The following is a 72,089-nucleotide window of genomic DNA, read 5'->3' on the forward strand; positions in this document are numbered from 1 at the left end:
GCCAGGATCATACGAGCAAAAACTTTCTGGAAGCAGTCAATTAGGCTAATCGGGCGATAGTTCCCTGGGTTTGATCTATCTCCCTTTTTATGTATGGGGAGGATCTCCGCCCCCTTCCATGTCTTAGGGATGCGGGTACCTCTCGCTATGGTGTTAGCTATGCTTGTTAAATAAGGTACCCAAAGGCCTATATTAGCTTTGAATAGGTCTGCTGGGATTTGATCCAACCCAGGAGCTTTCCCCCTCTTTGTTAACCCTAATGCAAGCTCCGTTTCCGCTTCAGTAAAAGACATGGTCGCATTGCCAGAGGGTATTTCCGGCAACAGGGTCGATCTGGACATGGGGTCTACAACTACTGGGCAGAATTGGGTGGAATAATGTTTTATCCAGTCTTCCGGGGAAACATGGTTGGACGGGGTACGATACTCACCATCCTTTCCACATTTAACAATATCCCATAATTTAATCTGGTTATTAGATTTACTGGCGTCCAGAAGATCTGCCCAAAAATCATCTTCCCATTCCTTCTTTGCCTCCCATTGAACTCTTTTATACCTTTGCCTGGCAACTTTTACTGCGCTCAAGTCTCTAGATTTAACTTTCTCTATAAGATAACTATGGGCCTCTCTGCACTCTCTGTTGTACCATTTAGCTCTTGGTGCATTCAGGTGCCCAGTGTTAGACTTACATGGTTTTGATAGGATAATTTTAAGCTCGGAGAAACATTTGTCATGTATGCCCATCATTTTATCTAATTCGCCCTGGCCCCTCTCAACAACAACAGACCTCAAATTATTTAGAGCATTCATCACCACGTTTTCAATGTTGGCCTGTATTGTTACATCATTTGATATAATTGACCATTTCAGTCTCCTCCGGTCATTTGATATGGTTACAACCCCATGCCCCCTCGGATCTGGTTCCCCTAATCTTATCAGGTCATACATTTTGAATTTCAGGGACAGGGGGTTATGGTCACTTTCTGGGCGCATTACAATTTCCATATCATCAATTACGCTCCAATATTCTATTTTTATAAAGATGTAATCAATACGACTCTTCCTCACACCATTGTCAAAAGTGGGGTTGGCTCCAATGTCTGATTTGGTGCGACCGTTCACGGCCCTTAATCCCCAAGTGAGGCAAAAAGCTGTCCAATTCAGAGCAGCCTCCGTTGCTTTGACTGGAATTTTATTGGAAAGTTCAGGGATTTTCCACGTGGCATCTTCTTCAGCCCCCCAATTATCCTCCGGCAGATACAATGGCTCAATTGTGCAGTTGATGTCACCTGCTAACATAATGAATGTGCCTTTATTCCAGCCCGTTAATAGAGTGTCTAGGGCACCTATCAACTTGGGGCATCGTCCGCCAGGGAGGCCTCTAGAATATATGTTGATAATGAGCATATCCTGCCCCCCTGCTTTGCTCAACCTTATAGCCAGTATATCAGGGTTATCCACATACAATTCAGAAACTGAGAAACACCAGGCCTGTTTTACCCATATGGTTAGTCCCCCTGACGCACGCCCTTTTATACCTTTGATTGCTGGTTTAAAAAAGTTTATAAATCCAGCCATGTAAAACGGAGCTGTAGCCCAAGTTTCCTGCAAAAGCACAACCTCGTATTTGCCTATGAACTCCAACCAGTCCTCAGATACCAGACGGGTCTTGGCTCCAGCAACATTCCAAGACACCGTGTGTAAAGTTAATAAATCTATCTCTGCATGGTTGTTGCTGACAGAGAGAGGGGATTGGACACTCGGTAGGCAGGCATCTGTTAATCTGGTTACGTCTTTGTTAGAAGTGGCAGCATTTACCCCCCCACGCCCCCTCTGCGTTCTGATTTTATTATGGGGCAAGGACAGCAGTTCCTTCGCTGGTTCTGGGGTAGGGGTGAATGAGATGTGCACACCTTCGCCTTCCACTATAGCTAAGTTTGGTGACTGGGTCGGTGCACATAGTCAGTCAACCCATTCTAGGTCTGACAGTGCCTCAAAATGATTATAGAGGGGAGGGTAAAATGGAGGGTGGTGAGTTGTGGGCTCTCGGGGCCTCCCCCCTTTGACTTTCCATTGATTGGGGCCCATATGATCATTTGAGTATAAGTGGGGGTAGAAGTAACCAAGGTGTAAGGTCTGGACATCACCCAAGCGAGCAAATCTGGCTTTCCTTTGGATTCTATCCACTACCCAGGGGTCTCTGAATGAAATTAAAATACAGTCCCCTTCCAGATCTTTTTCGCCCTTCCCTACCCATTCCACTCTCCTTACATAGAGGATTTCGGTAGGGGATGACGGGGGGAGTGGGCGATGTTTGTTCAACCAGAATAAGACCTTATTCCGCAAGTCCCCTTGAGATTCTTTAGTACCCTCTCTTAGGGGGGCCACTCCTGTTAGTACGATGGTGTATTGTGACGCTTCTGCAGGTAGGTTAACCCTAGGAGGATGTCGTGTATTTCTATTATCTGTCCTCTTGTTTCTGTCTGGATAAGGGGTTTTACTGCCCCTACCCATTGTAGGTGTATGTGCTGGGGTGTTATTTGGTTGGTTTGATGCACCATTCGCTAGATGTTTTTTCCCCTGAGCGTTGTTGGTTGCCACTAGATGTTTAGCCTTGGGTGTATCTTTAGTATGGACTCTGCTGACAGTAGTCGATGTGGCAGATGTTGTATTTGCCCCTGTTAATGGTTTCTTATTTATATTAGTAGTTGATGTACCTGCGGGGATGGTTGTGGTCGTCCCCCCTTTTTGGTTAGCTACCCCTGTAGGATTAGGGCCCCTTGACTTGATGCCGGTGGCTGTTAAGTTTTGCAAGAGGTCCATATTAATATTGACCGCTGCTTCCAGGACATCTATTTTAGCGGACATTATCCTGGTACTTTCTAAGACCGGAAGCAATAAGGTTTTAAACATTGCTTCCATCTTTGCCAACAAGACGTCGTCACTACTAAGACATGTTGGGCAAGGGTTAGAAGACCCGGAGTAGGCCAATGATGGACAATACACTATTGGGGGTGCTTGGGTGGTCTGGGGGTGAAAGGAACTGTTGACATGATCTATTTTGAGTTGTTTTTGTACCTTGTCTTCCTGTGGGCTTGAAACATGTTTTCTTTTTCGTGAAACCTGGTTAGTAATTGCTGATAGCAGAACGGGAGTACTGGGTACGGTGGGAACGTTTGATTGTGAGGTTCCAGGCGAACTACGCTTGTAGTCCTCAATAAATTGGCTATCCGCTTCTATACTGGTCAGGTTATTATCGGACTTCAGTTCCATGATTTCATTAGTCGTGGGTGTTATGGCTTCAACCCCATCCACATGGACTATTACATCGGAGTCTGATGTAGAAATACAGTTAAATGCTGCATTGGTTAAGGGGCTTTTAACACGGGCCAAGGCACCTATTGAGGAGCGTTTCCCGGTGACTAAGTCCAGGGACAATCTGTGCTCAACCAGTTCAATTTCTTTTTCTAATATTCCTGAGGCTCTAGTGATAAAGGCATCTAGGGGGCCTGAAACTACACCCTTTGAGGTTTTGATATGCACTAGACGCTGTTTACCAGATCTTAAGGCCATAATTAGGGGCTGGTGTTAGAGCCTCAAGATGTTAATATATGTGGTATTATGTATGGCAAAATATCAGGATATGAAATGAACCAGGACTCTAGGCCCAACCCAACCTCGTCCGACCCCGGACGGCCACAGACGGTCCCGCCCTTGTCCCGGGCTTCTCCCGCGCAGCGGGGATAGTGCTTCCCTTTTATTGCAGTGTGATTGGTCGAAAGGGGCGTAGCCGGTAGGGAGAGCAGCCCAGGTGGACACGGGCGCGCGGGGACTCCTGGAGCTTGGAGTCCACCGCTTCACGCTCGCAGCCCTGCCGGTCTCAGAAGAGCAAACAAACCCCTCCCAAAGTCCAGATAACCGCTCCTAGCCGCGAAGCGGGTCCCGCGAAGCGGGTCCGGCGAGGCGTTGCGGCTGAAGCAGGCAGGCAACAACAGGCTCCCTCAGCTCCCTCCTCGGTTCTTTAATCCGTTAGTCCGTCGATATCAGGCAAGTGTTTTAACAAGGAATCCACTGTTTACAGGGCAGGACGCCGCTTTATCCTTCCAGGTGGGGGCGGAGCCGGCAGGGAGAGCAGCCCAGGTGGACACGGGCGCGCGGGGACTCCTGGAGCTTGGAGTCCACCGCTTCACGCTCGCAGCCCTGCCGGTCTCAGAAGAGCAAACAAACCCCTCCCAAAGTCCAGATAACCGCTCCTAGCCGCGAAGCGGGTCCGGCGAGGCGTTGCGGCTGAAGCAGGCAGGCAACAACAGGCTCCCTCAGCTCCCTCCTCGGTTCTTTAATCCGTTAGTCCGTCGATATCAGGCAAGTGTTTTAACAAGGAATCCCTTGTGTTATAAAAAGCCACTTTCTGTTGACCTTTCTTAATATTTTTTAACAAATTGCCAATTATCCTGTTGCGGAACATTGGTCTACGAATGTCCCTAAACTGATTTTTCCTTCTACTACCATGCACAGAGTTATCTCCTGCTCTAGCAGTAACATTTTTGATTGGCCTTTCCTTTCCGTTTAAATTGGCTCTCTTTTTCTGGACTAAAACATGTTCTGTAGTAATATTTTTTTTTCTGAAAATATTTCTTAGGAATGATTTCGTTCTCTTACCCGGAGCTTTCTTGGTGACGAGTTTTTATTGTAGAGGACTGCTGCAAACATGTACTAAGCTGCTGTCTTTGACGTTTTGTAGCCTTTCTTGTTCTCTCTTTAGATGGCATTTTGTAGTTTTGAAATGATCTGCAGTTGAATCTGTGGTAAAATATAATAAAAAATGTTATTAACCACTATTACCAAACAGTAAATCAATAACAGTCGTCAAAAAATTAACACTCTACTTGTCAATTCTACATACAATAATTTTTAGTGCATTGGCAAATTTAGAACTCACAAATTGTAGCAAAGAAATAGAATGCTTCTACATTTGACCTGTGCTCTTTTATATGTGAATCTGAACTAATTTTATTAGCATATTTCACTATTTTATTAAAGACACTTCACACAAGCTGTTTTTGAAGTTGTTTTTAATTTTATATGAAACAATTTACATGCTTACTTTTCATTTCGAGTATCTTAAATTTATTTCTAAAAGTCTTTATAGGTTAATAGACTCGAGCAGGTCAGCTGCCCACCCTATGTCATACAATTCTGACAAATCGGCATCCTCATCATATTCTTCATCATCCACAGGATTTAAATCATCCAAGGGATCTACTTCCACTGACGTTTCAATGACAAGTTCAATGATAAGATCGAGATCAACAGATTGCTCATTATCACTCATGGTTGATGTTGTTATCTTTAAAGAAAGAGAACAACAATGAGATGTTGCAGAGTAAGAGACAAATCTCAGAGACTATAATAGTAAAATTGTTTAACAAGAGTAACATTTTGCAGATATTATTTAGCCATGTCCAGCGATGCTGAGGAGGTGAGGCCTATGTCCAAATTTTCAGTGAACAGGACTCATCTCTTCTTAACCTTGGATAAGCCTCACCGACTCTGTGTCCCCTGCTCATACTTAAATGTAAAGGAGCAGATTTATGTTAACTGGCGCATCCCCAGGGATGCACCAGTTAACGTACGCCACTGCTCTGCCACCCATGATGTGCCGCATTTACAATGCAGAGCACCATTGTGGAAAAACAGCACAGATGTGTCACACATCTGTTCCACAAAAACAGCGCATTGCAGGAATCACGTCATAAGCGCGAAATATCTACTGCAATGCACAGGGGCAAGCCACACATTGCATGGTGCATCACTCCTTATGCCTGTTTCAAACAGGCGTAAGGATTTGATTCAGCAATGCCATAAAGCTGACTCAGTAAAATCTTCTTAATTTTACTGTGTTAGTTTTACACGGCTTTCATGCAAATGACTGCCCACCCTGCAACAAAACGCCCACATGAAACCTGACACAGGTTTCATGTGGCACAGGACTTTACAGCATGACATATCTGCCTACATGCATCAAGTTGTAAATATGTCGCAACATAGCGCATCTTTTGCTCATCTTCTCCATGCCCCTTACACAGTCCTAAATGTATACAGTTTAAACTGACGGTATCTTCTTGCAGATGTAGTGAGGCCTATCTTGCAACATGGTGCATCTTTTGCACTGCTGCTGCGTCACAAAAGTGATGCAACGGCAGCGCAAAAGAGGCGCACGGCCATCATAAATCTGCCCCTAACATTTTAAATGATTGATTCAGGATGACGATAAGGTGTGGCCTATCCAGAGGTTTGTTTGAGGTGAGGCCTACTCAGGGTTGCAGATGAAATTTAGGCTTATTGAAGAGTACAGAGGAGATAATACATGTGCAGGCCTACCAATGAAGTGAGTCATGTCCATTGCACTCTTGAACAAAGGCCAGACCTCCTCTATCTTCCTGGACAGGCCTAAACCTCATCTGCACAATGTGATTCGTAATGTTAGGAAACACAGGTGAGTAAATTGAAAAACATGCAAATATTTTTGCTCAATTCACAATCACATCACCTGTGTTTCCTCAGCTTAGTTATCTCATTGTGCAGATGTAGTCTAGCATATCCAAGAGTACGCAGAAGATGAGGACTGTATACAACAGAGCAAAGTACATTACTCACCTCCCTTGACACTTACAGAAGCCTCAGTTTATTATTTCTCAGTTCAATATTTATTTAAAGAAGCAGACACCATTGCAGGAATCACGTCATAAGCGTGACATATCTACTGCAATGCACAGGGGAAAGCCACACATTGCATGGTGCATCACTCCTTATGCCTGTTTCAAACAGGCGTAAGGATTTGATTCAGCAATGCCATAAAGCTGACTCAGTAAAATCTTCCTAATTTTACTGTGTTAGTTTTACACAGCTTTCATGCAAATGACTGCCCACCCTGCAACAAAACGCCCACATGAAACCTGACGCAGGTTTCATGTGGCACAGGACTTTACAGCATGACACATCTGCCTACATGCATCAAGTTGTAAATATGTCGCAACATAGCGCATATTTTGCTCATCTTCTCCATGCCCCCTACACAGTCCTAAATGTATACAGTTTAAACTGTCGGTATCTTGTTGCAGATGAAGTGAGGCCTATCTTGCAACATGGTGCATCTTTTGCACTGCTGCTGCGTCACAAAAGTGACGCAATGGCGGCGCAAAAGAGTCGCACGGCCATCATAAATCTGCCCCTAACATTTTAAATGATTGATTCAGGATGACGATAAGGTGTGGCCTATCCAGAGGTTTGTTTGAGGTGAGGCCTACTCAGGGTTGCAGATGAAATTTAGGCTTATTGAAGAGTACAGAGGAGATAATACATGTGCAGGCCTACCAATGAAGTGAGTCATGTCCATTGCACTCTTGAACAAAGGCCAGACCTCCTCTATCTTCCTGGACAGGCCTAAACCTCATCTGCACAATGTGATTCGTAATGTTAGGAAACACAGCTGATGTAATTGAAAAATGTGCAAATATTTTTGCTCAATTCACAATCACATCACCTGTGTTTCCTCAGCTTAGTTATCTCATTGTGCAGATGTAGTCTAGCATATCCAAGAGTACGCAGAAGATGAGGACTGTATACAACAGAGCAATGTACATTACTCACCTCCCTTGACACTTACAGAAGCCTCAGTTTAATATTTCTCAGTTCAATATTTATTTAAAGAAGCAGACACCAATATGACCTTCTCATAAATGTGAAAAGTGTTTTAAAAAAAAAAAAACGTTTTTCTGGTCATAATTTGAAAACACAACACAGGTCCTATGTAGAAGCACACCCTATCAGTACTTAAATTAGCCAAGCACACATGGGGGCGTATTTACAAGGACCTTGCACCACAGGGAAATGACTTAAATTAAAATGTGGAAAATAACATCAAAGGGACTCAAAGGCCTTGTAAATATGCCCCAAGCAGCCTATGAAACTCTAGCCGTACATATCAAGAAACTTAAATGACTTCAATAAATGTTTTTAAACACATCAAATAAACCAGTTATTCAACTACATTCATGGGGAAGTGACTTAAAATGCCCTAACACACATGAAAGCGTATTTTGAAGGCCCTTGCACCATTTTTGCATCACTTTTAACATGGCTATGTAACTCAAAGAAACAAAATCTAAATTTGCCAAGCACACATGGGGGCGTATTTACAAGGACCTTGCACCACGGGGAAATGTCTTAAATTAAAATGGGAAAAATAACATCAAAGGGACTCAAAGGCCTTGTAAATATGCCCCGAACAACCTATGAAACTCCAGCAGTACATATCAAGAAACCTAATTGATTTCAAAAAACGTTTTTAAACACATCATGTAAAGCAATTATATACCTACATTCATTGGGAAGTGACTTAAAATGCCCTAAGACACATGAAAGCGTTTTTTTAAGGCCCTTGCACCATTTGTGCGTCACTTTTAATATGGCTATGTAACTCAAAGAATCAAAATCTAAATTTGCCAAGCACACATGGGGGCGTATTTATAAGGACCTTGCACCACGGGGAAAAGTCTTAAATTAAAATGGGAAAAATAACATCAGAGGGACTCAAAGGCCTTGTAAATATGCCCCAAGCAACCTATGAAACTCCAGCAGTACATATCAAGAAACCTACTTGATTTCCAAAAACGTTTTTAAACACATCATGTATAGCAATTATATACCTACATTCATGGGGAAGTGACTTAAAATGCCCTAAGACACATGAAAGCGTTTTTTAAGGCCCTTGCACCATTTTTGCGTCACTTTTAACATGGCTATGTAACTCAAAGAAACAAAATCTATTTGTAAAACACTTGACACAACTTTCTTCTTAATTTTCTCCCTAAAGCATACTATTCTCTATTTAAATTAAATGAATCTTTTCTCACCTTAGCAAATACTTTATGACTTTCAAAACAGTCTCAGACACACACCAATTTGTCTTTAGCAGAGCAAAAGGTATGCACTCCAGAGGCTGCAACCAACAAAGGCACAGAAATGCTGTAATTCATCACACATATCTCTCATGTCACCCAATCAAAACTCTTCCCAATTGAACTCTGAACTCTCAGTACACCTACTATATATACCTACTGGCGACCGCCAGTAGGTATATATAGTTAGGATTTTTTCTCTATGGGATTTTTGAAAATTCTATGTCTAATAACTGCCAGTAGGTATATATAGTTAGGATTTTTTCTCTATGGGATTTTTGAAAATTCTATGTCTAATAACTTTGGCGTTTGTGAACGGAATTGGCTGAAATTTTCAGGAAAATTGAACATTTTGTTTCTGAGCAGCCACTGAAAATTTGGGGGGGGTTCGTCAAGGGGGGGCCGAGAAAAAAGGGGGGTCCCAAAACGTGTTTTTCCAATGTTAATTTCCATAGGGCGGTTGGCCTCACTTTTAGCCCGAATGGCTGAATGGATTTGCACGAAACTTGGCAAAATTGTAGGGACTGTTAGCCCGATGTGCCTTTGCTAGGTCTCAATATATGTGCTCCAGTGGATTTTGAGAAATTAACGTTTAAAAAAAGATATATATCTGTAAGCGCGCTCTGGGCAGCGCTCCGGTTCGCCTACTTTACGCGTAACGGAACTTCGCGACGCGAAGCTGATTGGCTCTCCGGTGTCTGTCAACATTCTAAACAGTCCGGAGCGGCCGCCATCTTGTCTCTCGGTAGGATCGAGAGACAAGAGGAGGCCAAAAGAAAGGGGGAAATGACCATAAGGGGGCATAGTAGATCCTCCCTGACCCCCTAGGTTTGATGTGGAGGCTTTAAAAGGGCCCCGCAGGGCAAAAAAAAAAAAATCTTTTTTTTTTTTTGCGTGGGAGCGCCCGGTTCGCGAACCGGGAAGCGTACTGGGGAGCGTACTATAAGGAAAAAAGAATGATAGACTTTTCGAATACTGTATGTTAATTGATTGTTGGTTTTGTTGATTATTTTTTAATTTCTTTATTTTTTAAGCAATTATTTATTATTGTGATTGTGTTTCAAAATTTAATAACATTTCTAACATTTCACTGTCTGAAATGTCGTCATTTTCCATGAACATAGTTTGTAATCTCTGAGGGTGTAAAATGTCCTCATTTTGAAGGAGGTCATCTTCTGCTTGCACACATTGCAGTAGTTCTTGGTCCCAAGTTTCATCCATAAATTCTATATCATTTGGATCAATTAATTCTTCGCTGCTCTCTTGCAGGACAATTTGAAATGAAACTTTCTGTTCGCCTTCCATGTTGCCTGAAATTTGGATAAAAAAATATATATATTAGTAGAGATAGGGCACTGTTGGGATTAATTTTAGATAGGCAGTTTTTATCAGTGAATTTATCTTTGGGCAGTGTATAGTATCAGAGTGGAAGTAGGAATATAAAAAAGTGTGTGTGATTTAACGTAAGTAATTTCATAATTATACAAGAGAAACCTAACTCCGTCCATAACTATAACAGAGAAGTCTATCTAAATCTATAACTACTAAAGAGGGATAGTATATAACTATCAGAAAAAGTTTACCATATTAACTTTTGGTGCACAATTTACTTCAGTTTTAAAAATAACAACTTACCTTTACAAAGAAGTTGAAGTGATTAGTGAAAATCCAATTGAAATGTACAACAAGAAGTAGTAGTCAAAATGGCTGTGTTTCCTTCTCTTCCTTTATATATATTCAGGTATATAACCAATCAAATATCAGGTAATAAAAGTTGATAATGAAAGTAACATTTTCATTGGATGTCAATTCCAACACTTCAGATGTGTTTTGAGAAGTAATTTACCTCACGGTATTTAGAGAGGTCTACAGGCTAAATGGCTAAATGGAATTTCAATCAAATTTGTGAAAATGATAGGGATTGGTATGTAGTATGAACTAATCTATATTTTGTGAGAGTGTCTCCGGTCGTTTTTCTGTAAATTACTTTCCCACCTTTTTTGATGGAGCGCTTCCCGGGGAGCGCCCCGGTACGCGAACTGGTGAGCGCCCCAGTATGCGAACCTTAAGCGTTACGGGAGTCCACCATTTTGTGTTTCGGTCGACTTAAGATACAAGATGGAGGGCAAATAATGTTCAGAATGGGTAGAAGGGGGCACGGTAGACTTATCTTGACCCCCTAGGTTTTCTGAGGGTGGCTGAGGAGGCTTATATGTGCGAAAAAAAAACATTTTTTTAAAACATTTCGCGAGGTTAGCTTCCGGTTCGCGTACCGGGTAGCGCCCCGGGGAGCGTACTTTGTTGAAAATTTGTGAAAAAAGTTAGAGAAAAATAATAATTGTAAGTGATCAGATGTAGGGTAGCTCTGAGAAGAGCTTTTGGGTTTATGGTACATTTAGGTACTTATAAGTAGGTACCAATGCACAGTCTTAAATTCAGAATGAAAATTCTGTTGCCCTCATCTGAGAAGTGAACTCCATCTCCTCTGTAGATATCTTGCATGTAGTATCGCAAGTTATTGTTGTACACGGAGCCCATTCCATGGTCTCTCATGTAAGCTGAAACAGATTTGTTTACATGCTTCCTCGACTTCTCAATTTGTGGACAAAATTGGTTTGACCACCTCCATTTCTGTCTTTGGCATATATTTGAATATACCAAGGCAGTCTGAGGAAAAAGTGCCATTAATTGCTCAAAGGTGTCCTTTAAAAGCATTTCCAGACCTACCCCAGTCAAAGTGCCCAAATCATTACCTCCACAGTGCACAATTAACAGGTCAGGTTTTGGCAAATGCATAAAGGTTTTCACCAATGGTATCAATTGGTGACATTTTAATCCTCTGTGGCCAAACCACTTAATTTCCACATTTTGTAAATTGAGGTTAGGTAAATTTCTGTTCTCAGCATACCTCTGAGCCCAATAGATGTAACTATGTCCAACAATCCAGACAGAAAACATGGTGAGAGAAGGTTCTCCTGCAGTCAGATGAAGTGTGGCAATGAAATGGCAGTTGAAAAAATAAGAGTTTAAAATGAAAAAAACGGTGGAGTTTCTGTGTTAATGAAGCAGTAACAGTGATTGGTGGATTTTGATTGCTGAAAACAGAAAGTTAGGGTGCATGGATGAGTTCTTTGAAAGATGTATTTTGAGTGGTCAAGAAAAAATCATTAAATGAAAGAATGCACTGGATATGCAGGTGCACTGAGAGTTCAGAGTTCAATTGCAACATTGTTGTGTGAACTTGCAAACACCAGAGGTCTTCCAAGAGGTGGTTGCTATGCAAAAAAAGCAGAGAGGGCAGAGGGGGGAAGGGTTTTGATTTGAAAAAAAGTGAGGGAAGAGTTTTGATTGGGTGACATGAGAGATATGTGTGAAGAATTACAGCATTTCTGTGCTTTTGATAGCTGCAGACTCTGGAGTGCATACTTTTTGCTCTGCTGAAGACAAATTGGTGTGTTTCTGAGACTGTTTTGAAACTCAAAGTATTTGCTAAAGTGAGAAAAGATTTCTTTAATTTAGATAGAGAATAGTGTGCTTTAAGGAGAAAATTATAGAGAAAGTTGTGTTTTTCAAATGTTGCTTTGTCTCAAGTGTTTTACAAATAGATTTTGTTTCTTTGAGAAATTGTAATTGGAGAAAATGTGAAGTATTAGTACTGACAGGGTTTTCATGTGCATAGGAGCTGTGGAGTGTTTTCAAATTATGACTTGAAAATCGTTTTTGAGGAAAAGGAATGGTTTTAAAATTTATGACAAGGACATAATGGTGTATGCTTCTTTATAAGGCAATTGAGTGTCTCTGATGTTATTTTTCCCATTTTAATGTAAGACCTTTCCCTGTGGAGCAAATTGCTTGTAAATATGCTCCCACCTGTGCATGGCAAATTTAGATTTTCAATGTTTGCGTTATATAGCCATGTTAAAAGTGACCCAAACATGCTGCAAAGGCAATCAAAAAACGCTTTCATGTGTCTTAAGGACATTTTAAGTCATTTCCCCATGTGGAGTGTTTTCAAATTATGATTTGAAAATCGTTTTTGGGGAAAAGGAATGGTTTTAAAATTTATGACAAGGACATAATGGTGTATGCTTCTTTATAAGGCAATTGAGTGTCTCTGATGTTATTATTAACAATTTAATGTAAGACCTTTCCCTGTGGAGCAAATTGCTTGTAAATATGCTCCCACCTGTGCATGGCAAATTTAGATTTTGAATGTTTGCGTTACATAGCCATGTTAAAAGTGACCCAAACATGCTGCAAAGGCAATCAAAAAACGCTTTCATGTGTCTTAAGGACATTTTAAGTCATTTCCCCCTGTGGAGTGTTTTGAAATTATGATTTGAAAATCGTTTTTGGGGAAAAGGAATGGTTTTAAAATTCATGACAAGGACTTAATGGTGTATGCTTCTTTATAAGGCAATTGAGTGTCTCTGATGTTATTTTACCCATTTTAATGTAAGACCTTTTCCTGTGGAGCAAATTGCTTGTAAATATGCTCCCACCTGTGCATGGCAAATTTAGATTTTGAATGTTTGCGTTACATAGCCATGTTAAAAGTGACCCAAACATGCTGCAAAGGCAATCAAAAAACGCTTTCATGTGTCTTAAGGACATTTTAAGTCATTTCCCCATGTGGAGTGTTTTCAAATTATGATTTGAAAATCAAATCGTTTTTGGGGAAAAGGAATGGTTTTAAAATGTATGACAAGGACATAATGGTGTATGCTTCTTTATAAGGCATTTCAGTGTCTCTGATGTTATTTTTCCCATATTAAATTAAAAGACCTTTCCCCGTGGAGCAAATTCCTTGTAAATATGCTCCCACCTGTGCATGGTAAATTTAGATTTTGACTGTTTGAGTTACATAGCCATGTTAAAAGTGACCCAAAAAAGTTGCAAAGGCTTTAAAAAAACACTTTCATGTGTCTTAAGGACATTTTAAGTCATTTCCCTGTGGGCAGTGTTTTCAAATTATGACTTGAAAATCGTTTTTGAGGTAAAGGAATGTTTTTAAAATTTATGTGCGCCATATGCCCCCAAATTTCTTTTTCAGGGGTGCAGCAGGGTGTTCTTGAGACACCCCTGCACCTTTGGAAAAATTCTTAATTTGCGATGAGCTAATTGCTAATCGCAAATTGCACCTTCATTCCTATGGGCCTCCTGGCCCATGGAAATGAATGGGTAATTTGCAATTCCTTAAAATTCGCTATTTAGGAAATGCAAAATAGTTTGATGATACATATGGTGGTTCATCTCTAACAAGATAAGAAGCTTAGGGATACATTTATGATGACTGGCGCAATGAAGTGGACATCACTTACTTCATTGGTAGGCCTTTACATGTATTATCTCCTCTGTATTCTTCATCAAGCGTAACTTTGATCTGCAATCCTGAGTAGGCCTCACCTTAAACAAACCTCTGGATAGGCCACACCTTATTGTCATCCTGAATTAATCATTGAAAATGCTAGGGACAGATTTATGATAGGTGTATGCCTCTTTTGCGCCACTGTGCGTCACTTTTGTGATGCAGCGGCGGTGCAAAAGATTTGCTATGAGGCGACAAAATTACAAATTGATGCATTTAGGCAGATGTGTCATGGTGTAAAAAACACCGTGCCACATGAAACCGATGCAGCAGTGATGCAAAAGATGCACCATGTTGCAAGACAGGCCTCACTTGGGGCCATATGTATCAAGCTAATTAGCATTCACAAAGGCCGAAATTTTGTGAATTTCGGCCTTTGCGAATGCTAATTAGACAAATGGTATGTATCAAACAAGTTTGATGCGAAATAAGGAATAGCAAAATTTGATATTCCTTATTTTGCGATTGCACTGAAGGATTTGCAAATTTTGCGATTTCTTAAATGCAATGTATCAAACAAAAAATATGCAAAAAATGCCATTAAGGATTTGCAAATTACCACCAACTTCTAGTTGGTGGTAATTTGCGAATTCTTTTCAAAAAGCTTTTTTTCCAAAAAACAAAAGGTGCCATATGACGCCGATACATGCCCTTAGGGCATGTATGTGCGCCATATGCCCCCAAATTTCTTTTTCAGGGGTGCAGCAGGATGTTCTTGAGACACCCCTGCACCCTTGGAAAAATTCCTAATTTGCGATGAGCTAATTGCTAATCGCAAATTGCACCTTCATTCCTATGGGCCTCCTGGCCCATGGAAATGAATGGGTAATTTGCAATTAGCAATTTGATCATCGCAAATTAGGAATGGTAAAGAATCGCTATTTATTCCTTAAAATTCGCTATTTAGGAAATGCAAAATAGTTTGATGATACATATGGCGGTTCATCTCTAACAAGATAAGAAGCTTAGGGATACATTTATGATGACTGGCGCAATGAAGTGGACATCACTTACTTCATTGGTAGGCCTTTACATGTATTATCTCCTCTGTATTCTTCATCAAGCGTAACTTTGATCTGCAATCCTGAGTAGGCCTCACCTTAAACAAACCTCTGGATAGGCCACACCTTATCGTCATCCTGAATTAATCATTTAAAATGCTAGGGACAGATTTATGATAGGTGTATGCCTCTTTTGCGCCACTGTGCGTCACTTTTGTGATGCAGCGGCGGTGCAAAAGATTTGCTATGAGGCGACAAAATTACAAATTGATGCATTTAGGCAGATGTGTCATGGTGTAAAAAACACCGTGCCACATGAAACCGATGCAGCAGTGATGCAAAAGATGCACCATGTTGCAAGACAGGCCTCACTTGGGGCCATATGTATCAAGCTAATTAGCATTCACAAAGGCCGAAATTCTGCGAATTTCGGCCTTTGCGAATGCTAATTAGACAAATGGTATGTATCAAACAAGTTTGATGCAAAATAAGGAATAGCAAAATTTGATATTCCTTATTTTGCGATTGCACTGAAGGATTTGCAAATTTTGCGATTTCTTAAATGCAATGTATCAAACAAAAAATATGCAAAAAATGCCATTAAGGATTTGCAAATTACCACCAACTTCTAGTTGGTGGTAATTTGCGAATTCTTTTCAAAAAGCTTTTTTTCCAAAAAACAAAAGGTGCCATATGACGCCGGCATGTAGGTGCGCCATATGCCCCCAAATTTCTTTTTCAGGGGTGCAGCAGGGTGTTCTTGAGACACCCCTGCACCCTTGGAAAAATTCCTAATTTGCGATGAGCTAATTGATAATCGCAAATTGCACCTTCATTCCTATGGGCCTCCTGGCCCATGGAAATGAATGGGTAATTTGCAATTAGCAATTTGCTCATCGCAAATTAGGAATGGTAAAGAATCGCTATTTATTCCTTAAAATTCGCTATTTAGGAAATGCAAAATAGTTTGATGATACATATGGTGGTTCATCTCTAACAAGATAAGAAGCTTAGGGATACATTTATGATGACTGGCGCAATGAAGTGGACATCACTTACTTCATTGGTAGGCCTTTACATGTATTATCTCCTCTGTATTCTTCATCAAGCGTAACTTTGATCTGCAATCCTGAGTAGGCCTCACCTTAAACAAACCTCTGGATAGGCCACACCTTATTGTCATCCTGAATTAATCATTTAAAATGCTAGGGACAGATTTATGATAGGTGTATGCCTCTTTTGCGCCACTGTGCGTCACTTTTGTGATGCAGCGGCGGTGCAAAAGATTTGCTATGAGGCGACAAAATTACAAATTGATGCATTTAGGCAGATGTGTCATGGTGTAAAAAAACTGTGCCACATGAAACCGATGCAGCAGTGATGCAAAAGATGCACCATGTTGCAAGACAGGCCTCACTTGGGGCCATATGTATCAAGCTAATTAGCATTCGCAAAGGCCGAAATTCTGCGAATTTCGGCCTTTGCGAATGCTAATTAGACAAATGGTATGTATCAAACAAGTTTGATGCAAAATAAGGAATAGCAAAATTTGCTATTCCTTATTTTGCGATTGCACTGAAGGATTTGCAAATTTTGCGATTTCTTAAATGCAATGTATCAAACAAAAAATATGCAAAAAATGCCATTAAGGATTTGCAAATTACCACCAACTTCTAGTTGGTGGTAATTTGCGAATTCTTTTCAAAAAGCTTTTTTTCCAAAAAACAAAAGGTGCCATATGACGCCCATACATGCCCTTAGGGCATGTATGTGCGCCATATGCCCCCAAATTTCTTTTTCAGGGGGTGCAGCAGGGTGTTCTTGAGACACCCCTGCACCCTTGGAAAAATTCCTAATTTGCGATTAGCTAATTGCTAATCGCAAATTGCACCTTCATTCCTATGGGCCTCCTGGCCCATGGAAATGAATGGGTAATTTGCAATTAGCAATTTGCTCATCGCAAATTAGGAATGGTAAAGAATCGCTATTTAATACCGATTTTGTACATACATACCGTTTTGCATTTCCTAAATAGCGATTCCTTAAAATTCGCTATTTAGGAAATGCAAAATAGTTTGATGATACATATGGCGGTTCATCTCCAACAAGATAAGAAGCTTAGGGATAGATTTATGATGACTGGCGCATCACCAGGGATGTGCCAGTCATCCTGCGCCGCTGTTCCGCCACCCATGGTGTGCTGCATTTACAATGCGGCGCACCATGGGGCAAAAACGGCACAGATGCGTGACGCATCTCTGCCGTAAAGGTGGCGCATTGCTGGAGTTGTATCGCAAGTGCGATGCAGCTCCAGCAAGGCTCAGGGGTGCCCCATCTCCACAATGCTGCATCAAGACCTATGCCTGCTTCAAGCAGGCGCAGGGTTTTGACGCAGCTTTGTCCTATCTGATTGTAAATGCGGCACACCATGGGTGGCAGAGCAGCGGTGCACGTTAACTAGTGCATCCCTGGGGATGTGCCAGTTAACATAAATCTGCCCCTTTACATTTAAGTATGTGCAGGGGACACAGAGTCGGTGAGGCTTATCCAAGGTTAAGAAGAGATGAGTCCTGTTCACTGAAAAATTGGACATAGGCTTCACCTCCTCAGCATCGCTGGACATGGCTAAATAATAGCTGCAAAATGTTACTCTTGTTAAACAATTTTACTATTATAATCTCTGAGATTTGTCTCTTACTCTGCAACATCTCATTGTTGTTATCTTTCTTTAAAGATAAAGACAACATCAACATGAGCGACAATCAGCAATCAGTTGATTTCGACCTCATCATTGAACTCGTAATTGAAACATCAGTGGATGTTGATCCCTTGGATGATTTAAATCCTGAGGATGAAGAAGAACATGATGAGGATGCAGATTTGTCAGAATTGTATGACATAGGTTGGGAAGCTGACGTGCTTGAGCCTATGGAACTATAAACATTTATTTTTAAAATTTATAATCAATGAAAAGTAAAAATGTAAACCGTTTGATTTATAATTAAAAACACCTTTAAAAACAGGTTATGTCTAGTGTCTTCAATAAAATATTAAAATATGCTCATAAAATTAGATCAGAATCACATATAAAATAGTAGAGGTACAATGAATATAAATTCCATTTCTTTTCTGCTATTTGTGTATTATATATTTGCCAAGCACTAAAAAATCTTCTATGTAAAAATGTCAAGTAGTGTGTTAAGTTTTTGATGACTGTTATTGATTTACTGTTTGGTAATAGTGGTTAATAACATTTTTTATTATATTTTACCACAGATTCAACTGCAGATCATTTCAAGATTTCAGCATGCCAACCAAAGAAAGACTGAGAAAGGCTGCAAAACGTCAAAGACAGCAGGTCAATGAAAAAAAGCAGCAGTCCTCTAACAAAAAGATTTGTCAAGTCACCAAGAAAGCACCGGGTAAGAGTACAAAAACATTCATAAGAAATATCTGTAGTAAAAAAAATATTACTACAGAAATTGTTTCAGTCCCGAAAAAGAGAAGCAATTCAAACGGAAAGGAAAGGCCAATGAAAAATGTTACTGCTAGAGCAAGAGATAACTCTGTGCATGATAGTAGAAGGAAACAACAGTTTAGGGACATTCGTAAACGAATGTTCCGCAACAGGATAATTGGCAATTTGTTAAAAAATATTAAGAAAGGTCAACAGAAAGTGGTTTTTTATAAGAGAAAAAAAATAGTTGAGAAAGTTATTGATCAGGCATTTGAAATTAAACATAAGTTATTTATTTTGATAATCAATAGAATTAGGAAGCTAAACAAGGCAATTTATGATTTCAAAAGAAATAGTAGATGGAAGAGAATAGTTAATCGTAGTAATTTTTGTGAAGTTTTTTCTGGAGAATGGATGCATAGTTCAAGCTGTGAGGCATTTTTTAATGAGGAGAGTTATTTCCAGGATAATGATTTGGTGCATGCAGTTGACACCAGTGGTCGAGCTTATGAAGTGAAAGATGGTTGTCCAGTTGAAAAAGAAAAACTTGTGACAACAGAGGCAGAAGAGGTGTTAGGTAATGAGGTTTTAGGAAGACGTCCTAAGGGTCCTGTGTATACCTGGAAGTGTAGTAGTATTTGCAGTGTGCGACAGGATTCCATCAATTTGCTTTGTGATTTTGTACGGTCATTTAATAAGAAAAGTTTGAAGCAGAAAATGTAGTTGTTGCAAGAATTAGATCCTTGCAGAGTGAGAGAAGTGACAGGTTTGCATGGTCATTCACTGGCTTGTCTTTCCAGGAGAGTATGCCAGAGTGTTTTTCATCATTTCAGGATGCTAGCAGTGCATCATAATAAAGTGAGGAAATTAGTTAGAATGTTGTATTATGCTAAGAGTCCAGCAATTATGCTTAAACAATTATGCGCTGCTCTTTTGCATGGTTCTGAAATAGATGTGAAGAATATATGTGAAGAAATTGAGTTTTGTTACTTTGGAAGTAAAGAGGAGAATGTTGAAATTGACCAAGAAGAAGCGGGTAATGTGGAAGATAGTGTACAGGTTTCCAGTACAGATAATTTCCAGAGGGAAATTGCGACGTTTGAGGTGAAATCAAGTGAGAGGCCAAATTTCACTTGTGTGTGTTGTCGACGCACTTATTATAAGAATCAGACTAAGTTAGTGGATTTATATGCAAAAAGTGAAAGGGAAAATAATAGTGAATGGAAGGATTTCACAACATACTTGATGGTAGAAAATTGTTTTGATTTGGGATTGGATCAACGTGTGTGTACTTATTGTTGTAACACATTAAATCAAAACCAGATGCCTGCTAGAGCAGTTCATAATAATCTGGAATTGGTTGAGATTCCTTCTGAATTGAAGGATTTAAATACTTATGAATCTATTTTGATTCAAAGTATCCATCCCTTTCAGGCTATTGTAAGAATGGAGCCAAAGACAGGGAAATTGCCTCCATCAGATTTACAGAGAGGATTAAAGGGAAGAGTTGTTTATTTGCCTCTAGATTTGAAGAAAAACATTAACACAATTGGAGTAGAAAAAGTGGAAGAGGAACCTCTGGTTATCTTAGTTAATGGGGTTCCGACAAAGAATAAGAAAATATGGCAAGATTTAGTGGATGTTAGACAAGTTAAAAAGGCAACATTGTATTTGAAAAAAAATAATAAATACTATAAGAATGTATATGTTGCAGAAGAGGAAGTAAGTGAGGAAGAGGATAGCGATTTGTGTGCTGGTCAAATTGAGAAAGTAGAACCCTCTACTAGTGAAGAAATATATGAACATTATAGTGTTCATCCTTTGCATTCCAAGGAAGTCATGGGGAATGCTATTGAGTTGTTTCAAATGAAACAAGCCAAAGGGAGTCCCATTAGTGTTTGGGAGGAAAGTTTGGAAGCTCGGTGTTTCCCACAGCTTTTTCCAACAGGTCAGGGAGGAAGATATGATGAGCGACCTCATCAAATTCCTGCTTCTGAATACCGGACTTTGCGATTGTATGCAGGAGATGCTAGGTTTCGACAATGCATTCCCTATTTGTTTTATCTCCTGTTTGAAAGCGATCTGTCTGGACTGTCATATGCAGTGATCCACATCTTGAAAAGTGGTATACACATGCAAAACATCTCGGCAAGTGACTTTATGGATAAAGTCAATGTCCAAGACAGTATTTTGGATTCTCACCTGATTAATCTCATGGCGTGTCAGCGTGGTACTAATGAGTACTGGTACCGTCGTCATGGTGATTTAAAATGTATGCTGAGGAACTTAGGAACTCCCACATGGTTCCTCACTCTGAGCTGTGCCGAGTATGGCTGGGAAGACTTACTTGAATTTCTACGAGAGGCAAATGGAAACATCGAAAACATCGAATTCAAGACACCCGGAGAACTGTGCTCTTTGGATCCAGTCAATGTATGTAGGTACTTCAATCATAGATTTGAAGCTATGATGTCTTTCATCATGAATAAGAAGAATCCACCTCTTGGAGAGGTGTTGGATTTCTTCTGGAGAAAGGAGTACCAAGCAAGAGGTGCTCCTCATATACATATGTTGCTGTGGATCAAGGATGCACCTAAATTTGGAACGGATCCAGAAGACTCAGTGATGAGTTTCATACAACAGTATTCTACGTGTGCTGTTCCAAACGCAAAGGAGAAGAAAAGCCTAAGAGAAAAAGTTCTACGTTTCCAAAGCCATCGATGTTGAAAGTACTGTCGTCGTAAATTCCGAAACAAGGACAAGTTCTACACCAAATGTCGTTTCGGCTTTCCACGACCGGTGATTTCTAAAGGAAGAGTAAACAGTTTGATGTCTTCGCTGCGACATAATGTGTTGAAGAAATCACCTAAAAACACATACAATTTGAAGAGGAACGAAGAGTCTAAGTACATCAACGACTACAACCCGGTGATTTTGTCCATGTGGAATGCTAACATGGATATACAGTTTGTGGCTGATAACTGTATGGCTGTGGCTCGGTATGTGACATCTTACATCACCAAAAAAGAGAAGACAGAATTGAAGGATATGTGGGAGGACATTTCCCATGAAAAGAGCCTCAGCAAGAAGTTGTACAGTTTCAGTCTGAAGATGTTGTCGCATCGAGAAATCGGAGCTTACGAATGTTCTGACCGGTTGTCTTCAGCAAGTCTCTATGCCAAGTCCAGGAGTATCGTTTGGGCGAGTCTTGGTCTTGCTGCAACGCGTAATCGAGTTCTCAAACCTGTGCGGGAAATTGAGTATTTGGCGGAAAAGGAGCCAAACAGTACCGACATTTTGAAGACCAACATGTTGGATACATATTATCCAAATCGAAGCAGTCACCTCGATAATGTTTGTCTGTATGAGGTTCTTCAAAATTACATATTCAAGAGGAACATCAAAGAAGATACTGAGAAAGCAGTGTATGCTGTAATAGGAAGTGAGGGATGTCTGGTCAAGCAAAGAAAATGCCACTTGGTAAACCATCGAAAATTGAGTGGCGAATCTCCTGAAAAAAAGGAGTTTTTCTATTTAGCACTTTTGCAACTTTCCAAGCCTTGGCGTGCAGAAGAGGAACTGCTTGGAGATTTCCTCTGTTACGAAGACTCTTTCAATGCTGCCAAGGAGACCATAGAATGTCCTGCTTTTCCCAAATATGTAGAAATGTTGAATGTGGAAATTGAGCAGGAAGCAACGATTGCAGCCGAGATTGCCAGAGACAGTTCTCAGGACAGTCAGAGTTCTGCTTCATTGAGTCAGGATCCACTAGGAGGACCTGTTGTCGAAAATGAAGCTGCCACTGCTATGAATGAAGTGGAAAGAGCCATGGCACATGCTCAGGAGGATGCGGTTAACTTAGAAGAGTTGGAAAGACAACTCAACGTTGAGCAGAGGAAAATATATGACGAAGTTACCATGCAAATTGATCATGGATTAAGTCATGACAAGAAAGAGTGCTCATGTACGTCGTTGAAGCCTGTCCGACTGTACGTGAGTGGAGTAGCGGGAACTGGAAAAAGTTTCCTTATTAAAGCAATTTCATGTTATTTGCAGGAAAGGACAGAGTCATCGCTGTCTTGTGTTGTCACTGCTCCAACTGGACTGGCAGCACATAACATTAAAGGGATTACTTTACATCGTTTACTGATGCTGCCAGTGGAGCATGACAACAAATTACAATATCACAAGCTATCTGGAGATGCTTGTTGTGAAGTTTCAAGAATCTTGAGGAAAATGAAACTTCTTATCATTGACGAAGTAAGCATGGTTTCCAATGTCATGCTTGCCTTTGTGCATTTGAGAATGCAAGAAGTTCTCAAAACAGAGTATGATGTGTTATTTGGTGGCAAACACATCATTGTTTTCGGAGATCTTCTGCAGCTTACACCAGTGAAAGGGCAACCTGTGTTCAAAATGCTCACGCATGAAGATACCAGGAAGTGCCTAGGGAGCATTGGCAACGTCAATATATGGTTAAACTTCAATTATGCTGAACTGCATGAAAATATGCGTCAGGCGAAGGATGAAGTTTACAAGTCTATTCTACAAGATGTTAGAATTGGAAAAGTGACCGAGCATGGGAAAGAAGCTTTACATGCACGATTACTGTCAAATTTATATCCAGAACAAGATGTTGTGCCTGAGAATATTTTTCAGAAAATTACTGAGAAGAAATCTGGAATATGTTTGATGCCAACTCTTGCAGAATGTGCCAAATTCAACAACAAAATGTTGCATTTAGAAAAGCAACAGATTGTGAAACTGGAAGCTATTGACAGAGTAGAGCATATGGGATCAACAATTATTTTGTCTGAGAATTTGAAAACAAAATTGGATTCATTAGAGAAGACTATATCTAAAACTGCAGGTTTTGAAAAGACTCTGAATGTGTGCTTGAACTGCCGTATAATTTTAAGAAGGAATTTACATGTTGAAAGAGGTCTGGTAAATGGATCAATGGGTAATGTTGTTGATTTTGTAAAATACAGAAATAGAGATGGAATTGAATTTTTAAAAATTAAATTTGATGGCATTGAGGAAGTACAGCTAATTGGTCGTTGTTCTGCTAGATTTTTGCTTGTAAAAGACTTATATGTTCGCCGTAAGCAGTTTCCTGTTTGCTTGGCATATGCGGTGACAATCCATAAATCGCAAGGTTTAAGTGTAGACAGTGCATTGGTGAATATTGGCAGTTCTGTGTTCAAGGAGGGTATGGCATATGTGGCATTGTCACGAGTTAGAACTTTATCGGGATTGTACTTGATTGAGTGTGATGTCACAAACATTTGTGCGGATCTAGATTGTGTTAAGGAATACAATAGGTTAAGAAGAGAGTATGCGCCACATTTGCCTCAATATCCTTTGTTTGAGAAACGTGTGGTAGGCCGGAAACGAAGAAATGTGACCAATACTGGGGAGGTTGTAGCAAAAAGACGAAAAGTCGATGAACCTGAAATTATAAGCAGAAACAAAAAGGATTCTGTTGAAGATGTTGTTGGTTTTCAATTTGAAAACAGTTCTGGTGTCAACTGCTATGCTAATGTAGTGGTTAATGTTTTGTTTTCTCTAGAAAATGTAAAAGAAGAGATTGTGGTTAATTCTGATCAAAGATTTTGCAGTTTGTTAAATTCTGTGTTAGAGAAATGTAGCACTGATAGAACAAAAATAGAAAGTGTGTCTGAAATTCGAAATCTGTTAGACAGATGTTCAGGCCAAACACAATTCTCTCAAACTATTCAGCAAGATTGTCAGGAGTTTTTAATGTATATGCTTGATGTATTGCATGCTGAAGGTGTAGATGTAGATCACCTGTTTGGGCTTTCTTATCAATGGCAGCATGACTGCGAGAACTGTAGGGTATCAAGTACTACTAGTGTAGACTCAGAAAGATTTATATATTTAACTTTGCCAGACAGTAAATCAGTCTCTTTTAATAAACTAGTAAAAGCAGCTGATCACAACATGGAGTGTAGCCAATGTAAATCTGAAATGATGTCCACATTATTTATACGAACATATGGCCAGTATGTCATTTTAATGTTCCAACGATGTAGGCCTGATGGAACAAAATTGACAACTTTAATTAAAAATGTTGTGGCTTCACAGTTGTCAATATCAGGAAGGACTTTTGTAACTGCAGCAATTATATATCATGACGGTCCTTCAATAACATCAGGACATTACACAGCTTATTTAAAGTCTAGAAATGGCTGGTCATTCTGCAACGATTCTGTTTTAATTTTCAAAAAAAAATTGCCGTATGACCTTAAAAACTCTTACCTGGTGTTTTTAAAACCAAAATTTTAGGGAAAGAATCTCGGGATGTGCTCTGAGGAATTTCAAGAAGTTCTAATGGCTCCTACACGATTTGGCCTTGAGGATAAGTGTAGTACAGAGACATAACTTCTTACCATAACACTGGACGTCATGGAGAAATAAGTGCACTTTGAATGAGTTCAGAAAAACTGTTTCTTTTTATAAGCTAATTGAAGCAGCCAATCAAAACATGGAGTAGAGGGAATGTAAGTCTGCAATGCTGTCCACTGTTTTACATTGCTTGTGATTAAAAGTGATGTAGAGAATTAAATAATTGTAGTAGTCATAGAGGTAGTGTAAGTCTGCTTCATAGTAAGCAGTATCAGTGTCATAGGAAATGTAGAACATGACTGAGCAAGAAGGGGAAGATATTACTAGTCCAGGATTGTGAAAATGATCTTCAATATTTTAATTGTGAAAGTTGCGGAAATACAACATGACGGGATTGGCTTACAAGAATTCTAAGAGTTATAAATGGCTCAGACATGATTTGGCCTTGTGGAAACGTGTGGTAGAGAGCAAGAAGTCATTTATTGTATGTAACATGTTTTTCAAAACGATGGAGGTTTTCTTTCAGAAAGTGGCGGTCTGAAAGTAATAATAGCACAACAGAGTGTAAGCTGTTCATAGGACATCCTTCGACGTCATGGAAAGTAAGTTAACTTTAAGGAGTTCTGAATTCTGATTTGTTATGTTGTATGGGTTTTTTAAACACAATCATTTTGATTGTGTTTTTTTTCCCCCGCTGTTATATGATGAATACCTTCAAGTCACTGTTTTTAGTGAAATTTGATACATTCTGAGAACAGCAAAAATAAACCATTTAACATGTATAATTAATTCTGTACTGTTTGCATTTATGATGTACATTTAGAACTGTGTAGGAGGCATGGAGAAGGAGAGGCTTCTGTAAGTGTCAAAGTTGTTGCATACAGTGCTCATATTCTACGTAGTCTTTCATATGATAGACTACATTTCCACAATGAGATACCTAAGCAAAGGAAACACAGGTGATATGATTGTGGAATGAGCAAAAAAAATTGCACGTTTTTCAATTATATTACCTGTGTTTCCTAACATTACACATCACATTGTGTAGATGAGGTTTAGGCCTGTTCCTGGAGACAGAGGAGGTCTGACATTTGTTCAACAGTGCAGTGGACATGACTCACTTCGTTGGTAGGCCTCCACATGTATTATCTCCTCTGTATTCTTCAACAAACCTAAATTCCATCTGCAACCCTGAGTAGGACTTACCTAAAACAAATCTGTGGATAGGTTACACCTTATTGGCATCCTAAAACAATCATTTAAAATGTTAGGGTCAGATTTATGGTGGCCGTGCGCCTCTTTTGCTCCATTGTGGGTCATTTTTGTGTAAAAGATGCACCATGTTGCAAGATAGGTTTCAGTTCATCTCCAGCAAGATACCATCAGTTTAAAATGTATATAATTAGCACTGTGTAGGGGGCATGCAGAAGCTGAAGCTTTTGTAAGTGTCAAAGTTGTTCCATGCAGTGCTGCACTTCTGGGTACTGTTTAATATGCTGCACTACATGTGCACTATGAGATACCTAAGCAAAGGCCACACAGGTGATGTGATTGTGAAATGAGGAAAAGAAACTCCACATTTTTCAATTACATCACCTGTGTTTCCTAAGTTTACGAATGACATTGTGCAGATGAAGTTTAGGTCTGTCCATGGACACAGAAGAGGTCTGGCCTTTGTTCAAGAGTGAAGTGGACATGACTTACTTCATTGGTAGGTCTTCACATGTATTATCTCCTCTGTACTCTTCAACAAGCGTAAATTTCATCTAAAACCCTGAGTAGGCCTCACCTTAAACAAACCTCTGGATAGGCCACACCTTATCGTCATCCTAAATCAATCATTTCAAATGTTAGGGACAGATTTATGATAGGTGTATGCCTCTTTTGCGCCACAGTGCGTCACTTTTGTGATGCAGCGGCGGTGCAAAAGATTTGCTATGAGGCGACAAAATTACAAATTGATGCATCTAGGCAGATGTGTCATGCTGTAAAAAACCCGTGCCACATGAAACCGATGCAGCAGTGATGCAAAAGATGCACCATGTTGCAAGACAGGCCTGACTTCATCTCCAACAAGATAAGAAGCTAACAGCCTGATTCATGTAGCCAAAAGTGCTCGCAAAAGGGCCAGATTCTGAGAATCTGGCCCTTTGCGAGTGCGATTTTTGCATTTGGTATTCACAATCCCAAATGCAAAAATCGCTATGTAAGAATTCGCATATTTGCGAGGAATGGCATTTAAGGAATCTCTAATAGAGATTCCTCAAATGCTATTCATGACACAAAAAAAATTGCGATTTTGCACTTTTGGGCCGCTATTTACCGAGAGGTCAGACCTCTCGGTAAATAGCAAAAACTCAGAAAAATGCTTTTAAAAGCATTTTTCTAAGTTGCATGTTGCACACACACATGTCCTTTGGACATGTGTGTGCGCAACACCTGTTCAAATGTGCATTTTAGGGGTGCTACAGGGTGTCCTTTGGACACCCCTGGCACCCTTAAAATCGCTATCTGATTTGCGAGTAGCAAATTGCAACTCGCAAATGAGGGATACTCCCCATTCATTCCTATGGGCCTTTTGGCCCATAGGAATGAATGGGGAGTTATTCCTTTTTTTGCGAGTAGCAATTTTCTACTCGCAAATAGAGATCATGTAGGAATCGCTATTTATTTAGCAATTCCTACATGAATGCCGTTTTGCTTGTCCTCAATAGCGAGTCGCTATGATTCGCTATTAGGGCCACGCAAAACGGCCCGTACATGAATCAGGCTGTATGTCTTCTGTAAATGTCAAAATTGTTGTATATTTTGCTCAACTTCTATGTACTCTTTGATATGCTAGACTCCATCTGCACTATGAGATACCTAACCAAAGGCAACACAGGTGATGTGATTGTGAAATGAGGAAAAGAAACTCTGTTTCTCCTTCAATCTTTTCCCTTGTCTTTTCTAATTTTTAAATACATGTTTTAATATTTTTCAAATGTTTGTTCTCTCTTTCACAGATTGAAAGTATAAAAACAAAAAGTGAGTAAGTTAACGACAATTATAAGGTAAATGTTTTGTACTCTTTTCGTTACATTTCTATCACATTCACCTACTAGTAGTTCGACAGCTTCATTTCTTTAACCCTCAGTTTCCTGCCTTTGCTACTTCCCTCATTCCTTTCTCTATTACCTACTTACTCTACTCCTTCCACTCCTTTTCTCAGTCCCTCTCTTCTCATAGTTCCTCACTCTTGTTCACTCACTCCGTCTCTATTACTCTTAGTGTCTTTGACTGATCACTCTTTCACTACTTGTTCATTATGCTTTCTCTCTGTAGTTCAAGCACACTAAGGGGCATATTATCAACACAGCCAATAAAATTATTGCTGTTTTTATTGGAAGAAAACTGTTGCAAAAGTGGTTTTAGCGGCAGTTTTCCCCCGCAAAAGCGGCTTTAGCGACACATTTCTGCCGATAAAAGCTGCAAAACTTGTATTGCCTATGTTGATGATATGGTTCTATGTTATTTACATTTCTTTGCTGTTTCAATTAATCTTTTCTGTTATTTTTTCTTTTCTGTTTTCTGTTTTTTGTCTCTGTTATTCCACATGTTTTAATCTTATTTTGAACATTCACTCACATTCTCCAAGAAACTCTTCTTTGTTATTGTTCTACTCTCTTTTTTTTCACTTCCTTATCTATTTTGTTTTTCACAATTATACCCTCTTCCATCTTTTCTTCGGTAAATAGATCTATTAAACAGTATCTCTGGATTACTCCCTATAGCTGTCTTTCTTTTAACATTACTCTCTGTTTACTTCCCTTATACTTACTCTTCTTTTTTTTTTTTTTTACATTTTTTTGGTTCGCTCCCGGTTCGCGTACCGGGAAGCGAACGGGGAAGCGAACTAAAAGAAATAGAGCTTGCCAGAGTGCTAAACATTCTAGCAATTTTTTTTTGAAAGGGGAGGTAGTTCTGAAAAGAACTTTGTTTTAATGTTTTTGTTGTTTTATATTTTTTTTTTATTTTTCTGAACATTTTTTCTTTTTTTTGTATTTTTTGAACATTTTTATGTTTTTTTTTGTTTTTGATGGAGGGGAAACAACAAAAAACAGGCATTGAAAAGGGCTCAACAGGAGCAAAAAAAAAAATTACTGTCTGGGGCGGTTAGGGCAATTGTGATTGTTAATAGCTAGGTTGATTAAATTAATGCTCATGTTACCACATGACAGCAATGCACCGCAATACATACAGGTATGTTTGATATGAGCAAAGTTCTCCTGAATGTTTGGCACGGTTTCCCATGCCTCTGCTGCTGTCAACGATATTAGTGATGTTGACCTGGCCACAGGAGTTGTTGTTGGGTTATCTTGCATGTCACGTATCTCCGCCTGGCTGTAGTTCAATGGATGCCACCTGATCATGTGATGATGCATTGTATGGTTTCCGTAGCTATATTTTTTATCAGTGCCTCTAGATAACCGGTCTTTACAAATCAGGCAGGTGACATACCTAGCATTTACTTTTTTTTGCCCTCGAGGGAGTGAAAAAAACTGCCAAATAAAGCTGGCTTTCCGACGGGAAACCCGGGGCAACTCCTGTAAGAACTGTGGTCCTTCGGTCTCCTCTTCCTCTAGTTCATCCTCTTCCTCCTCTGTCTGGCTGATAAACTGGGGAGGTGGTCCTCTCTTCCCATGAGGAGGTGGAGGTGGTGGTGGGGGTGCACCAGCTGAAGCAACTATTGAAGCCATTGCTCAACTCTCAAAAATGGTCTTCCTCTCACAAAGATGAAAGTCAGAGTGAGGAAAGAAGGAGGGGTTTTCATCATTTGGGATAAACAATAGTTCTAAACCAATGAAAAGTGTTATTTTTAGGTCACCTGACCTAGCCTTACATCATTATGAAACCAAAAGTGAAATGAACCAATGAAAAGTTTTATCAACAAGTCACATGACCTCTTACGCTTAAGTTACGCGCTGCGGAACGCGCCCCGGATCGCTTCCGGGTCGCTGCCCTTCGCGCCTCGGTTCGCGCTCCGGAGCGCTTCCGGGTGCGCTAACGCGGCGCATCATAAGATGCATTACGCGGCAACGCGATACGTCGCGCTTTCGCGACGCGCCGCGGATCGCTTCCGGGGAGCTGCGCTTCGCGCCTCAGTTCGCGTACCGGAGCACTTCCGGGTGCGCTAACGGAGCGCGTCATAAGATGCATTACGCGGCAACGTGATACGTCGCGCTTCCGCGACGCGTCACGATGTTGATTTCTAACGCGGCAGTTGCGCTAACGGAACGTTTAACGGTTCGCGGACTGGGTCGCGGCATCAGGTTGAGCTAACGGGAAGCTTCCCGGTTCGCGAACCGGGAGCGAACAAAAAAAAAGTATTAAAAAAAAAAATTATTAATAAACATATAAAATATATTTTTGGATTTAAAGAAGAATACATTTTACAGCTACAGATATTAGCTTTTAAAAAAACAATGAAATTCACTGAAAAAACCATAGGTTATAGACCATATATAGTTAGGAATTAGCATTTACAAAACCTTGAAAATTCACTGAAAAAACCATAGGTTATAGACCATATATAGTTAGGAATTAGCATTTAAAAAACCTTATTTTACTCACACAAAACCATTGAAATTCCATATATAGTTAGTTGTACTAACTATATATCGCGCACCCGCAATCCACTGCTGATGATGTCACATATTACATCATTCATGACATGGTCAGTGACATCACTGATGACATCACTGATGACATCTCAAATGACATCACTGATGACATCACTGATGACATCTCAAATGACATCACTGATGACATCACTGATGACATCTCAAATGACATCACTGATGACATCACTGATGACATCTCATTTGACATTACTGATCACATCACTGATGACATCATTCATGTGATAATACGATGAACCTCTTCAGACTCTAATATAACCTTAGATACACTCAGTGTAAACAGACACTCATAGACTGTCACTCATCTATGGAGTTACTCAGACACTTAGTCAGTCATGCAAAGAATCAATCACACCTCCATTTCCTCAACTATACAGTTATACACACCTTACTTATTCAAACATATACTAAAACATATTTACTGACTTATACAATCCTGGATACAAGTTCACAATGATCCATACAGCCACTCACACATTCACTGGCTCTTATGCACAGTTATTTATATATGTCAACTCTCACATGTACTGTATTTTACATATGTACTTACTTTAACATGTAGCACTGAGATATCCATTCACTCACCAATACACTCATGCACACAGTCAACCGCCCATACAGCTGTTTCCACATGCACTTTTGAACCCATACATCTAGTCAATCAACTGCTCACACATCTATGCAAAGAGTCATACACCTCCCAGCCACCCACACACACACTCAGTCTCCCATACAAATGCTTGGGCAACCAATCAATAACCCATACAGTTAATCATATAGCTACTGATCAACACATGCAGCAGTTTACAGAACAACAGACATAATGATGCACAAATTAAGACAGTTTAGTCACTAACCCATGCACTCAGTGAGACACATTTAATCAGTCACTCATACAGTCAGTCATGCCCCTACTAAATCCTTCATCAAGACACTTATACATCCACTCATTCTTCAATATGTAAGACATATTTTAACTTTACAGAATTGTCATCAGTGATGTCATTTGAGATGTCATCAGTGATGTCATCAGTGATGTCATTTGAGATGTCATCAGTGATGTCATCAGTGATGTCACTGACCATGTCATGAATGATGTAATATGTGACATCATCAGCAGTGGATTGAGGGTGCACGATATATAGTTAGTACAACTAACTATATATGGAATTTCAATGGTTTTGTGTGAGTAAAATAAGGTTTTTTAAATGCTAATTCCTAACTATATATGGTCTATAACCTATGGTTTTTTCAGTGAATATATATATATATATATATATATATATATATATATATATATATATATATATATATATATATATATATATATATATATATATATATCAGACAAGGGAGGAAACGTAGTACTATGGCCACTCAACATGTACTATGAAGAGGCTTTATCCCAACTGCAGGATCAAGAGTCAATCAATCAATCAATCATAACACTTGTATAGCGCACTACTCACCCGGAAGGGTCTCAAGGCGCTTGGGGGAAGGGGTCCGCTACTGCTCGAACAGCCAGGTCTTGAGTTGTCTCCTGAAGGTGAGATGGTCCTGGGTCAGCCGAAGGTGGATGGGGAGGGAGTTCCATGTCTTGGCCGCCAGGTAGGAGAAGGATCTGCCTCCGGCGGTGGCTCTTCGGATGCGTGGTATGGCGGCGAGGGCAAGGCTAGTAGATCGTAGCTGGCGGGTGGGCGTGTAGAAGGTCAGGCAGTCGTTGAGGTACTTGGGGCCCAGGTCGTGGAGAGACTTGTGTGCATGGGTGAGGAGCCTGAACGTAATCCTCTTGCTGACGGGGAGCCAGTGCAGGTCCCTCAGGTGGCCGGAGATGTGGCTGCGTCGGGGGATATCCAGGATGATTCGGGCGGAGGCGTTCTGGATGCGTTGGAGTCTTTTCTGTAGCTTGGCTGTGGTTCCGGCATAGAGGGTGTTTCCGTAGTCCAGTCGGCTGGTGACGAGTGCCTGAGTGACCGTCTTCCTGGTTTCGGTCGGGATCCATCGGAATATCTTGCGGAGCATGCGAAGGGTGTGAAAGCATGATGAGGAGACGGCGTTGACTTGTCTGGTCATCGAAAAGGAGGAGTCTAGGATGAAGCCCAGGTTGCATGCGTGGTCTGTTGGCTTGGGAGTGGTGCCCAGGGCGGGGGGCCACCAGGAGTCGTGTCAAGGCGGAGGGCGATGGTCCCAGGATGAGGACTTCCGTCTTGTCTGAGTTCAGTTTCAGGCGGCTGTTCTTCATCCATTCGGCGACGTCTTTCATCCCTTCGTGTAGGCTAGTTCTGGCGGTGTCGGGGTCTCTGGTGAGGGAGAGGATCAGCTGGGTGCCGTCGGCGTAGGAGATGATGTTGAGGTTGTGTTGGCGTGCGATGGCTGCAAGAGGTCTCATGTAGACGTTGAAGAGGGTGGGGCTGAGTGATGATCCTTGCGGAACGCCGCAGATGACTTCGGTGGCCTCGGAATAAAACGGGGGGAGGCGGACTCTCTGTGTTCTTCCGGCGAGGAACGAGATGATCCACTCCAGTGCCTTCTCTTGGATGCCAATGTTGCTGAGGCGTTGTACTAGGGTGCGGTGGCAGACAGTATCGAACGCTGCAGAGAGGTCCAGGAGGATGAGTGCCGCTGTTTCCCCGTTGTCGAGCAGGGCTCGGATGTCGTCGGTGGCTGCGATGAGGGCGGTCTCGGTGCTGTGGTTGGCTCTGAACCCGGACTGCGAGTAGTTGAGGGATCCGTTCGTCTCGAGGAAGGCGGCAAGCTGTCTGTTGATGATCTTCTCGATGACTTTGGCAGGAAAAGGGAGGAGCGAGATGGGGCGGAAGTTCTTGAGGTCGGTGGGGTCCGCTGTTGGTTTCTTCAGGAAGGCGCTGAGCTCGGCATGCTTCCAGCTCTCCGGGAAGGTGGCGGTGTTGAAGGAGGTGTTGATGATGTTCCAGAGTTGGGGTGCGATGGTGGAGTCGGCCTTGTTGAAGACGTGGTGGGGCAGGGGTCGGCTGGAGATCCGGAGTGGATGGTGTTCATCGTGCGGGCTATATCGTCGGTGGTCACCTTAGTCCAGGTGCGGAGGGTGGCGGTGGGGGGCGTTGGTTCGACGGTTGGGTGCGTGGATGGTGGGCCGAAGCTGTAGTGGATGTCGGCGATCTTGTGGCGGAAGAACGAGGCGAGAGAGTCGCAGAGATCTTGTGACGGAGTGATGTCGTTGTTGCCGGTGCTGGGGTTGGAGAACGTGCTTGAGGGCGGTCATGTTGTCAGTGGTCTTGTCGAGGTGCCAGGCTTTCTCGAGGGTGCGGCAGGTCTTCTTGGAGTCCTTGAGTTCGTCGGTGACCAGGAGGCTTTCTTGCTTCTGGGTCTGCTGGGAGGGTTCTTCAGTGGTGCGAGGTCGTCGGCGCAGGCGGTCAGCCACTGCGTGCAGTTGCTGGCTGCTTTGTTGGGGGCCGTTGTGCTGGCGGGTGGGTTCTTGCTGAGGGAGGCGGTGAGCTGGTCGGCTGTGATCTTGCTCCAGCTCCTGTGAGGAACCTGTTGCGGGTAGTGGTGGGTCGTGGTTCTTCTGAAGCTGAAGTGGACGCAGCTGTGGTCGGTCCAGTGGAGTGGCTGAAGGTGATGTGCTTGCTGGATGAGAAGACGGGGTCAAGCGTGTGGCCGGCGTAGTGGGTGGGGGTGTTGACCAGTTGCTTGAGTCCGAGGTTGGCGAGGTTGTCCAGCAGGGCGTCGGTGTTGCAGTCCTTGTTGTTCTCCAGGTGGAAGTTGAGGTCCCCTAGGAGGATGTAGTTGGCGGAGGGGAGGGCGTGCGGGCTGGTGAAGTCCGTGATGTCTTCGCTGAATTGTGTGCGTCGTCCCGGGGGTCTGTAGATGAGGGTGCCTCTGAGGGTCGTCTTTGGGTTGGTGTGTATCTGGAAGTGGAGGTGCTCGGCGGCGGAGAAGGTGTCGTTGGAGTCGGTCGTGATGCGGATGATGTTCTTGTGGACGATGGCGATGCCTCCTCCGGTCTGGTTGACGCGGTCCTTCCTGATGATCTTGTACCCGTCTGGGATGGCGATGGCGATGTCGGGGGCTGAGGAGACGTTTATCCAGGTTTCCGTGAGGAAGGCGATGTCTGGTGATGTTGTGTCGAGGAGGTTCCAGAGTTCCACGGCGTGTCTGTGGACGGAGCGCGTGTTGAGCAGGATGCACTTCAGGTGGTTGCTGCTGGTGCTTGGCTTGGCGGGTGCGGTGCAGGTTCGGAGGCAGGTGAACTTGCAGGTTTTGCAGGTAAAGGGTCCGTGGATGCGTTTCGGGGTGGCCCGGCAGTAGGCGGGGTTCCGGCCGGTATTGAGTGCGTTGAGGGCGGCGGCGTCGTAGGTCTGTCGGGTCATCTTGCATCAGTGGGGGCCAGGGGTCCTGGCGCTGGGCGCGGTCCAGGCGCGGACGGGCACAGACATGGCGCGCCTGCTGCACGTGCATGCTGCGCGTGAATGCGGGCTCCGCCATAAATGGCATGGTGGGAGGGGCGGAGTGGGAGGGAGGAGCAGCTGGGAGGCGGGAGCGGGGTGGCGCGGGGAGGGGAACAGGTACAGAAGGCAAAAGGGGGGGCGGGCCGCAGGGGAGCAGCGGCAGGGCGAGAAGACGGCAAAAATCGCAACCAGGGCAGGAACAAGAGCAACAAGCACTGCTAGTGAGCAGGGACAGGCAGGCAGGGGGACCGGGCACACTCAAGGAGAGCCGCGCGGCGGGTGGAGTGACCTTCACCGACCAGAGTCAGGTCAGGTCACAGCTCCGCGTCGCGCTATCAGTCCTTAAGTATCCGGAGGGAGGGAGGAGCAGCTGGGAGGCGGTAGCGGGGTGGCGCATGGAGGGGAACAGGTACAGAAGGCAAAAGGGGGGCGGGGCCGCAGGGGAGCAGCGGCAGGGCGAGAAGACGGCAAAAATCGCAACCAGGGCAGGAACAAGAGCAAAAAGCACTGCTAGCGAGCAGGAACAGGCAGGCAGGGGGACCGGGCACACTCAAGGAGAGCCGCGTGGCGGGTGGAGCGACCTTCACCGACCAGAGTCAGTCAGGTCAGGTCACAACCGAATCAGCCCAACACGCATTGTGGGAATAAAAGAGAGGTACCACAATGAGCTCTATCGCTGGAGAGGTTTGGGGCTAATCAGCAAACCAAAATGTGACTTTCTTAAAAACGATTATCCCATCACCCCCCAACTATACCTAATACCTTAGGTGCACTAGAACGCACAAAAGTCACCGGGAAGACCTATTATTTCCGCCATAGGAAGTTTATTTGAAAACACTAGTATCTTTATAGATCACTTCTTGCAACCCTATGTGCGTGAACTACCAGCATTCTTACAAGATACTGGGGACTTCCTGTCTAAAATGTATGATGTCGATTGGAAAGATGACTATGTATTTATGACACTAGATGTACAGTCACTTTACATGAGCATCAGGCACGGGGATGGGTTAAGGGCACTGCAACACTACCTAGGTAAAGGACCAATGAGCCTACACCAACACACTTGTATGTTACTGGAGATGACTGACTGGTGCCTCACGAACAGTACATTTATCTTCAATAAACTTCATTACAAACAAACGCAAGGATCAGCCATGGGTACTTGCTTCACCCCCAGCTATGCTAACCTACACATGGGCTGGCGGGAGGAGCAAGTACTTGGGGTGACATACCACCAACAAATGCCAAACTGTACACTAGATTTATTGATGATATCTTTATCTTATGGGAGGGCTCCATAGAGAGTGCGGTTCTTTTTGCAACACAGCTTAATGACAACAGCTTGAACCTCCTATTCCCATGCACTACGAGCACCTCAACAATTAAATTGTTTGACCTAAAACTCCTGGTGGTAGACAATAAAATAAAAACCCGCACTTTTAGGAAACCCACAGCGGGTAACGCTATATTACATGCGCAGAGCTTTGACCCGTCTAAACTGAAGGATTCAATACCATACGCAGAGTGTCTTAGGATGACATGCAACTGCAGCAGGAAGGAGGATTTAGCGGAGGCCAAAGACAACCTCTTCATGAGACTAAAGAATCGGGGCTACACCACGGAAACACTAAAGAATGCAGAACAAAAGTGTGAATGAAAGAACAGGAGGGATCTCCTGTTTAAAAATAAACACAAAGATACAAGAAAGGGCACTTCTAACACCAGGGAACAAACCAAATCACTCAACCCAAGACTGATCACAGGCTACAACACATATCACACCAATTTATGCAAGATTCTGACCAGGCACTGGTCTTTAATTCGAAATGACCCAACACTAGGTCCCATCTGTGACAAATCTCCTTCAGTAACTTTTAGGAAAGCTAAATCCATGAGGAGCCAACTAGTGTGCAAACGCCCCCACGAACATCACTACCACCACTTGGTTGCAGCCCCAAAAAGATTATTGAAGTGCATCAAGTGCAAAGCCTGCAGACATGGGATAAACACCAGTACAGTCAGGCTACCTTTCAGACACTCACCTTATAACATCAGAGGGAGTTACACGTGCAAAACAGAATTTGCCATGTACGTGTTAGAATGCACATGTGGGAAAAGGTATTTGGGTAGCACGATACACCAGGTACACGTGAGAATACTTCAACACCTTAGGGCAATAACCAATGACGACCAAGCATACCCAGTCACAAGACATATAAACTCGCAGCATGCAGGAAACATAGATGACTTAAAATACTTTGTCATCGACAGTATACCCAAGAACACCAGGGGAGGGAATCGACTATTAGCACTAAGAAGACTGGAATTAGGATACATCATCTTACTAGATTCCAAGATCCCTAATGGGCTAAATGCGGAAGAAGAGCTGAATGTGCACCTCTAGTTCGACACTGCCTTCCCCTTGACTTTTGACCCATTCTTTAAACATCTGATGTTCACCCGCACTACTTGTACATATCACGGTTTGGCACAGCACCCTATTCAACTAAATAGTTCAAAAAAATTGCACCGCTTAAACACACACGTAGTGTTACACTCCAGCAGCAACGATAGCGCACCCTCATCAACCATTAGCCTCACCCGTCTTCTGAAAGTTACCACTAACCTGCCATGATAATGATGATTAGCAAAGACCTACTAGGGTAAGGCCTCAGAGGCGGGCATTGGGGGGACACATGCCCGATTGGCCGACATATACTAATTAGTAGGATTACAGCCAGGCATGTCTTAGTAGTAACGCCATGAATACCCACACAGGTTACACCACACACGAATCGGCCATAGCGGAAAATCAATCCAATCGATCTATTAGTAGAGGGCAATCTCATAGGTACGTAAGTGAGAGACACGTTTGAGGGCGCTAGCACACAAGAGAGTGTTAAAACACGAAGTTCATTGCTTTGTAACTTTTATTTGAACCCTTAAAAAATGTTTTTAAGTTTAGCATACACCTTATAGTTTGTGTTAATGTATTTAAATGCAAGTATTTATAATTTAATTATTACAATTGCATCACAGCCTCATGTGGGTATAATGTGAAGTGTAATAAATATGTGGTGAAGGGTCTGAGGGGAGAAATGTATTTAGAGACCAGTGAATCAGGATAAACCCCTATTCATAATATGACAAAACAAAAACCTGTCACTAGTCTGTTTAGAACGATATGGGCGAAGAAAAAGCACAAGACTCAGTGTCTACCTATCAGGTGTGTATAACAGAAAGGAAATTAATCCCATCAGCCCACCCAAATGGCAGAGCACCGTCATCTGGTATAACTCCAAAGAAGATGGTCCGGCTAGGGAGCCACACACCTGTTGGTATTGTGTGCTTCTCCAAACCAAAGGAACCACTAGTGATGGATCTGTACCAAAGAGAAAGAGTGTTCGTAATGGTGTGGGATATTAATTGCAGTGAACAAAATGTGTGAAGAAAAACAAATCAACAGTGCAATCTAAAATTGGCTACCATGACCAGAAGGAAAACTTTATTGGGGAAAAGTCATGGTGTCAATATTAAAAATGAGTGTGTGACAGTTTGAAATTATAACTGTCAGCTAAAGATGGTAATTGGTCAACATGTTTCAGCCATTGTAGGAAATAATAACCTACTCGGCTTTTGTCAGGACCTATAGAACACTACTGCAAAAAGACAAATGTTATTATAAACATAACAGTGATAGCAAAAATCCTACCGTACGTTGAATTTCATATACGGAGGATATCTGTTTCAAATTAATAAAGGATTCTTTCCCAACCACTCTTGGGAGAGTGAAGTGAAGTAACATTGACACAAACATGACAAAACATATATGTATATGTAACTTTTCTTTGCACCATGTGTAGACATAGAAGAACTCTTCTATGTTGTTTGCAGTGACATGACATGTTGCAATACTAACAAGATGTACCAGTTGAAACCTGTCAAACCAAACACAGTGTTTTAACAGTGAATTATGTGGATGACATTTGTAGTGAGCAAGGCGGTTGAATACCGCCGAAACCTGTCTTATGCTGTAATCGGAATAAAGGAAATTACTTTGGACTTATTCACGGAGTCAGTACCTTCTTGATTACAAAGTTTGGACTGGTGTGCAATATATATCTATATATATATATATATATATATATATATATATATATATATATATATATATATATATATATATTCCACAAGTTGTTGCTCCCGGTGGACAAACGTGCACCTCCAGTAATGTACAACAAAGAGCCGACCCAAAGAATGCTGGTGCAAAGTAAGATTTAATCCAGTGAAGCCAGCGCTGCCGCCATGACGCGTTTTGCCTCCAGGGAGGCTTGATCATATATATATATATTGAAGCTCCCTCGTTTGCACCCACTTCGCGCACTCAAGGACGGGTGCTCCCGCGGACGGTGCCTTCCGCAATAGATTACAGCTCTCACTTGTCTCGTTCTTCGAAGAAAAGAGGAAGCACTCGCAGGAGCGGGTTCAAAGCTTTATTACAAACCCACAGCGACCAGGCGTGTTGCCTTTATCGATGGTAAATTGCGCGTCTGAGGCGGCCATTTTTTATTATTTTCCATTCCCACGTGATGATTAACACAAAGAAAGGACATTTCAATGGAAAGTATAAGCGCCATCTTAACATGGTCAATTCATACAATGCTGCAAAATATTTCCACATTATTTTCATGACTGGCGAACACAAAATTGTATTTCATACCGCTTAATCGTACACGTACCATGTGATATCACAAATTTACGTTACAATAAATATCGCCCTGGATGGGCTTTTCGACCAGGCGCCCTTTCCATAATTCTGGCCTTTCCGTCAAGCCACCAGACCAAAGAAGCGGCGGCCAACGAGGAGGGGCGGCTTCGGTAGAAAAAGGTCGGCAATCTCCACCTGTAACCAGGAGCAGGAAGAAGCTCTACAAACGCAGGTGAATGGGGAAGGAGAGAGCGAAGGTGAGAATCTAACCATTATTAACTTAACCTCACGATCATTATCCCCAGTGGAAGAAAAAGTGCTGAAACTGGGGTTCTCTTTTTGCCCTCAGAAGAATTTGGAGTACACCCAGACTCGTATTGACTTATTTAAGTTCATAAGAAAGCTCAAGTTGCATAAGTTTTTTAAAATGAAGCCCAAAAGAGATAAGACTCATAAAGAATCATTTGCAGCTAGAGATTTTTTGGTGGGTCATGACCTGGCAGGTATGCAAATACTTGAAGATCTGAGTAATGAGAACTATACAGACATGGAATATCAGGGGAACATAGGAATAGTGGGGGTGGAACAAGAAAGTGTTCTAACCACGTTCAAACCCCTATCAACTTTTCAACCGCAAATGCCAAATGATATCATTGACACTTTTGCAGATGAGGTCACAAAAGAACTTATGCAATTGAGACGAGAAAAACAGAGGAAACCTAAGAGACGCAACATTACTTATGAACAAATACAGGCTCTTGATGGGCTAAAAAAGGACAATACAATTGTATATAAGCCCTCGGACAAGGGAGGCAACGTGGTGATCCAAACTTATGAGGTTTATGACAAGGAAGCTCTCAGGCAATTATCAGATGAATTGTCATATGAGAAAACCAATAAAAGTGTGTACCTCGAAAGCATCAACAACTGTCATGTGTTACTCAAAAAGTGGTATGAAAAGGGCATGATTGTGACAGAAGAATACTTATTTCTGAGGATTTTGAATCCTATAGCACCATGTTTTTATCACCTGCCCAAGGTGCACAAGAATGCACTAGAACCACCAGGGAGACCGATTGTCTCCTCACAGTCGAGTCTTTTAGAACACATTTCCATTTACATTGACCATTTTCTTTCAGAATTTGTAATGACATTGAGGTCCTATGTAAAAGATACAAGAGATTTTGTCAAATCTGTTGATGCCATGCATTGGCGAGAGGGCGATTTAATGATAGTTATGGACATCACAAGCTTATATACGTGCATCGCACACACAGATGGCATTGAGGCAGTAAAGTACTTCCTGAAAAACAGACCGGTGAAATTCACTATTCATAATGAGATGATCTTAGAATTGCTGGAATTCAGTCTGAATAACAACATCTGTTTGTACCAAGGGCAGTACTATCGCCAGGTCTCTGGAACCGCGATGGGCACCTGCTTCGCCCCCAGCTACGCGAATCTATTCGTTGGCTGGTAGGAGGAGCAGGTGGCCTGGGCGGAAACCAACCAGAATTGGACCCAAAATATTGTGACCTGGCATCGTTACATAGACGACCTGTTCGTGATTTGGACGGGGTCTACTGAAACAGCAATACAATATGTAGACAGACTGAATGATAACAATGTACATTTACATTTTACTGCCGAAATGAGCACCTCCTCAGTACATTTTTTAGATCTGGAGGTGTGTGTAATTGATGGTGATGTCCATACCAAGTTGTATCGCAAGCCTACTGCGGGCAATTCGATACTGCACGCTCAAAGTAGTCACCCGCCCAAATTAGTAAGGCGCATACCTTTTGGAGAACTCCTAAGGATAAAGAGGAATAACACGAGAGAGGCAGACTACCATAGGAATGCACAAGAATGCATCAGCAGATTTAGAGCAAGAGGATATGAGGATCATGTCTTGCAGGAAGCCTTGACTAGGGTTAACAAAATACCCCGAGAACAATTATTTGAAGAGAGGAGTAGGCGTTCTGAAAATGGGAAATTCAGAATGATTACAACCTTCTCAGATGATGCAGGGAGATTGAAACAAATCTTTAAGAAAAACTGGAACCTACTAAAATTGGATCCAGTGATAGGTTTGGACATCCCTTCACAACCCTTACTGACTTTCAGGAAGGCACGATCTTTGAGAGATACGCTCACGAGCAGTTATCAAGGGAAAAAGTCCTCGGCTCAATTATCCAAGAACCTGCAGGGTTTCTTTCCCTGCGGCAAATGCAAGGCGTGCTCCAATAGCAAGAAAGTATCCTCATACCAAGTTCCAGGCATGACAAATCCTAAAAAGATCAAGAAATTCCTAACATGTAGTACACCATACACGGTATACTGTTTGGTATGTCCTTGCGAACTGCAGTATATCGGAAGTACCATCAATGAGACCAAAAAACGAATTCTCGAACATTGTAGGGCCATAAAGAACTGTGACATGACCTATCCAGTAGCCCGTCACTTTCAGTTGAAGCATCAAAGTGATAGGGAAAAGTTAAGGTTTTATATACTGGACCATGTTCCAATACACCCAAGGGGGGGGGGGATAGGTTAATGATGTTGCGAAGATTAGAATCTCGCTACATCATCGACCTACAAACTAAACATCCGGATGGTCTCAATACCCATGAAGAACTAGCGATACACTTGGGGAAGCGATAAATACAATAGGGTTTACTGCAAAGTATTGATCAATGTCTATAGATGAGAACTGTAACTGAATTGACCTGGCCATCCTCACTGAAACCTGGCTCAGTGAATCATCTTCACCTAACATAGATCTCCTAGTTCCACCACAATATAATATTGTCAGGTTAGACCGACCAAAGAAAGTGGGAGGAGGTATAGCTTGCATCCACAGGTCAGAGATTGAGGTCAGCCAATTCCAATCTGACCCCCTAGAGTCTTGTGAATACCTTGGTCTTAATATAAGATCAACAAACAATCAAAGATGCAACATGCATGCGTTCTACCACCCACCGGGAGATAACGCAAAGTTCACAGAGCAACTAATGGAGATCATAACAGCCAACTCTAACTCGGATGCCAACAATATATTCCTAGGTAACTTTAACCTCCACTGGGATGACGGCAATGACAAACTGGTTAACTCACTTAAAGATTTCCTCATCGAGCTAAACCTTACACAAGCATGCTCACATCCCACTCACTCACAAGGAGCGACCTTAGACTGGATTATTTCAAGGAATAAAGAGGCTTCAATTCTCGCTATTGACCCGTGTGATTGGTCCGACCATCACGCCATAACTTTCGCGATACCTACAATGAAAAAGGGCAGGACCATACAACCCCGCAAGTTCAAAAAACTGATCCGAGATACAAAAGAGGCCAATATTGAACTATTGGTTGAAAGATGTGAGAAAGTCTTGAAGCCACCAAACAACAGACTGAATGTCAGTGAGTTGACGGAGCACTACATAACTTCAATAGGAAATATCGTCAATGACACCATGCCACAGACACTGAAAAGAATCTCAGAGAAGCCTAAAAATCCTTGGTTCAGTGAGTCACTGAATGAAGACAGGCGTAAACTGAGAATGGTCGAAAGGAAATGGAGGCAACATCCCTCCTCTCCCGAGCTGAAAGCCCTCAGGAAAACCAGAAGCCAATATAACAAGAAGATAATTAAATCCAAAAAAGAATTTATAAAAGCTGAACTAGACAATGCCACAAACAGACCACGAAAACTCTTTGAGATTCTAAAACAACAGTCGAATAAACTAGCTAAAACAGTTCACGAGAATCCAAAAACTCCCTTAAGTTGTGAGGAATTCTCTACATTTTTCACGGAGAAAACCAAATTGCTTGAAGCGGAGCTCTCAACTGCAGCGATTAACCTCTCGACCCTTACCTCACCTATAAATGAGGCCAACGCGTCAATAGAGAGTCCCCAAACAAAAAATAAGGCAAATTGGGACACATTTGAATTATATGACCAGGAAAAGATCGCCAAAACGCTAACGGAAATCAGACCGAACAACCACTATCAAGACCCTCTACCGGCAAAGTGCGTAAGAGAAATCAGCCACACCCTAGTTCCGATCTGGACCGAGATAATAAATGCCTCACTTGCACAAGGGACCCTACCTGACTGCCTAAAAACAGGTCAGGTTGTGCCTATCATCAAAAAACCGACAGCGGATGCACCAGACCCGAACAACTATCGACCAGTGACCAACATACCTTTACTGGCCAAACTTATTGAGAAATGCGTACAGGGCCAACTGAGTCAACACATCGCTAAGTTCTCATTACTAGATGATTGCCAATCGGGATTCAGAGCTGGGCATAGTACTGAAACTGCGATCCTGCATATTGTAGATGACGCCTTACAAGCCCTAGACAGAAATCAAGCATGCCTACTGATTCTCCTAGACCTGTCTTCGGCATTTGACACGGTAAATCATGAAATGCTGATGACCAGGCTACAAGACAGGATGGGTTTGTCTGGAAATGTGCTGAAATGGTTTAAATCTTTCCTGCAGAATAGGACTCAATGTTTCCTGGTCAACCAAGCAATCTCTTCCCCACGCCCTACTGCTGTCGGGGTCCCACAAGGTTCAACGTTATCCCCAGATCTATTTAACTTGTATGTTGAACCTCTCACGGAGATCCTTCGGAAATCACAGATACCATATCACATGTATGCAGATGACACGCAAATATACATAAAAATCGCCTCCCTTGATGACATTGACCTAATGAACAAGACACTAAAGAGAGCTCTACAATGGTTAACCACGAACCATCTGAAACTAAATGCCCATAAAACAGAATTCCTGCTAATTTCACCGACAAGGAACCAACCCGAGGTAAAGGAATGGACGAAACTGGTGACTGCGCTGAACTGCACCCCGACCCTAGTTAATTCCGCTAAATCACTAGGAATTACGTTAGATGAGAACCTTGACATGAAAGACCACATTAACTCAATGGCCAAGAGCGCCCGTTTCCACCTGAACTATTTAAGAAAACTGAAACCGTTCATCTCAGAGGCAGACCTAAAACTGGCTGTACAATCCTTAGTTATTTCAAGGATCGAATACGGTTGCACCACGTTAGCGGGTCTACCGAAAACATCCACAGCACCACTAAAAGCCTGTCTCAATGCAGCGGCAAGACTGATCACGGGATCGAAGAAATTCGATCACATATCTCCTCACCTGAAAACACTAAACTGGCTACCTTATGAGGCCAGAATTCAAATGAAGATGGCTTGTATTACCCACAGAGCAGTTCACTACAACACGCCGAGATACCTTGCCAAGAAAATTAAGCTATCAGGAGGCAAGAGACCAACTAGAAGCGCTAAAGAGCTGCTATTGATGCCAGCCTTTTTCCGTAAGAAAAAGACCTATGACCGAGCGTTCTCAGGAGCCGCCCCCAGAGTCTGGAATTCAATACCTCCTAACATCAGGAAGATTCAAAATACGGTAACATTCAAACGTGAACTGAAGAGCCACATGATGAGCAAATACCTTTCATAGAGAAGCTTACTGATCACTGATGTGAACATCTACGCCAAAGAAGGATGGCCTTCGGCTAGAATATCTTGAAGATCAATTATCTGACAATTGACTGATTTCATGTTTAAACCTTGGCCATACCCTTTACTACTACCTCACAGCTATGTGATCTGATAACTGTAACTCACAGACAATACTATATATCCTCTACCTCACTTTGTTTTATTGCCTAGGATCCTGGATACATGCCAACCTTTTTCAATTCTTAATGCTAATTACACATGTTATTTGCACTGTTATGCTTTATAACCCTACCTCACCGAGCTTGGCCATATGCCTATGACTCAAGCTAAACTTATTCACCTCCTAATACTAATTGCATAGGCTGAAGAACACTTACATATAATCACCCTTATAGCCTATCGCCTTCTACTTTATATATGTCTGTTGCTTACAATTGCTATTATAATGTCTGTAATCTATCTTACATGTGAAGCGCTCTGATACCCACGGGTCTTGTCCGCGCTATAAATAAAATAAAATAAAATTGTTCTAGGAAATGTGATTATATGATTATATGTTTTGTATATATGTATATGTGGGCACATCTTTGATTGAAATATAAATGAATTCCACATGGATAAAGCCCATTCAGGGCTTGATGGAAAGGCAAGAATTATGGAAAGGGCGCCTGGTCGAAAAGCCCATCCAGGGCGATATTTATTGTAACGTAAATTTGTGATATCACATGGTACGTGTACGATTAAGCGGTATGAAATACAATTTTGTGTTCGCCAGTCATGAAAATAATGTGGAAATATTTTGCAGCATTGTATGAATTGACCATGTTAAGATGGCCCTTATACTTTCCATTGAAATGTCCTTTCTTTGTGTTAATCATCACGTGGGAATGGAAAATAATAAAAAATGGCCGCCTCAGACGCGCAATTTACCATCGATAAAGGCAACACGCCGAAACGCGTCTGGTCGCTGTGGGTTTGTAATAAAGCTTTGAACCCGCTCCTGCGAGTGCTTCCTCTTTTCTTCGAAGAACGAGACAAGTGAGAGCTGTAATATATATATATATATATATATATATATATATATATATATATATATATATATATATATATATATATATGTTACCCAGTAGCGATCAGGGAGGGAAAACAGGAGGGGTTCCAAAATTCTAAATTCACATGCATTTTCCGAAGACTTCTTTGAGAAGGCTTACTGCAAAAATGATTGAAAGGATTTACACCAATTTTGGCAGGAATCTAGATCTTGGTACGCAGATTGTGCCTTTTAAAATTTGGTGCAAATCCATTCTGTTGTTTTTGAGAAATTATTGTTTAAGAAATTGTGTATATCTGGACAGTTAGGTCCGCAAGCTCCTCTTGAGACTCTCAAGGGATCACACATTTAAAAGTAGAGCATTCTGATTGACTTAGGGAGCTTTCTCTCTTGAGCCATCTTGCTCCTGCAGATGCATGACTCCAGCGGGAGCGAGTGGTCTGAATGGCTGCCAGCAACCTAGAGAAAAATGTTGATGGCAGCCATTACAAGACTGTGGGATTTAGTCCCCTGTCATTAACTTTAAAAATAAATATTTTAAGGGGGTAGGGATACCCTGTCTCACTAGGCCTATGGGGGACCCAGAGGGACCCCCACTCCCAGGGGCCCATAGCCAAAAAATTGAATTTAGCAAAGGAAAAATAACTGTAATGGCAGCCCAGGGCCCATGCGTTTTAGTTAAGAGGAGGTGGGGGTGGCAATTCCCCAAGCTGTTTTCAGCTCTGGGGAGAACCAAACTCTGAGGCCCAATGCCTTTCATAAGGGGGAGGCACGTGTCCCCCTTCCTGGGCCTGTTTAGGACCTAGGTACCCCACCACCAAAACCCAATTCATTATTATGGGGAGGGGGGTGCATGGCCACCCTCCCCGAGTTGTATTCAGCCCAGTATCTGAACAATATGATAAACAATTTTACAGGAGGGGTCTCCCAACATTTAAGATTTAAGCAGCCTGAATGAGAGCTGATTCAGTATCAAGAGAAATACTATTGAAGTAATCGGTTAGAAAGAGAAAACAAGACCCACATTCATGTTAATATTCTCCGCACACAGTGCAGTCTTCAAGATTAGCAATAAGAGATGGGAAGTGGTGCAGGTGAAAGAGGGCTTTATCAGTCTGTTTATGAAGAACCACTGTTTGCTTACACTAGATCAAGCATCTTAAATGGAGATAGTGACATCTCATCCCACATCAAATCAAACTGACATTAAAATTAGAGGAACCACAACATGTTAACTTTATATTTACTGTAACAACGTCATCAAAGGGGTCGTGGTTAATCAACAAAACAGTGAATGGACTAGCACAGCCGAGTAATCCAAAAGTGTAATACTTGTTTGGTTTGTAGCGTGCTGCTGAGGTATCGCTGTCTGTTCCTAACAGCGTGGGTATCCAAGATTATTACAAAGCAACTCCAATGTTTGGGTTTGCTCCTCGGTGCACAGCTGTGGGAAAACCCGTAGGCTTTTTTTTTTTTTCCTTTCCATTCATAAAGTGAAGACAAAATAAGTTGTATTCAAAAAGCAGGGTTGCTTTTTATTTTTATTTCAAATCATTTTTTCCATGATCAAGAAATGTCTCATACATTCGTTGTACAAATTGTCCAGTACATTCTCACGAGGGTTTAAATCACCATAATATTTGTTCCCAATGCATTTCAGGCGGTCATTACACCCTTCATCAGGGGATAATTCTAAAAGTAAAGAAAGTATGTGTCGTGGTTAATCTACCAATAAGGGGTACCTTATCAAACTCAAGCATAATGGCAATTATAACACACAAAGCTGTTGTTTATGTACTGAAATGCTCCTGTGCTTTACTTTACTTGGGCAAAACAAAGAGGAAATTAAAAACACGTATCACAAAATATAAAATTCTAATTTTTAGAAATTGTACCAGAGAAAACATACATGGACAGGAGCAAAAAACTGCTACAATAGGAATCATTTTGCATAAAGTCTCTAGATGCCATGCAGCTACAACCAGTTGAAAATGTCTTGTTATTTATAAATAAGTTAGTATCTGGTCATGTTACATGTATACATAAAAATTGAGTGCCACTACATTACACATCTATTAATACCAAATGGTATACATGATACCTTTAGAAACAGCCTACTTTCAACAGTGTGTGATTGAACAAGGTCAGACATCTAAAAGCTTGGTTCCCTTCATGCACCTGTGTCCAAGTCTCAGAAGGTACTTGATTAAAAGTGCTTAAAAAAACATGACGGGTGTACTTGCTTGACTATTTTAGTCCATATTAAATTCAGACCATTTCAAATGCAGAATTAACATCCAAGAACCACACTCCTAGAGTGCCTGTACATACCTTTGTAAATGAAATAATATAAAACAAATGTATGATGCACTGTGTAAGAACTAGCACAAAACCCTGATTGCTCAAATTGAATTAGATTATTAGTTAATGCCTAATCCTCCAAGGCTTCCTCAACAACCTTGAAAGATAATTTTGCTGAAACATCAATGAGAGAAATGAATTTATGAGGATGAATTATGTTACCTTTCTTAAAATTAGATCTAATTGATGACACCTTTCAGTTCCTTGATATTCATCTTCAGCAGGCTACCTTGTTGTCATGAGTTACAAAAAACCCAGACCAAATTTTGAAAATCATTTTTTATAACCTACCTTAGATGGTAAAAATGCATAAGGATTGCATTGCACAGATGTATGAACACTAAACACAAAGGGTGCAACTCACAATCAAACTTTGAAATTTAGAACAGGATGTAAATTTGTAGGAGAAAACATACTTAATTGGATATTTCAAAAACAAGCCAGACTATACTGGGAGAGGTTCCTTCAGAAAATCAAGAAGGCAATGTAGGTGGAATACAACATAGAGATGCAGGTTTAAAAATCAGCGAAGAAGAAGAGCAGAATGAGGTGCAAGTTGAGATGCAAGCGGAGGAACAGATTCAAGCTGCTCAGGGGGCAGATATAGAGAACGTGTACCCCTCGATAGGTACGTTGTTTATGGTTCTCACTACCTTTACCTGAGAAATGGAAGACAGTTTTGAGATATCAGAGTCTTACCAGAATGATATCAGGTCGGTGTGTGAAGTTGTGGAAAATAAGATCAATGATTTGACTGGGAGAACACTTGCACTTGAAGCAGAAGTGAGAGATTTAAAGAAAGAAGTCAAGGATAACAGGAAAGAGATCCAGGAGCTTAGGGTCAGAGTGAGGGTGCAGGAAGATAGAGTTGAAAGGTTGGAGAACTACCAAAGGAGAAATAATTTAAAAATCTTAAAACTTCCTGATAGTAAGGAGGTAGGAGATATTAAAGGATTTGTGACTCAGATGTTAAAAAATTAACTCCAGTTGGAGGAAACAGTGGAGGAAATAGCCCAGGACATTCAGAAAATACATAGAGACCCTACAAACCAAATTAAACCCAGGAGAATTCTATTGAATTTTCTTACATACACCTTCAAAGAGAAGATTTTGGCCTAGGCCTTCGAAGAAAAAATGCTCGAAGTTGATGGTGTAAAGGTCGAAGTAAGATCTGACTTGTCCGTGGTAATGTCTAATAGAAAAATTTAGAGCAGAGTAAAAGAATGGAGGCATTAATGAAGTTAGGTGCTTCAGTTCAATTAAAGTTCCTGGCTTTTCTAAAAGTAATGTTAAATAATAAGATGCACTCTTTCCGTTTCGTTGAAGAAGTGGATACATTTATTGAGCAGGTGGAAGGAGGGAAAGAGTGAGGAAAAAGTAGGGGAATGGAGGGTTAGTTTTCGTCTGCTTTAGAGCTTTTCTATAAAACAAAAAAAAACAATAAAGTGATATAATGGTTTTTTCTTTTAGCAACAGGGAGCACTGATAGGGCTTATTTCCATGGGAAGATGTTTAGGGGTTTCCAGGGGAGAGTGGGTGAGTGTAGCTCTTTGCTTAGGGAGGGGGGAAAGGAATAGGGGGAAAAGCATAAAAAAATACCTTTCATATCTTGGTTTCACAAGTTTATTTGCACAGGGTTGGCACAGGGTGAAGGGGTTGTGTGTGGAGTTTTAGATGACTGGGAATAGTAGTAAGCAGTTGAACCTTTTGTCATGGTATGTGAATGGGCATCAGGTGAGGGGTAGGAGAGATAAAATAATGCAGATTTTGAAGGATTGTGAGGCTCAAAGTATTATCTTACAAGAGACACATCTGGCGGAAGTAGAGAGTAGAAAGATCTTTAAGGCACAGAAGTGGTTGGCACATGCATTGTATACGAGGCAGACAGCAGTTACTAAGGGTGTAGCAATATTTGTAAAGCACAATATGGAAGGGAGTGTCTTAAGTACTTCAGGGAGATGGTTAATTGTCAAGGCAAAGATCTACAGGAAGAATATTATATTGGTTGCTTATTATGGTCCCAATCAGGATGATACTGATCCCTTACAGGAACTAGTAAATGAACTGTTGGGGTTCACCGGCCAGATTATTATGGCAGGGGACTTCAATACAGTCTTAAATCATACGCTAGATAGATCTTCAAACAGTAGAATGGTAGCCAGCCCCAAGATGTCGGATGGAGTAGGTCTAATGATGTCGCAATGAGGCTTGTGTGATGAATGGAGATGTGAGGCTGGTTTAAAAAAAAAAAGGCTTTACGTATTATAATAAAAAAATATAAGCATAAGTCTTCAATAGATTATTTCTTGGTAGATCATGCAATAAAGGATGAGGTGAAACATATTGGAGTACACCTCTCCGATCATTCAGCCATCCCGTTATGTGTGAGACTAGAGGAGGGAACGATCAGTTCAAGATGGAGGCTGAATCGCACGATCTTGTGTGAGTCAGAGACGATTGAGATCTTAAAGGGGGAAACCAGGGAGTTGTTTGAGAAAAATCAGTGTTGGGCTAACAAAGGAATTGTCTGGGATGCCAATGAGGCCTTCTTAAGGGGTAGGTTAGGCACTTTAGCGGCAGGAAAAAGACAAATATAATATTAAAAAAATCTCAGATTTAGAACAACAGATTCAAAAATTAGAAGCAGTTATAATAAATGCAAGAATTCAGGAAAGTTGTGAGAAGGAGAGGGAGGAAATAATACATTTAAAAGTATGTCTGTCAGGGGTTTTAAGAGACAGAGTTAAGTAAAAAGTGGGAAGCTAGCAAGTTGGCACATTTATGGGATGGGCTGTAGCAAGCTACTTGTCAAGAAGGCAAAAAGTGAACACTTTAGAAACCAGATTAAAGAAATTACTTGTGAAGGGTCAGGTGTGGTTCTAAGTGATAGTGGTGAAATAGCCTCAGCCTTTTATGAGTATTTTGGAATGTTATATAAGGAAGATCTGGTTGTTAGGGAGAATGATCTGCTGATCTGGCTAGATGACATGGAGCCACTACTAGAAGAGGAAATGGGGGTACTGAATAAGGAGATTTCTGCAGAGCAATTGGAGGAGGCTATTAGGGCTAGTAAGAAGGGGAAGGCCCCAGGGCCGGAAGGCCTTTCAGTAGAAGTGTTTAAAGTACTGGCTAGCGAGTTATTACCTATATTGAGACAACTTTTTAATGCTTCCTTTTTGCTTGATTTTTAGTTATCGGAATTTTGGAAGGAGGCTAATATAACGCTAATCCCAAAGCCTGGCAAGTCATTAAAAAATGTGGAGTCGTATCGACCTATCTCTCTTTTAAATGCTGATTATAAGTTGTTAGCGAAGATCATGGCAAACAGGTTAAATACAGTAATGCCTAAATCAGTCCAGGAGGATCAGAAGGGTTTTATTAAGGGAAGAACTTTGAAGGAGTTAACATACTCATTGATAGGATCAATAGATATGGCTATGGCTTACCATCTTCCCTTGGCAGTAATAGCGCTAGACGCCGCTAAGGCATTTGATCGCGTGAATTGGTTATACCTGCAGACGCTGGTTAAACGCCTTAATTTGGGTGCAAATTATTGTAAAATGTTGAAAGCTATATATAAGACTCTGAATGCCAGAGTACTGGTTAATGGAATATTGACACAACCGGTACAGATTGAGTGGGAAACCAGGCAGGGATGCCCCTTGTCCTCACTCTTGTTTGACTTTTATATAGAACCCCTGACCTGAAAAATGAGGAGCAGTCAAGTATATTGCCCTTTGAGTTTCATGGCTGGAATAAAAAAATTGGGCTCTATGCTGATGACATTTTAATTTTCACAACAAACTTGCAACAATCGATGGGGTGTCTGTTGGGGATAACAAATGATTTTGGGAATATTTCGGGATATAGTATCAATGAGCAGAAAACTGAGGCTATGGCTTGGAATATGGATACAGAGGGGATGGAATGCAAAAAAGAAATGAGTTACTTGGGGATTAAGGTTACACAGAATATTACAGATCTCACCAAGGTCAACATTGATAAAGTTAAGAAGGAGATCAGTGCAAGCTTACGAGGATGGATTCATCTTCTACTCACATTATATGGTCGAGTAAACTTGGTCAAAATGATTGTTCTACCAAAGATAACTTTTTTCTTTGAAACAATTCCCCTTATGTTTTGGAAAGAGTGGTTCATAAAGCTTCAAAGCGAAATGAGTTAATTTATTTGGGCGTCAAAAGGACCACAGCTTTCTTGGAAAAAATTGAGAAGGAGACTGTTTAAGGGTGGCTTAGCTGTGCCGGACCTAATATTTTATTCTTGGGCATTTCTCTTGAAGAATGGACGGATGCTTTTAGACTCCCCGGTGAATACAGAGATAGGTAGGATGTTTAGAGAAATGCTGAGAGAAGAAGTGAGAGCAGAAATGGGATTTATGTTTAAGTTTGCTGATCCAAAGTATTTTAAGAAGGTTAGATTAAAGGTGTTAAAAGCAATGGGAGAAACCTGGCACAGAATTAGAAGAGCTTTAAAAATTCCATACTTAAGTTGGTCAGCCATGATCTGAGATGCGTCAGGCTCTCCAATGTGGTCCAAGGATCTTCTGGCTCTACCACTTGAAGAGGCAGGTATTTTAAGGTGGAAGCAGTTGTTTCGGATGGACACCAAGTTCCTTGGGCTTGGTGCGAGCAGGAGTTGGGTTTGAGCCTTTCAAGATTTAAATATCTTCAGATCCAGAGTTGGCATAGGGCGTCCAGTGAAGAAATAGGTGGTTCAATGAACTGGAGGAAAAACTGTTGTCTAGTTCCGTGTTTAAAAAGAGAAATTGCGCTTTGGTACTAGCTGATACGTGAAACGGAGGACGGTGCTTTTACGTTACCTGACGGCGATGGAAGATAAATGGCAAGTCTATGCTATATAAAATAGTCAAACATGCATATCTCAGGAGGAACCATTTCTTTACCACGCACAGGGCATATTGGTCCCCACGAAGGCTTTCGAAATTTGGGTCAGAAGGAGTGGTGGTGTGTCCTAAGTGCAGCAGCCCAAATGAAGATGACCTTCACATGTTTGTACGCTGTATCAAGATTCAAGCCTTTTGGGAGGCTGTGAGTAAATGCCTGTTATATCTTGAAAGTGCAGATCAAGGTAAACACTGAATTAATAATATTTGGAAGATTAGATCTGCAGTGTAATGTTACTATGAACGGTGCAAAGTTAGTATTTTATGCTATACTCTTGGCTCGCAGAGAGATTTGTAAATTATGGGTATCTCCTGTCTCACCAACGGAGTGTGACTGGCTTCAATCGTTGGAATATATTGCTAAAATGGATACTTTGGATCAGATGAGAAAGGGATATGAATTGTGGACTACCGTTCTGTCTTGGTGTGGATGACAGTTTGGGAATTGTTCTTTAAAAAAGTCCAATAATTAATGTCTTTAACCTGCTTTGGCCGGTTTTTAGTCCCCCTTGTGTAAGCAGGAGGATTTGTCCAATGTATATGAGGCATGAAACCCTTGGTTGCTTAATTTAGAAGTAGGGTGAAAAAAAGGCAAATGATATAAAAAAATACAAGCCAGATAGTTCTTTGGAATTTATTTTTATTATTTTCTGCAACTTACATTCAAATGTGACATTCAGGTCTGGGAGAGCACATGCTATATCTTCTGGACCTCATTAGCAGGACACGAATCAGCTTTTGAATCACAGCATGGCATCGTCCCTCAACTAACCTAGCCATCTGAGTGTGGCATAAAGTATGTATTTTCCTCATATGAATGCAGTTGGACCCTTTTTAAAGAACAATAGGACCAGTTATGGTGAAAGAGTAAAGATGTAGTGCTGAAAGCCTGTGGCGGTACTCTTGTAATTGCAATCTGATCCTTTTACAACCGAATTAATCAAGATGGAGCAGAGAGTGCCATTTTTTGGGGTGATCTTAGATTGGAAATGTACGATTTATTCTGTTTCTTCCCTCTCGCTTGCTGCATTGTTTGTCTCTCGTCTTCCCTGAATCCTTACTTTCAAACAAGGGTATTCTTAAGGAGCAGGGTACCCACCCAACTTAAGAAAGACAATTTCATATGGCTAAAACAAAAAAATAAATATCAAACTAATTTAGAAAAAGAGGGAATATTTGAATCGGGTAAAAGACATCAAAATGATCGGTATCAGATATTAAGGACCAGAGATATTAATTTTTTCAAGTTTTAATGAACAACATGCCTAGAAAATGTAAAGCACCAATGTAAAATCTGATTCCACAATTAAACAAGACCTATGTGTAATTTCAGACCATCAATGATGGAGCAGAAGTCATGTACACAGAAGGGGTCATTCCATACAAAGAATTTACAAAGGACTATTTGTTGGAATGCAAAGGTTTCCAGCTGGATAAGGTGCAACACTGAAGCAAGCAAAGTTCCCTCAAAGTCCTATATGTTGTCAAGTTAGGTCCCAGTGAAGCCACTGGTTTTAGTATGAAAGTTATGAGCAAGGCAAAAGTCATTTTCGTAGCTGATGAGGTCTTTTGGCTGTTAGGATACATTTGCCACCTTGCCCAGGTCTAAGTATTACCCTTTGGATTTAGTCGCTTCTTTAGTTTTCAAAATCCACCAGAGGGACAATGATAGAAACTGTAGCTGGGCAGGGTTCCATAGGGCCGGATACCTGTACCGCACTATCCAGCTGAACAAGTTTTCAGTACAACAGAAGTCTACAAGTAGGACAATCCTAGTTTTTGTTGCCCACCAAGAGCACACCCTCTCTGGCAAAGCTACAGCACCTGGTTCTGGTCCTTGGGAGGTGAAAACAATTATAGAGTTCCACTTTTCTAAACTGCTGGGAAAGTTACTCCTGGTCCCTCCTATAGCCCAGAGGTGCTCAAGGTAGTAGTCTAGTCACCAGATCTCTCTCTAGCCAGAGCTTCAGCGGGATCCAGTAGAAAGTGACATTTGGGACATTTTGAAGTCCATCTGCATTCCCATCCCCCACCTGTAGGAGCTTGAGCTTCCTCTAGCCATTCTCCAGCTCAGATTAGGTACTCTTCCTTCTGCTGGAGTCCAAGCTTGTTTTCCCTAGAAGTTGCTATCAAAAAAGAAGACTCAATACAAGTCATCATAAAAATACTGAAATTGTAAATATATGCAGTTTGTAGTGAAAATTCCGGCGGTTTAGGATTGCCTATTTAACTGATAATTTAAAAATTTCAAGAAATCCTAATGGTATCCTGCTGCCATGTAACGTACAAAAGTGTATGCAACTTAGAGACATGAAAGCTTCAAATGCGGGTACTACAACTAGGATCATAGTGTGTAAAAAAGTGTGACTAAATAGATGGCCATATTTCCTGTTGGTGACAATATTGCACGACTGGTATGTAAACATCTACTCATTCTAAATAAATAAATATATACATAAATAAATAAACCCACAGATAATGAGAAAACTAATTATGAGCATATCTATATAAAATATTAATTTCATATCACCTATAGTAACACATGTAAACATAGTAATCCTGTAAACTGATATCCCTTGACTAGTGTAAACTATCACTCTAACCTTCTACATTCATAAATATGTAAACATATAAATATATAAATATTTCAGTATAAAGGATATGTAAAAACCCATCATATGATATAGTTGAGTTACGTTGCTTTTATACTAGTTGTTTTCATACCAATTCCGCATATCTAATGAAGCAATGTTGTCTACAAGAAATTGTACAGTTCCTCCTCATTGTTCAATCCAATAGGAGTATGGGTATTTAGTTCTAAAATGAACTTGGCTTCCAACTGTCTGAGGACTTTTTCTCTATTGCCTCCACTCCTCATTGGTGGTACTGCTGCTATGACATAGTACTTCAGGTCTTCCAGTCTATTCCCATGTACCGCCTTAAAGTGTATATATATATTCACTGAAAAAACCATAGGTTTCACACCAGTTATAGTTAGGAATTAGCATTTAAAAAACCTATTAAATTCACTGAAAAAACCATAGGTTTCACACCAGTTATAGTTAGCTGGAAGTTTTACTCGCATAAAACCATTGAAATTCCCACGTTATAGTTAGTTGGACTCACTATAACTTGCGCGTGCAATGCACTGCTGATGACGTCACATATTACATCACTCATGACATGGTCAGTGACATCACTCATGACATCACTGATGACACCATCCAGTGAATGTGTGTCTTTCTGAAAAATAAATATTAGTGAGTAATGTTTAAATATTTAAATATATGTATTATTGTTTCACTTTCTGTATAAGTGGCTGCATGGGTTGGTGAGTAGGTACATGTGTATGTATATGGGTTATTAGATGTTTTTCTTAGTATCAGTATGAGTGTTTGTATGGTTTGGTGGGGGTATTACTTAGCACATAGATGCATGAATGACTGACTCTCTCTTTGTATGTGTTTTCAAGACAGCATATGTGCAGGACTGTATGGGTGGATGAGTGTGTATATGTGTGTGTTAGTGAGTGAATGACTGTCTCACTAGTGTCTTTATCAGTAACTACATATGTTTTAATCTAGTATATGTGAATATTGATGTATATAAGTGAGTATATGTGAGAGTAGGGGATTTTAAGAGTTCCTGTTTAAATTAGTATGTGCTTCTATAAGTGATTGTTTAAGAGAGTAAGTATGTGTAAGTTTCCTTAGAAGTAAAGTGGTAGTGTGTGTATAACTGTATATGCAAATAAATGGATGTTCAATAGTTTATTTGCATGTGTGAGTATGTGTGTGAGTAACTTTTGGATGCCTGTCGGTGTGTAACAGGATGTATAGGTGTATCACTACATATGATGAGTAAGTATATGTATGAGTGACTATATAGAACTGTTGGTGAATTAGTGCATGTGTATATAGATGGTGGAATTATTGAATTGGTTGTTGTAAGTGGTATGGGTATCTCCATTTTTTTGAAAATTTTAGTTTCTATTTTTGAATATGTGTTTCAAGGGTTACATTACAGTGAAAGGAGGTCTGTCACTCTGTCACAAGGATGGTGTCATGAGTGATGTCATGAGTGATGTCACTGACCATGTCATGAGTGATGTAATATGTGACGTCATCAGCAGTGCATTGCACGCGCAAGTTATAGTGAGTCCAACTAACTATAACGTGGGAATTTCAATGGTTTTATGCGAGTAAAACTTCCAGCTAACTATAACTGGTGTGAAACCTATGGTTTTTTCAGTGAATTTAATAGGTTTTTTAAATGCTAATTCCTAACTATAACTGGTGTGAAACCTATGGTTTTTTCAGTGAATTTCAATGGTTTTTTAATAGCAAATCTCTATAGGTATGAAAAGTAATATTTTTATACCAAATTTTATATTGTATAATTATGTAATAGTTTTTTTTTTTGTTTTTTTTGCCCCGGAGCGCTCACGGGTAAGCGCAGTGTTACGGCGCGCCCCGGGGCGCGTACCGGTGAGCGCCCGGTTCGCGCTATTGCCGCGAATGATAACAACATCGTGATGTATCGCGTAGCCGCGTGATGCGTCATATCACGTACTGCGTAAGCGCTCCCGGAAGCACACAAGCGCATACGATCGCGCAACGTCCCGACGCGCTTACGCTACGTGCCCCGGGGCGCGCCCCGGGGCGTGACTACGGGCGCGCCCCGGGGCGCGTAGCGTAAGCGCGTCGGGTCATGTGATCTGAAAATAAGACTTTTCATTGGTGCAGATCAGTTTTGGTTTCCAAATGATGAAACCTGGATCATGTGACTTGAAAATAATACTTTTCATTGGTCCAGAACACTTTTGTTTTCCAAATCATGAAAGCCCCCACCTTTTTTTCTTATTCTGACTTTGTCCTTTGACTGAGGAAGACCTGTTTGGAGATCTGTCTCTAATATTTTCTACTTTAAAATGGCTACAGTAGCAGCAGCAGCTGGAGCATCTGCACCACCACCACCACCAAGAGGACCACCACAACATCACATTGGTGGTCAAGAAGAAGAAGAGGAGGAGGAGGATGAGGAGGGGAGAAGGACATACCTCCCAGAAGACAATACCCCATATAGGCCAAAGGAGCACATAATATGGGAGTATGGGAGTTTTTTTCCATTCCAGAGGGCAAAAAGAAAGTCAATGCACCAAAGGTGACTTGCCTAATCTGTGGCATGGAACTTTCAAGGGGGAACCCTAATAGGAAATATTCATTTGGTAATTACACCATGATTCGCCATATGAAGCGGAAGCATCCCAACAACTATGCTAGGGCAGAGGTCCGAGAAATGGCCAGGAACCCTTCTCGATCTTCACCAAGCACCTCCCAAAGAAAGCAACCCACTCCATCGGATCCAGAGGCAAGAGAGACAATGTCTGTAATTCAACCCAAGTTAGGTGATTTTAAAATCGTGTGCAAATTTTGTGGGAAGACACTTTGCTATGGTGAGCAAAGTCTAAAACTTATCCTCTGTGCTGGTGATAACCACAAGTGCCCGGAAAACACCTAATTTTTTCCTGGTTTTTTTGTTTGCTCCAGTTGAGCCATTTACAATTCCCTGTTTTTTGTTTCTCCCCATCAAAAATACAAAAAAAAAATAAAACTGTTCAGAAAAGCCAAAAAAAGTAAAAAATGTTCAAAAAAAACAATAAAAAAATATAAACCAACAAAAAGAATAAAAAAACAGTTCTTTTTAGAACTACATTTAATTTATAAAAATAAACCTATATTTTTAAAGAATCTCTGTCAATCTTTTTTCCTTAGGGTACGTTCACCGGGGCGCGCACCTTAAAAAAATAAAAAAAAATAATGAAGGAGTTAGCATGAGGGAAGAACACAGAGAGAGTAATGTTAAGAGAAAGAGAGCTAGAGGGAGCAACACAGAGGAATTGTTTATTACATAGTAAAAAAAGAGAAGGTGTAATAGGGTGAAAGTGAGAAAAGTAAAATGAATAAGGGAGCGAAAGAAGGGAACAGAGAGGAAGAAGACTAAAGTAGAGGTAGTGGGAGAATGTGAGTGGGTGTTGAAAGAAAAAGAAAGGACAGTAAAAAATGGGGAATGAAGGGTAGTGACGGAACCGGGATAAATGAACAACGGTGAGGGAGGGTGAGAAAAGAGCAGTGAGTGTAAGTAAAGAGGGGTGAAAGAGGGTGAAAAAATTGAATTAGGATAAGACATGGGGAGTGACAGAGGGAAAGGACAGAGAGAGTAAAGGAAACAGTGCCTGAAAAGGTCTGAGAGAAACAACAAAGAAAGCTAAGTAAGGCAGTGTGGGTGACTTATAGGGAGTCAGTGGGTGTAGGTGGGGGTGTGGGTGTGTAAGGTGTGTGTGTGGGTGTGTGGGGTGTTTCGGTGTGGGTGGAGGTGTGGGTGTGTGAGATATGTGTGGGGGTGTGTGGGTGTGGGGGGTATGTGTGTGGGATGTGTGTGTGTGTGTGTGTGTGGGATGTGTGTGTGTGTGTGTGTGTGTGTGAGGAGTGTGTGGGTGTGTGTGTGTGTGTGTGAGGTGTGTGTGTGGTGTGTGTGTGAGGTGTATGTCAGAGGTATGTGTATGTGTTGGGGGGATGAGGTGTGTGTGTAGGAGTAAAGTAAATAATTAAGAAAAAGAGAATGAGTGAGGGAGCAAAGGAAGGGAACAGAGGGTAAGTGAACTAAAGAATGGGGACTGAAAGAAGTTGAATGTGAGAGGGGAAATAGGGAAAGGGGAGTAAACATGGAGAATAAGAATAAGTGACATAAGCAGAGTAAAGAAACAGGAGTGAGGTTGGTTGAGAAATTATTAGTGAGGTTAAAACAAAGGGTGATGACAAACTACATTTTTTTAGTCACACTTACCATATAATAAATGTAACTTTTATTACATTTTTTTACTACACTTTGTATCTGTGAAAGAGAGAAGAAAAAATAAGTTATAATTAGTAAAATATCTATTTTAAAATAAAAGATACAAATGAAGAGGTTAAAAAAAATAACAGTGTATTTAGAAATAAAGTAAGAGTGAAGGACACAGAAAGAGAAATAAAGTAAGGTAGAAGGACAAAAAGAGAGAAAAAGAAATAGAAGGAGAGCAAATTACTAAGAGTAAGGCATATAGATTCACTGACAGAGAGGAAGAGAAGAACAGAGAAATGAACTGAAGGTAAGAAAGATACTAAAAGAATGTGAGTTAGCAAAACTAAATCAGGAAACAGTAGTAAGCAAAAAGATAATGACTGAGACGGAAAAGAGTCTAATTAAGGATGCATTTGGAAGAATGAGGAATGGAAGATAACTGAGAGTAAGTGAAGAACAGTCATAGAGTGAAGGGATGAAGGGAGAGAGGATAATATAGAAGGATTGAGGGAAAAGGAGTGAGGAAGTTAGTAGACAGACAGACTAAGAGAAAAACTGAGTGAAGTGGAGTACAATGAGTGAGGAAAGGAAATGAGTAAGGGAGCAAAAAAAGGAAAGAGAGGAGAAGAGGACTAAAAAGTGGTACTGAGAGAAAATGATTCGGTGATGAAAGTAAAGAGAAGGACACTGAAAGATAGGAAATGAGGGATAGTAATGGACCCAGAGTAAAAGAAATGGGATGAAGAACGATGAGAGAGGAGCAGTGAAGTTGTTGTAAGAGAAATAATAGAAGGTAGATAAACACAAGTGAACATAACACAAGGAGAGTGAGGGACTGAGGACATTGAGGTAGTGAACGGAAAATAGAGAGAAGAGGTCAAAAGAAAGGAGCAAACAAAGATAAGCGAGGGAGAGTGCGACAATACTGCTGAGTGAGTAAAGAGGAATTACTAAAAGAGCAAAGGAGGAAAAGACGGAAAAGGGAAGTAAAGCAGAGAGACTGGAAGCTGAATAGTTATGCAAGGGAGAGAGGGGATGCAGACAGTTGAAATGAGAATGAGGGGTTGTGAAAGAAGTGGAGTAAAGGAACGGGGGTGAAAAAGAGTGAGAGAAAGACATTATAAGTGAGTAAAAAGAGCTGAAAGAGGGTGGAAAAAGGAAAGTGAGTGTGAGACAATGGGAATACAATTTAAATTACAGAATACAAACTATAGAATAACTTGTACAACATGTTACATAGTTTATTTTTGCTGTTCTCAGAATATATTGAATTTCACTTAAAACAGTGAGTTCAAACTACTCATCACTTAGAGATTGTGTTTTAAAAAAAAACTTAGAAACTTAAAAATCACAAATGTACACTAATCCTTCATTCACTTACTTTTCCTTTAGGCCAAATTGTATATCAGGAAGGTCCTTTTCGTTGGAAAGTACTCTGCTGTTCATTAAAAAATCCATTTAATCGACTTTCTAGAAGAAAAGCTCCAAAAACATCTGAAATATTTTCATTATTTTCATATACTCCTTTTTTTCAGTCATGACTCTTTGCTCATTCCTTTACTTTTCCTTAAGGCCAAATAGTGTCAGATGTATGAGTATATTTTCAAATTAATTAAAAGAAACTGTGAATTTACCGTTTTTCTGATGTTCTGAAAGAAAGGCTCATACAACATATTCACAATATTTAAATATTCATAAAACCATCTCTGACTCACTCATGTTCATCATTTTGTATAATACTGATATCACTTACTATGAGATCCACTTACAGTACCTATATGACAAGTCAATTTTTTATATTATCTTGATCACTTTTACTCAGAATATAATTTTAAACAGCAAACTAACCTTTATTAACTGCTCCCGTCTTCATAGGCCAATTACCTTTACTTAAATTTTGGTTCTAAAAACACTAGGTATGAATTTTTTAAGTCAAAAGGCAAACGTTGTTTGAACGTCAAATGAGTATCATTACAGTGGGTCCAACCTTTACGACTTTTTAAATAGCATGTGTAATGCCCTGATGTTGTTGAAGGACCGTCATGATAAATAATAGCTAGAGTTGCAAAGGTTCTTCCTGAAATTGATAACTGAGAAGCCACTAAATTTTTAATAGAAGTTGACAATTTACTTCCATCAGGTATACATCGCTGGAACATTAAAATCACATATTTACCATAAGTTTGTAAAAATAATGTGGACAGCATTGCAGACTTACATTGGGTACACACCATATTGTGATCAGCTGCTTTAACTAGATTATTAAAAGACACTGATTTGCAGTCTGGTAAAGTCAAATATATAAATCTTTCAATGTCTATTGTAGTACTACTTGATAAACTACAGTTGTCGCAGTCATGCTGCCATTGATAAGAAAGGCTCAAACGATTTTTTATATCTACACCTTCATCTTCCAAAACATCAAACATATACATTAAAAATTCCTGACAATCCTGCTGAATATTCTGTGAAAATTGATTTTGACCAGAACATATGTCTAGAAGATTTCGAATTTCTGAAACACTTTCTATTTTTGCTCTATCACTGCTACATTTCTCAAACACAGAATTAAATAAACAGCAGAATGTTTGATCCCGATTTTCAACAATCTGTTCTTGTAAATTTTGAAGAAAAAAAACAACATTAACCACTACATTAGCATAGCAGTTGACACCAGAACTGTTTTCAAACTCAAATCCAACAACATCTTCAACAGAATCCTTTTTCTTTCTGCTTACAATTACAGTTTCATCTACTTTTTGTCTTTTTGCTACTACCTCACTGCAATTATTCTCATTTCTTCTTTTTCGGCTTACCACACGTTTTTCAAACAGAGGATATTGAGGCAAATGTGGAGCATACTCTCTTCTTAACCTATTGTATTCTTTAACACAATCTAGATCAGCACAAATCTTTGTTTCATCACACTCAATCAAGTACAATCCTGATAAAGTTCTGACTCGTGATAATGCCACATATGCCATACTCTCTTTAAACAAGGAACTTCCAATGGTCACCAAAGCGCTATCTACACTTAAACCTTGAGATTTATGGATTGTCACCGCATATGCCAAACAAACAGGAAACTGTTTTCGGCGAACATATAAGTCTTTCACAAGCAAAAATCTAGCTGAACAACGACAAATTTGTTCTATTTCGTCAATGCCATCAAATTTAACTTTTAAAATTTCAATTCCATCTCTATTTTTGTAATTCACAAAACCAACAACATGACCCATTGCTCCATTTACCGGACCTCTTTCAACATTTAAATTCCTTCTCAAAATGATACGACAATTTAAACACACAGTCAGAGTTTTTTAAAACCAGCAGTTTTAGATATAGTCTTCTCTAATGAATCCAATTTTGATTTCAAATTTTCAGACAAAATAATTGTTGCTCCCATATGCTCTATTTTATCTATAGCTTCCAGTTTCACTATCTCTTCATTTTCTAACTTTAACATTTTGTTGTTGAACAAGGAATATTCTTTCAGAGTTGGCATCAAACATATCCCAGATTTCTTCTCGTTAATTTTCTTAAAAATATTTTCTGGAAGGATGTTTTCATTTGGGTACAAATTTGAAATTAATCGTCCATGTAAAGCTTCTTTCCCATGCTGACTTACTTTTCCGATTCTTACAGCGTGTAGAATATTTTTATAATCTTCATCCTTTGCCTGCCGCATATTTTGGAGTAGTTCTGCATATTTGAAATTTAACCATATATTAACGTTTCCAATGCTTCCTAGGCACTTCCTGGTATCTTCATGCGTGACCGTTTTAAACACTGGTTGTCCTTTCACTGGAGTCAACTGCAGTAGATCTCCAAAAACAATAATGTGTTTCCCTCCAAATAACACATCATACTCTGTTCTAAGAATTTCTTGCATTCTCAAATGCCCAAAAGCAGGCATTAGATTTGAGACCATGCTTACTTCATCAATGATAAGAAGTTTCATTTTCTTCAGGACTCTGGAAACTTCGGAACACGCATCTCCAGATAGCTTGTGGTATTGCAATTTGTTATCATGCTCCACTGGCAGCATCAGTAAACGATGTAAAGTAATCCCTTTAATATTATGTGCTACCAGCCCAGTTGGAGCGGTAACAACACAAGACAGCGGTGATTCAGTCCTTTTCTGCAGATAAGTTGCAATTGCTTTAATCAGAAAACGTTTTCCAGTTCCCGCTTCTCCACTCACGTACAGTTGAACAGGCTTAAATGATATACATGAGCACTCTTTTTTCTCATGACTGAATCCATGTTCAACCTGTTCTGAGACTTCGTCATATATCTGTTTCTGCTCAAGGTTTAGTTGTTTCACCAAATCTTCTAAGTTAACTACATCATCTTGAGCTTGTTCCATAGCTCTTTCCACCTCATCCATGGCAGTGGCAGCTTCATTTTGGATAATTGGTCCTACTAGTGGATCCTGACTCAATGAAGCAGAACTCTGACTGTTTTGAGAACTGTCTCTAGCAATCTCTACAGCAATTGTGGCTTCTTGCTCTATTTCTTCGTTCAACATTTGCAGATAATTTGGAAAAACAGGATATTCTATGGTATCCTTGGTTGCATTAAAAGAATCTTCGTAACAGAGAAAATCTCCAAGTAGTTCCTCTTCTGTACGCCATGGCTTAAAGAGTTGCAAAAGAGCTAAATAGTAAAATTCCCTTTTCTCTGGATTTTCGCAACTCATTTTTCGATGATTAATCAAATTGCCTTTTCTCTGCTTCACTAGACATCCTTCACACCCAATGATAGCATATATTCCATTGTTGATATCTTCTCTAATGGTCCTCTTATAAATATAGTTTTGCAGAACTTCATACAAACAACTGTTCTCAAGATGACTACTTCTATTTGGATAGTATGTATCCAACATGTTTGTCTTCAAAATATCTGTACTGTTTGGGTCTTTCTCCGCCAAATACTCAATTTCTTGTACAGATTTCAAAACTCGGTTTCGTGTTGCAGCAAGACCTAGACTCACCCAAATAATTGTTCTAGACTTGGCGTAGAGACTTGCTGATGATAACCGATCAGAACATTCATATGCTCCAATTTCTCGATGCGACAACATCTTCAAACTGAAACTGTATAATTTCTTGCTTATACTCCTTTCATGTGAAATGTCCTCCCTCATTTCCTTCAGTTCTGTCTTTTCTTTTTTTGTGAAGAAAGAAGTCACATATCGAGCCACAGCAATAGAGTTGTCAGCAACGAACTGAATATCCATGTTAGCATTCCACATGGACAAAATCACTGGGTTGTAGTCGTTGATGTACTTGGACTCTTCGTTTCTTTTTAAATTGTATGTATTTTTTGGTGATTTCCTCGTCACAGTATGTCGCAGAGAAGACATCAAATTATTTACTCTTCCTTTAGAAATCACTGGTCGTGGAAACCTGAAACAACATTTGTTTCTGAATTTTTGACGACAGTACTTTCCACAACGATGGGATTGAAGCGTAAAACTTGTTGCCTTAAACTGTTTTCTTCGGTAGTTTTCGGGACAGCACATGTTGAATACTCTTCAATGAACCTCATCACTGTCTCATCCGAATCTGTTCCAAATTTGGGTGCATCTTTAATCCACAACAACATATGTATGTGAGGAGCACCTCTCGCTTGATACTCCTTTCTCCAAAAGAAATCGAAAACCTCTCCAAGGGGAGGATTTTTTTGTTGGTAATAAAAGACATCATAGCTTCAAATCTATGATTGAAATATCTGCAAACATTCACTGGATCCAAAGAACACAGTACTCTAGCAGTTTTGAATTCTATATTTTGTATATTTGCATTTGCCTCTCGTAGAAATTGAAGTAAGTCATCCCATGCATACTCGGCACAACTAAGAGTGAGGAACCATGTAGGAGTTCCTAGGTTTCTCAGCATACATTTCAATTCCCCATGACGACGGTACCAATACTCATTTGTACCACTCTGACATGCCATGAGATTGATTAAATGAGATTCCAAAATATTATTATCTTGCAGATTCACTTTCTCCATAAAGTCCCTTGCCGAAACATTTTGCAGATGTGCTCCACTTTTCAGTATATGGTTTACTGCATAAGAAAGCCCAGACAAGTCACTTTCATACAGTAGATGAAACAAATAGGGAATGCATTGACGAAACCTTGGATCTTCAGCATATAATCTTACAGTTCAATATTCAGATACAGGAATTTGAAGTGGTCGATCGTCATATCGTCCACCTCGACCTGTTGGAAATAAATGTGGAAAACAACGAGCTTCCAAACTTTTTTCCCATACACTAATGGGATTTCTTTTTGCTGCTTTCATTTGAAACAAGTCAATTGCATTCCCCATCACTTCTTTGGAATGCAAAGGATGAACAGTATAATGTTCATATATTTCTTCACTTCTAGACACATCAACTTTTTCAATTTGGCCAGCTGAACAATCACTGTCTTCATCTGCAGCTGTTTCCTCTGCTTCAACACATACATGTTTGTAGTACTCATTGTTTTTGACCAAATACAACGTTGCCTTTTTGACTTTCCTAACATCCACTAAATCCTGCCAGATTTTCTTACTCTTTGTCGGAACCCCATTAACTAGAATAACCAGAGGTTCCTCTTCCACTTTCTCTACACCAATGGTATCAAAATTTTTCTTGAAATCTAGAGGCAAATAAACAACTCTTCCCTTTAATCCTATCTGTAAATCTGAAGGAGGCAATTTCCCTATCTTAGGCTCCATGCGAACAATAGCCTGAAAAGGATGGACACATTGAATCAAAATAGACTCATATGTATTTAAATCCATCAATTCAGGAGGAATGTCTACTAACTCCAGATTATTATGAACAGCTCTAGCAGGCATTCTGTTTTGATTTAATTTATCATAACAATATTTACAAATACGCTGATCAGAACTCAAATCAAAACAATTCTCCACCCACAAATAAGTTGCAAAATCCTTCCACTCATAATTATTTATCTTTTCACTTTTTACGTATAAATCAACTAATCTAGTTTGATGCTTATAATGAGTTCGTCGACAACACACACAAGTAAAATTCGGCCTTTCACTTGATTTCACCTTAAACCTGGTAATTTCCTGGTCAAACTTTTCTGTACTTGAAATCTGTACATTGTCTTTCACATTACCTTGAGTTTCTGTGTCAATTTCTACACTGTCCTCTTTTTCACCAAAATAACAAATCTCAATTTCTTCACAAATCTTCTTCACATCTAATTCAGTTCCATGCAAAAGAGCACTGTTTAATTGTTTAAGCTTAAGTGCTGGACTTTTTGCATAATACAACATTCTCACTAATTTCCTCATTTTGGTATGATGCACTGCTAACATCCTAAAATGATGAAAAACACTCTGACAGACTTTTCTAGAAAGACAAGCCAGTGAATGCCCTTGCAAACCTGTGTTTTCTCTCACTCTGCAAGGATCTAAGACTTGCAACAACTTCATTTTCTGTTTTAGACTTTTCTTACTATATGTACGTAAGAAATTACAAAACAAATCAATTGATTCCTGTCGCACAATACAAATACGACTACACTTCCAAGTGTACACTGGACCCTTAGTACATCTCCCTAAAACGTCATCAGTTAACACCTCTTCTGGTTCTCTAGGCACAAGTTTCTCTTTTTCAATCGGACAACCGTCTTTCACCTCATATGCTCGACCACTGGTGTCAACTGCATGCACTAAATCATTCTCCTGGAAGTAACTCTCCTCATTAAAAAATGGCTCACAACTTGAACTGTGCATCCATTCTCCTGAAAAAACTTTACAAAAATTAGTCCGATTAATTACTCTTTTCCATCTACTGTTTGATTACAAAACATCAATTGTCTTGTTAAGTGTCCTAATTCTATTGATTATTAAAATAAATAATTTTTTCTTAACTTCAAAAGCCTGATCAACAATCTTCTCTACACTTTTCTTTTTCTTATAAAAAGCAGCTCTCTGTTTACCTTTCCTAATGTTTTTTTTATCACATTTAAAACCACCCTATTGCAAAACATTCGTTTACGAATGTCTCTAAACTGATTCTGCCTTCTATTCCTATACATATTATTCTCTCCTGCTCCAGTATCCAGTTGTAAGATTTTTTGAGGGCCTCTCCTTCCTTTTCAAATTTGCTCTCTCCTTTTTTTCTACATTCTGTCCAACATTTTTTTTTATCTACATATGTTCCGTAAGAAAGACTTAGTTGTCTTACCAGGAGCTTTTTTCCTGTTTTTTGAAGTATTTGTTGTAGAGGAGTGCTGTAATTCCGTTGCTGTTTTTGATTTTTTCCGCTTATCATCTTTCCTTTTCCTTTGCCCTGAGGGCATATTTCCTTACTCTTGAAATCTTGATTTCAATCTGTGTTAAAGAAAAAATAGCACATTATAGACCACTATTACCAAACAACAAAGCAATGACAAAAAGAAAACGGTCTATTTAGGGTTGCAGATCAGGTGAGGATTCTCCAGGGGTGCAGAAGAGGTGAGACCTGTATTGAAGAGTGTAGTGGAAGAGAGGTCTGTCCACAGGTACAAAGAAGGTGAGACCTGTGTCTAAGAGTGCAGTAGGGGATAGGCTTCATGAAGTCTAGTCAACTGCACTCTTACACACAGGCTTCACCACCTATGCTTCCCAGGAAAGGCCTCTCTCCCACTACAGTATTGAACATAGGCCTCACCTCCTCTGTACCTCTGGACATGCCTCACCTCATCTGCACAATCTACTTCCTAATCTGACATAACACAGGTGACATCATTGTTAAAAGTTGAAATATATTTATGTAATCATGCACACACTATTTATTCCTTCTCAAAAATCTAAAAGTCATTGATTTGCCCCAAAATCGTTTTTTAAATAACATTTTAGACACACAGTGCAGGTCCTATGTAGAAGCATTCAGTGTCCATGAGTACAATGAAGAGGACTGACCTCCTCTGACCCTTGGACAAGCCTAACCTCATCTGTGTCCTCTGGACAGGCCTCAATGTATTGAGTATAATTGATGGTAACTGGGTGCAGATGAGGTGACGCATGTCCAAGGGTGTAAATAAGCTTAGGCCTGTCTAAGCATGCAGATTAGTTGAAGTCTTTTCAGGGTTGCAGATGAGGTGAGGATTGTCTAGGGGTGCAGAAGAGGTATGGCCTGTATTGAAGAGTGTAGTGGAAGAGAGGTCTGTCCACGGGTACAAAGAAGGTGGGACCTGTGTCTAAGAGTGCAGTGGGGGATAGGCTTCATAAACTCTAGTCCACTGCACTCTTAGACACAGGCCTCACCACCTACGCTCTCCAGGAAAAGCCTCTCTCCCACTACAGTCTTGAACACAGGCCTCACCTCCTCTGTCCCTCAGGACATGCCTCACCTCATCTGCACAATCTACTTCCTAATCTGAGGTAACACAGGTGACATTATTGTGAAAGGATGAAATATATGTATTTAATCATGCAGACACTATTTATTCCTTCTCAAAAATCTAAAGGTCATTGATTTGCACCAAAATCATTTTTTAAATAACATTTTAGACACACAGTGCAGGTGCTATGTACAAGAATTCAGTGTCCATGAGTACAGTGGAGAGGACTGACCTCCTCTCACCCTTGGACAAGCCTTACCTCATCTCTGTCCTCTGGACAGGCCTCAATGTATTGAGTATAATTGATGGTAACTGGGTGCAGATGAGGTGACGCATGTCCAAGGGTGTAAATAAGCTGAGGCCTGTCTAAGGATGCAGATTAGTTGAAGTCTATTCAGGGTTGCAGATGAGGTGAGGATTGTCTAGGGGTGCAGAAGAGGTGAGGCCTGTATTGAAGAGTGTAGTGGAAGAGAGGTCTGTCCACGGGTACAAAGAAGGTGAGACCTGTGTCTAAGAGTGCAGAGGGGGATAGGCTTCATGAAGCCTAGTCCACTGCACTCTTAGACACAGGCCTCACCACCACGCTCCCCAGGAAAGACCTCTCTCCCACTACAGTCTTGAACACAGGCCTCACCTCTTCTGTCCCTCTGGACATGCCTCACCTCATCTGCACAATCTACTTCCTAATCTAAGGTAACACAGGTGACATTATTGTGAAAGGTTGAAATATATTTCTTTTATCATGCAGAAACTATTTATTCCTTCTCAAAAATCTAAAAGTCATTTATTTTCCCCAAAATCGTTTTTCACATCACATTTGAGAAACACAGCACAGGTCCTATGTACAAGCATTCCATGTCACTACTGAAATTCAACCATTCTAAAAAAACATGACACAAACCAACAGCAAAGAAACTCAATGTGCTTCCTACTCTGAGTTAACACAAGTAACATCATTGTGAATGGGTCAAATTTATTTCTTTAAGCATGCAGACACTATTTATTCCTTCTCAAAAATGTAAAACCAATTCATTTTCCTCAAAATCGTTTTTGACATCACATTTAAGAAACACAGCACAGGTCCTATGTACAAGCATTCCATGTCACTACTAAAACTTCACAATTTTACAAAATACAATTCCTCTATGCAAAGAAACTCAATGTGCTTCCTACACTGAGTTAACACAGGTAACATCATTGTGAAAGGGTCAAATTTATTTCTTTAAGCATGCACACATTATTTATTCCTTCTAAAAAAATGTAAAAGCCATTCATTTTCCCCAAAATAGTTTTTGACATCATATTTAAGAAACACAGCACAGGTCCTATGTACAAGCATTCCATGTCACTACTGAAAATTCACAATTTTACAAAATACAATTCCTCTATGCAAAGAAACTCAATGTGCTTCCTACACTGAGTTAACACAGGTAACATCATTGTGAAAGGGTCAAATGTATTTCTTTAAGCATGCACACATTTTTTATTCCTTCTAAAAAATGTAAAAGCCATTCATTTTCCCCAAAATCGTTTTTGACATCACATTTAAGAAACACAGCACAGGTCCTATGTACAAGCATTCCATGTCACTACTGAAACTTCACAATTTTACAAAATACAATTCCTCTATGCAGTACAAACTTTTTACCAAGCATTATCAAAAAGCATGACACAAAGCAACATTTAAAAACCACAATATCCTTCCAAATATTCTCCATACAGTATACAACTCTCTATCTATATTACATGAATAATTACTCACCTTTACAAATGCTTTAGGAGATTGAGAACAGTGTCAGACACACACACCAATATTTCTTTAGCAGAGCAAAAGGTATGTACTCCAGCCACTGCAACCATGAATGGCACAGAGAACCTCTAAATCTACACACATATTCCTCATGGTAACCAATCAAAACTCTTCCCTCTCTATTTTCAAATCAACACCCTTCCCCCCCTCAGCCCTTTCTACCTGTTACCATAGCAACTCCCTCCTCACTCAGCTCTCAGGTTTAAAAGTTTATTCTACAATGTTGCAATTGAACTTAGCAAGGATCTTTGACCTCT

Source organism: Lissotriton helveticus, chromosome 10 (genome assembly GCF_964261635.1).
Source record: "Lissotriton helveticus chromosome 10, aLisHel1.1, whole genome shotgun sequence".
Lineage (NCBI taxonomy): Eukaryota > Metazoa > Chordata > Amphibia > Caudata > Salamandridae > Lissotriton > Lissotriton helveticus.